Source organism: Hyalella azteca, unplaced genomic scaffold (genome assembly GCF_000764305.2).
Source record: "Hyalella azteca isolate HAZT.00-mixed unplaced genomic scaffold, Hazt_2.0.2 contig17082, whole genome shotgun sequence".
Taxonomy (NCBI): Eukaryota; Metazoa; Arthropoda; class Malacostraca; order Amphipoda; family Hyalellidae; genus Hyalella; species Hyalella azteca.
In genome coordinates this window covers 21,690-88,883 of record NW_025946882.1, presented here as the reverse complement: position 1 = coordinate 88,883, position 67,194 = coordinate 21,690, and the positions used below count along the sequence as shown (strand labels likewise).

The 67,194-nt window shown below is 39.6% G+C and overlaps 3 protein-coding genes and 1 pseudogene across 3 annotated transcripts; 2 read left to right on the top strand and 2 right to left on the bottom strand.

The window, feature by feature from the left end:
- Positions 1-27,158: 27,158 nt before the first annotated feature.
- Positions 27,159-28,913, bottom strand: LOC108665069 (lisH domain-containing protein C1711.05). The gene has a single exon (XM_018151786.2). It carries the CDS (start codon positions 28,778-28,780, stop codon positions 27,797-27,799), a length of 984 nt encoding a protein of 327 aa, XP_018007275.1. The 5' UTR covers positions 28,781-28,913; the 3' UTR covers positions 27,159-27,796.
- Positions 28,914-32,273: 3,360 nt separating this feature from the next.
- On the bottom strand, positions 32,274-49,668 carry LOC108665047. Its single transcript, XM_018151765.2, has 12 exons — positions 49,502-49,668; positions 48,510-49,285; positions 48,136-48,216; positions 47,700-47,813; positions 47,012-47,172; positions 41,966-46,490; positions 41,261-41,690; positions 40,680-40,733; positions 40,129-40,273; positions 39,114-39,311; positions 37,563-38,236; positions 32,274-36,958 (listed from the first exon to the last, which is right to left on the bottom strand). Exons 1-12 carry the CDS (start codon positions 49,601-49,603, stop codon positions 36,227-36,229), a joined length of 7,992 nt encoding a protein of 2,663 aa, XP_018007254.2. The 5' UTR covers positions 49,604-49,668; the 3' UTR covers positions 32,274-36,226.
- A 5,947-nt stretch (positions 49,669-55,615) lies between these two features.
- LOC125179381 lies at positions 55,616-58,155 on the top strand (annotated as a pseudogene).
- Positions 58,156-61,760: 3,605 nt separating this feature from the next.
- Positions 61,761-65,490, top strand: LOC108665045. Its single transcript, XM_018151762.2, has one exon. The coding sequence runs from the start codon at positions 61,804-61,806 to the stop codon at positions 63,352-63,354; it is 1,551 nt and encodes a 516-aa protein (XP_018007251.1). The 5' UTR covers positions 61,761-61,803; the 3' UTR covers positions 63,355-65,490.
- Positions 65,491-67,194: the final 1,704 nt, after the last annotated feature.

The following is a 67,194-nucleotide window of genomic DNA, read 5'->3' as shown; positions in this document are numbered from 1 at the left end:
TTAGATTGAATCGAAGTTGTTTCATGTGTTTGCGTGCCTATAAGTCCCATATACGTTACGTATATCTACAGCTTATTTGGAAATAAACGAGATAATCGCACACGCTAAACTCGAATGACGCAATCGGCCCCTTCTGTTGTGGGCATGACACAGCCCAAAATTCCAGATGTAAATATGGAACGCAACAAACCCTGAATGGAATCGTAACCTATGAGGGCTTATAAGGTTAAACCACGGTTCTGGTTGTAGGGCATTGTCGATTACTCTTTTGCTCAGACCCTCGAGATAATTCTGACATCGCAGATCATTCACTATGATTCAGCTAATCCACGATTATACCTGACCGCAAAACCTTAATTAGTCAACAATTAACTGGTCAAGAGGCTGACGCCCATCATGTTAGTTCGGGTTGAAGGGTAAAATATGCGAACTTCGTGAATCTTGTATCATCTTAAACTTAAAATCATCGTGATAATTTTGTTTATCTTGCAACATTCAACCTTCGCATGACCACGCAAATGGTGTACAGCATCCAGACCTCTGTCAACTATTGATTGATTGAAATTTATTCCGCTAAGTAAATGTTCACGAAAAATTCAGTTTTCATATGAAGTTTGTAGGTCGTTTGAATAAAAGCGACGACGCAGGTATTCAGCTAGTTCGTGGCCCAAGGCCAACTTATGAATTTTATCAAAATCGTTTAAACTCTTGATAAGATTGTAGATGGCGCCACTGCTGACAGCTTCATAATGCTCGTCTTGTCATGCATATCGGGTGATGCTGATAAGGCTACAAAGAATACCTGCAGCAGCCAATTTATTATGAAGATTTTTCGACGAAAATCTGATCAATGAAGGAGATAAGTATTGCCCACAAGCCAGCGAATACAAACTTTATTTATAGTATAGTGGATATTAAAAACGACACCTGAACAAATTCGTCATAATAGGAAGCATCATTGCGTCAATCGAGTAGACTTGATAAACATAACTCGCCTTAGGGAACAATTTCCTTGGATAGTGAAACCTAAATACGAATACACTGTGTGTGTTATTTCATTATTAACGTATACTTTTGCGTTGTGATATAAAAATTAATAGAACGTTTACCAACTTGGGGATTACCTCATTAGTTCAATAGACGGATTTTTATTTTTCAATTTCAACTGATCTCTTATTTCGATTAAATTTTAGTTCATTTATTATTTTTTCTAGAAATCACAAGTCACTCTCGTTCTTTCTGGGTTGATCCTCTATCCTATTCCTAGCCGACGATCGAGACTCCCACCTTCCTTGTTTTCCTCCTTTGTTAGCTCTCTCTTCCTCCATCGGACTTTCACCAGCTAAAAAAAGCGCGCAGTCTCTTTTCCGCTCATGAATTATAACTTTCTGATGCCCTTCATTGCAGCGATTGGTTTGCATTGCTAAACCTGACGTGGAAATATCTATTTCTTGTCCATCGCTAGCTACATATGACTACCTCTATTAATTATTTGGAACAGGGTAGAGAGCCACATCATAGTTTATTGCTAATTCACTTCAAATATCGGCTCAATATTTAACTTAATAAATTCATGATAACTCTCGACACTTCAATACATTCAACAATCATTCTTCTTAAGCTTATGAATCTCAATGTAACGTAGTATTTCGTAACCAGGATATTGCAATAATCCTGCTGTATTTAAACCCACTTTTGAACCCAAAATGAAAGCAACCGGACGTTGTAATTCAATTCTCATTAATGTACTCCACCATTCCTAAACCGATGTCCGTAAAAAAGAATTACTATAATTGTAAATTCATCGTCAACATCACATTCGTAATCCGAACTAAAGCTGCCAAATGTGATCGTGCTGATCGGTTCAAGAGTAACACTTTACGCATCTTACGACATCGTTGCGAATGCATCTCCTGGTTTATTTTATTTAAATGCGTATTAGTGAGCTACGCACGCGCATCGAACGTGACTGAAGCAATACTGTACACACATGTACACGTTAGCTGGACACATGAATGAAGTCTTTGTAGGACTAGGGCAATGTTACCTGCGCTGTTGTGCAGTACAGCCAACATAAAGCTTGCATGCGTGGTGCTTGGCTCTGAGCTTACGATTTTCGTAGAATTTACGATCGTTGTAGAACTCACGATCATCGTAAAACTAGCGATCATCGTAGAACTCACGATCATCGTAGAACTCACGATCGTCGTAGAACTCACGATCATCGTAGAACTCACGATCATAATAAAACTCACGATCAACGTAGAACTCATAATCATTGGAGAACTCACGATCATCGTAGAACACACGATCATTGTAGAACTCACGATCATCACAGAACTCACGATCATCGTAAAACTCACGATCATCGTAGAACTCACGATCATCGTAGAACTCACGATCGTCGTAGAACTCACGATCATGGTAAAAACTCACGATCGTCGTAGAACTTACGATCATTGTAGAACTCACGATCATCGTAGAACACACGATCATTATATAATTTGCTCTCGTCTAACTGATTTTGCATTTATGTTCATTTTCAGAGAGTTGCCAGGAGGTCTCCTAAATGGTGGTAGAAAATGTAGTTCAAGAAGCCTTTCAATCTGTTCGCTATTACTGCAAATTAGGATAGCACTGACTCCTGCTTGCCCTTAAATAGACGATTACCTGTTAGGCAAATCGTTACGATTTCAGATATTATTTTCAGGCTTTGTTTATTCCAAACTATTAATGAGATTACTTTCAATTTTTTTCGTTACACGTGTACTGATTAATAAGAAAAAATTTAAGTGTTTGTTTCGAAATCACTGCTTGAACTATTGCTTTAACCTGTTTCAATTGGATCGCAAGAACGACTCTCATGAGGAAATCATTGCGCTGTGATGCCAACCAAATTTCAGACTAGGGACGCTCTCCGTTTTTTTGTGGCATGTGGCGCACCCTTGCGGCGCACACTAGGCGCCCCAAAATAGACCCTTGTCACGTGTTCATCGACAACCATGGCAAGCCTCCCACTGTGTATAGGGGGAGGGTTGCGAGTGGAGGACGGGGGGGGGGCGGGTGAGAGAAAATTGGTGCGAGAAAGGGAGGGGATGCAAGAAAAGTGGAGGTTGCAATTGAGAGGGTGCGAGTAAAGGGAGAGGGTGCGGGTAAGGGAAGTGTGCGATAAAAGGGACGGCGTGTGATAAAGGGAGGGGGCGCGTGAAAGTGAGGAGTGGGGGCGAGCAAAGGGAGCAAAGGGGTGGTGGTTCGTGATTTACATCCATGAGTGGGAAATCTTTTCGTCAGTCACTGCACACGTAGTACATGGCGTGAGAAAACCATGAATGGATGGGTAGTAGTACTCGGTGCTTGGATCACTGATGGCATGCATGGAATGCTTTTTATAACGATAATGTAGTGAGAAGGATTCATTCTCACCGTGCAGCGCATGGTCGTTGCGCATAAAAAGTTAGGAGATGCTAAAGCAACATCGCCCAATGACGCAGAAATAGTCACAATATTTATACCATTACTGGATTAATTAAAATAACTAATGCATCGTAGACTCCGTAAGTTATTCTCAACTGTATTCAACGTCTTTGGAAATTGCAAGCAAAAGGGATTGGGGCAATGAAAATAAATGTACGAAAAATACACAACGAAAATATAAGATCAATTAATTTTAACTCCATTTTAGACCAGCTCAACAAAAATTAGCTCATATAATATGGGTGACGAGTGCAGTCTTCACGCATAGTATCAAACGCGAAATTTTTTTCCTGGTTCGGTGGCTTCAAGTTTTCATTCAGTATCTTCCCTATCACAATATTGGTATCCACGATACTGGACTACTAGAGTACTCATATAATCTGAACTTGTAACAATTTTTTTCTGCAAGTCGGTAACATGACAGCCCTGAGTTAAACAGTTTGCAGATCGGATAGCACGTCAGCACCCAAAGATTGAGATGACTTTGCTTTCCAAGCATTAGCTTGCAAAGTCGGCAATAATTAGACTGAACGAATAAGTGTTTTCCGTGAGTATCATGTACTTGTTTCCTATGTTCACCTGTAGGTGTTTTGCGTTATTTATGTTTCCAGCTGTTGTTTCCTATTGCTATGTTTCCAGCTGTTGCGATGTACGTGTTTTCCGGTTGCCAAGTACGTTTTTCCACGGTTGCCAAATACGTTATCACGGCGGTTGCAACTTACTCGGTCATCTTGTACATTTTTTTTTATTTGCCCATGTACGTATGTACGTTTCCCCACTATGCCATGTACGATTTTCCCGCAGGTGCCTCGTACCATGGTTGAATTCAACCATGCCTCGTACTGCCTCAGCAGTTGCCATGTACCGTTTTATGCATGTGCCATGAATTGTATTTACTGTATGGGCCTGAAGTGTTGCCTTTGGGAAAGTTGTTCATTTACCGCCTCATTTAACGCTAATTTGTAATGCGAAATCTAGAGCGAAATCATTGTTCTACTTTCTGTTACGTCATTAGAGCCGTTATTTTTGCTGTGAGAAATTCATCATTCTCTCTTTATGTTGATTTCTACTTTTGTCTTATCTATGACGTCGAAGGTCAGGAGACGGAAATACGATAAAGCTTCTGACAGCATATTAGTGATTAAAATGTGCGTTTCTAAAACGAATCATCAAGCACCAATGAGTTCTTCAAGAACTCGCAGTTAAAATATGATATAAAATAGAGCGTTGATTCATTGTTTATTCATATCATGTGCACCCATAAATTTCATCTTTCATTCTTTGTTATCAGCTTTTTGCTCACCATCAAAATGCAAACGTCTTCTAACATTTAGTTATCTTCTCAAATAATTTTTCGCAATTTGTTAGACTTATTTTGAAGGCAATTCCTAAGCTTTGAACAAAGCGAACGTGATTCATCAAACAATTCATTGCTACACCATAGCCTATGTCATACACTTTGATAACACCGCTCAACTCACTGTTATATAATAACAAAAACAGTTCACCGTCGCTGTGACCGCCTCCAGCTGTATAATGAGGTTAAATGGAGGAAGACAACAGCAATAATAATAATAAATGAACTGTGGGAACAACCGTTGCGGATGCCGGTGTTAGGCTGGGAAGGTCGGACCGGAAGATGCGCACAGGACGGATACAGGACGTAGCGCGCTCGGTGTCCGCTCTAAACTCTGCTTCGTATTTTTTGTCTGTGCTTTGTTTTCTGCTTAGAGGCTTAGAGCTGAGTTCACGCCGACTATGAGACCGGCTTAACTAGTGATAATAAATAAATAAAATTATTATTATTATTTTATTCATCATTTTCATTATCTGGCCATTATATTATCATAAGGTTTGCTCGCATTTCATTGACTTTTTTTCCTTTATCTGGCGGTCATGTGACTAGATGTAATTGACGGGAAAATACTTTATCAAACTAATGCGTATAAATGTTATAGATTTAAGATTAATAGATCATGTTAGATACGACTGACTGAGCGAATCGCAAATCTTTAGTTTTTGTGTTGCTTTCTTTAGTTTTTATTACTCTTGTGACTACTAGTTATTGCTTCGCGATTTTAATAGTTAAGAATGAGTATAACGTAAAATCAAAAAGAAATAGCGCATACACCGATATTTGAATCTAATTTTAAGCGCGGCGAGCGTGCATACATTATCAGTTTTGAGTTTTTTTTTTGGGAGCATTGACTTGCTGCATATTTGTACGGCGGCATCATGTACCATCTAACATACTTTGGATGGCACCGAATAAAAAGCCACCGATTACAAGACTTCGATTGTACTGTGACATTAGGTTCAAATATCGGTGCGAGAATGATGTGTTTTCGATTCGGTGTTTTACTCATATTTAACAATTTTACTCTGCTGTTCATAACAAAACATTGAACAGTAACTGGCAGCGAGCAATAACCATAGAAAGCAACAGTACCACTACAGAAGTAACAGAACTACTACGACTCGCTCAGCAAGAGCAAGTAGCCTCGACCGACGTCACAAGTGGCGCCAGTAAAGGCAGCCTTGTGAGTGGTCCAAAACTTGGGGGGGAGGTATCCCTAGAGCGGGGGATGATGGGAGACGGTAGACGAACGTTCGGAGAGGGGGATATTTTCCCCTAAAAAATGGTATAATTAATTAATAGTACAATTAGGACAATATAAATATTTCAGGCGTTAGAAATTGTCTGCTAAAATACATTTATGTTCATGTATGTCCAATCTAGAGCGTAAACTGTTCATAATCGAAACGGATATCACCAACGTGTTCTTCAGTGAGAGACACCGATTTCGAAAGCACACCATACCGTTCATGTGCCGCGACTAATAACTCAGTCTTTTAAAGTGACCGCTGTACACCACAGGAGTTGACGTAATGTAACTTGTCGCATTTAAAGGCCATCAAGTCGCTCATCTTCTTCATGGCCAAACTGTGGGAGGAAAGTAAATTGATTCGATGCTCCTGTTACTGCCAAGCGAGGCGCGGGCGTGTCTTTCCTGCGTAATCATTCTTTTAACTTATTGTTGTCATTAGAAAGAAGAACTTTGGGTGAAAGTAGAACGCCTCTATTTGTGCCTGTTACCGAATCAATAGAATGCGCACAATATACAGATGTTGCTATATGAATTCAATAAACATATAATATTGTGGAGATGATGTGTAGGATTAGGGATTAGACACGAATGTGTCGCCGTTAATTAGTAGTAGTGTGCAGTCAGCGTAATAATTCGCTCGTGATGATTTGCTAGCTTATTTTTTAAGATGAAAATTGATGTGAAAACATTTCTCGAAAATGACCTATAGGCTATGGAGATGGAAACTGATTGTCATTTCGTTGACTGAACAATTGGTGTAGTTTAAAATTCTGCACTATTATTTTCAAAATAGTAAAATGATTTCAAATTCATATGAAAAACGGATCCGTAACAAGCTAGTCAAGACTCGGGAATTTCGCCGTTACAAGACAATCAACTGACCAGTCCACATGTTGATATCAGCGCATTCGTTGGACCTGGCTGTGTTACCGCCTTTTTTTTAGCAACGGCTTCTTCTACATTTGAGTGTTGGAAAAAAATAACTTCCTGCGGAAACAGATGCTTCGATCTGACGGTTTAACTGATCAACAAAAACATTTGCATCACTACTCAACGAACCACATTACATCATGTCGCTTGACTCGTCGTGTAGCATAAGTAGGAGACCTGAGTGTATTCCTAGTTGTTGTTTGCGTCTACTGGCAGAAAAAGAATTCAAATACTCGTTCAACAATGAACTGTCACATCTTAACGCCTACGTAAGTTGTGAAACTAAGAGAAAGAGTAACTGCATTACCAAGATAATAAAATCACGACAAAAAGTCCTGAATTAAAACCTAATGTTTTACTCGGCTGAAAATCATTATTGATAAAGTGTGTTACCCGCAAACATCTTCAGTTTAAACAATCTCAGCATCTGACAATCCGCCAAATTAATGTTATATTTTTCAAGATGCTAATGATAATTGAGTGGTATTTAGAAGTCGTGCTTAAGGCATTAACCTCTCAATGATTGGCAACTTATCCAGTCGACCATGTCTGGCCGAGACCTAGCCTGCCTGTGTGACTCATCTTGTCCTCTAGTGCCTCTACACTTCTTATTGATTTATTGAACTTATTTGCTCAGGCCGCCCCTGCGCCTAACACTGTTCTTTTGGCCTCGGCTTCATTGTGAGGTTGCGAGTTCTTTCTTCATGACGCAATTATAGGCAGGAGGGAGACGTCGAGCAGATGAAAGAAATAAATTCTATTGTGCAGAATTCACAAGAAGAAGAATAATATTTATGTAGTTGTGTATTTAAAGAATAAATAAACAAGGGTTACATAAGTATAATAAGTCTCACTTCACTCTGTGTTTCGTAGAATACGATATGAGCAATCTTGATAGACATTATAAAAGGAACGCACTCATAGTTCATAAATGCATTATTTCTTCACGGACTCCATTAAGTTTTAAAACCGGCTGGACAGCCAAACTTTAACATATCTTACTTTTGTTAACTAACTTGTTTTGAATAATTTATTTCTTGGAGTATCTCAAAGCAGACAAAGTGCAAGCGGTCGAATAATAAGAAACAAGTGCAGAAATGAAAACATTCCCCTCAAGCTCTTGCCCTTGGGGTATCTCAAAGTGCAAGCGGCCGAACAATAAGAAACAAGTGCAGAAATGAAAACATTCCCCTCAAGCCCTTGCCCTTGGGGTATCTCAAAGTGCAAGCGGTCGAACAATAAGAAACAAGTGCAGAAATTAAAACATTTTCCTCAAGCCCTTGCTCTTGGGGTATCTCAAAGTGCAAGCGGTCGAATAATAAGAAACAAGTGCAGAAATGAAAACATTCTCCTTAAGCCCTTGCCCTCTCTTTTTTTGGCTGTTCGTCGCTCCGTCTCCCCCTAATATCGACCTGTATCGTCGCCGCCACACAAGAATCCACGATAATCGATACGCTGATTCGACCGAGTGGGAGATCTTGCCCCTCGCGGAGGCGTGTAAGGGGTGCGTGCATGGTGGAGTCGCTCTAGCCATGATTGTCTACTTATGACTAGGTAGTAGGTAACGGTAACGCCTTGGTATCTAATTTATTACTGTACAGCGGTGCGATTGATCGTGTATTTTTAATGGTTTCATGAATGTTTTATTTTCTTACATTCTCGAGAATGTTTTAATTTTCTTACATTCTCGTGCTGCTTTTGTAATTTATGGCTTCCATTATAATAAACCTGGCAATATATGAGAAAAACAATGCGGTAAAGGACTCCGAGAGTGTGTCATTTTTTTTAATGCATGTTACTTATCCTTATCAGCAATTGTTATTCATGTTGATTAATGATTAGGGTGAAGATTTGCTGGCTGGCTCGAAGATGAAATAAGAAAAGCCATTATTCATCTTTGATCATACAATTGGTAAACTCTACTGTATGAATCTCAAAATAAAACAGCAATAATAGCTTCGGTTCATTCTACGTCAGCCAGCAAACGTTAAACGTGTTCCAACTTGACGTCCGGCAGAATCCGATACAGCTGTTGTCGTACAATCGTTGATCACCGTAATGCGATCAACGTATTACACTGGAGATTCACGTACCTGGGTCATTACTTAGGATGGTTTCTCCTTCATCGCTATGAATCTTACTCGTCCATAATTAAGGACGTATAACCAGTGTCAACATAGTCCCAGGGATTGTTCTATTCTCTCACAAATCCGGGGGCCACCAAAGGCCAGACGCTGATCAATGCTTCCTCTCCTCATCCCACTCTCGTGAGTATTGCTTATGTGTGGTAATCGCGTGGTCTTGCTAAATTTCTTCCAGAAGCTCATAGACATTCTGTGGCCACGAAATTCATTAAGTTACTAATTTTCTTTTTGATTGACAAATATGTAGTTGTTGCTAAAGTCAATTGAGGAATTTGAACGAATAAAAATTTAACTGCAGAACTTTAGCAGTTTGTCACCCTTCTGCTGGCAGAGTAGAACATAGAGCGCGTTTTCATATCTCACAAAATGCTGTTTACCAAGAATGCTGCCTACTTTCTTATGTTCTAATTTAACAAAACTAAACACAAATTTTCAATTGCATCCAAGCACAAGTGAAGTGTTTTTAGCACCACTAACAAATAAACGCATTTCTGGCCCGCACAATGAAGTTTTTATTTCAGGGCTGCACATTACGGTAACTTCTGTGTCATTCCTTGTACCTACACTTATTGAACAAATGACGTGTTCGTTTTAAAATCGTCTTCTAGGCTTCATCCTTGGCTTATAATTATGGCGCGTGTGCAGTAAAAGCATGATGAGCCTCTAAGCATTTCAAGAGTGAAGACTTTGGTGGTAAATGATGCACATGTGTTACACAGTGGGTTTGGTGGCAAATGCACATGTGTCACGCAGTGGGTCAGCATCACAGTCAGGCCGAGATGAAACACTGTTAGGGTGTAAGTAAGGTAGGAGAGCAAGTGTTCACGAGCAAGCATAGTCCCAATTAATGAAAGTGCCCATTTCAGACCTTGAATAATTTACGTATCAAGTCAATTCCAATGATAATTTTTAGCGTGGCTTTAACTTACTCACAAGATCGGAAATGGACATGATCGATTAAACCCTAAATTCTTCTGTTTTGTGAGTGAGCTGTTCACCGATTGGTTTGTCGTTGCCCCAGTTCAAGTAGGACAAATTTCACGACTTAGGCTCGGTTGGTCGAGCACATTGCATTTGTAAGCGATTAATTCTACGTGCCTGGCCAAAGAAGAGGTGTTAGATGCACCTTATGAATATTTACTTATAACGAAATATATAGCAAAGAGCTAAAATAGAATTCATGACTTAGCAACCGATGATGTGGCACATCAGCTCCACGTGCGTGAAGTATGGCACATTGCAGCGTTCACCTTGGAGATTTGGCGCCACTGCCGACAGCGAATCCCTCCACCCGATCGTTATGAAGACTGTAGGTACTGCGCTGAAGGTGAGACCGATTAGGCCGTCTGCTAGGCATTTTTTTTGCTCTCGTGCCTCACATAGTGTTTGACGTTATGCTAATACAATTTGTCTATCACACTACGACCTTTTCGTAGTTTTCATGTTTAGGGGATGCGGCGTCTGTGAAATCGGTAGCTTGGCTAGCAATTAGGTTGAAGGTAAGACAGAACGGGGCAGGGCGTCTGCTGGTTGCTGTTTTTTTTTTTTCGCGGTCCTAAAGTGGCTGAATAAGCTCAAATAATTATTTCTGCAGGATGAAATACCACAAATGGGATCATAATGACCGAGCTTGTCCATATCACGTGGATATTGTGGTATACCTTTTAGCAGATCGATATTTTGAATCCGATATGTTGTTTCGAAAATATTGGAAAATATTTTGGAAATATATGCAATCAAAATTCTTAAATTTAATCAGTGTTGATACCGAAGTGAATTAAATTGCTGTCATTTGACTCCGCTTTCAACATTCATTCAATGTGAGAACCTCTAACCTATTCTATATTTCGATATTTTTGCGTATTAACAGTCTGGCACTGGGGAAATATATAGTGACCACTATTGAAGCTCGTATCCACGTTCCCCATACAGGCAGGATATCATGAGCCTGAAATTGTGTTTCAGGTTTTTTTAATCATGCGGCATCACATGACCAATGTGTTAAAAAAAAATTCAATCTGACGCATTAGCTTAGTTAGCTATGCTTGCTTGCCATAGACCGCCGACGCTTCGCTTAAGAGGCCCGTTCAAGGCGCTCAGCCGCGGTAATCGTCTATGGGTATTCTTAACTATGAATTCGACAGATAACTCCCCTCATAAATAAGATAAAAATCTGAAATTTGGAATGCTATCCTGGCTAATTTTTTTCAATCTGTGGATATTAAGATAAATTATATAAACTTTGTATTACCTTGTGGTGATCTGGGTGAATTGTGTTGGTCTGGGTGAGTTGTGTTGATCTGGGTGAGTTGTTGTAATCTGGGTGAGTTGTTGTAATCTGGGTGAATTGTGGTGATCCGGGTGAATTGTGGTGGTCTGGGTGAGTTGTGGTGATCTGGGTGAGTTGTGCTGATCGCGCAGCAGGGCTCAGAAGGACCCCGGAAGAAGTTAGAGCGCCATCATGTCGCCTCTGGCTGCCCTGACGAAGCTTGTCAAGGACTCGGACAGTGTGATCTCTTCCTCGGTGTTCAATGCCCCAGCACCACATTCCTTAGCATCCTTTTCCCTAGCTCCACGTCCCCAGTACCCCATATCATAATAACAAATTCCCAATTCCAGAGCATCCCATTACCCGCCTTTTCATTAGTGCCCGATTCCAAAAGTACAACACTCTGTTTTCCAGGGCACATTTTCCAGAACTCCATTAATCAATAATCAGTACCCTGGTCCCCAGCTCCCCATTTCCCAGCAGTCAACACCCTGTTCCCGACGAGCCCATTCTTCTACACCCGATTCCCAGCACTCCATTCCTCAGTCCTCACTTGTTCTCCAGCTTCCTGTTCCAAAGCCACATCCTTCCCCAGCACGACAATCCTCAGCCCCACCTGTGTCCTCTCTCGTGCTCACAAATTTTAACTTGCGACGAGGTAGGCCTCCACTGCTATCCTGACAGCCACAAAAAGAATAATCACTCGGCTCTCGCCATCAGGAGTCCTTCCCAAGTGATTAGTAAATATGTCATCAAATATTATCTAACATGCATAGAATTTTTTGTATTCACTCTGCAATCCTCTGCCAATGATCGTGCCAAAATGTTACGCCACCATTCGTACGCGATGATCGTGCCACCATAATTTCGACTAAAGTCACTAAACTTTCCGCGATCACTGCCGAGTGTAACGACCGTGACCTACCAACTGCGTCTGCAGAAGCTGAAGTTTCGTGTGGACAGTAACCTGTTACGGGGGTGGGGGGGGGGGCGAATTACTTGCATTCTCCTTGATTATTCCTTTCATTAGCTTTTTTTCACGCCAAGATTGCGTGAAATATTTTTGATACATTTTAAATATTGTTATCCATACTTTCCTGACTTTCATCTCTCTCATTTCATTTTTCAATATAAACGTTTATACCATTCATAGTTCGGTTCTTGTAATACTTTAGTTCATGATACGCTAAGGTTTTATAATTATATTATCTAAAACGATTTATCAAACGTACTTTTACTCTTCATTGAGGGTGTATTTAAATTAACAAGTACGTACAGCCGTAACATTTTGCACCGAGTCTTGCAAAGAGAAGCTGGTAGTAAGCTGGTTCTTTGTAACAGGAAATGTGACGTTTTTCTCTGGTCCAGTCTGCGTGTTTAACTCTCATTCTTCAGCTGCTGAATGAATAAATCCGCGGGTTTTCGAAACCTCCTCATTAATATCTACACCCGAAGTCTTACAATAAATTATACTGAAATAAATATCCACGATCAGTCCTGGCATTCAGGACCAGTACTACCAGGACCTGGTTCTTCCTGCCGCGACTAGCTTTAGTCGACGTCCTTGACGATTCCATGGCGTGAGATTCTACCTTCCTCATGGCGAGCGCACCAACTGCACCCTCAGCTGTTACATGGTCTGGTACGTGGAATCGGGATACAGTACTCGCGTCTTTACTGGGTTGTACAAGCTGACTAGGTTTCTTATAACGTTCTAACTGGTTACAGTATTGAATAAGCTGTCAAAGCTGGTTAGATTTCTTGTAACGTTGTAGCTGGTAACAGTATTGACTAGCCTGTAAAAGCTGGTTAGGTTCCTTGGAACGTTATAGCTAGTTACAGTATTGACTAGGCTGTAAAAGCTGGCTAGATTTCTTGTTACATTCTCTCAGGTTTCTAGTAACGTTCTATCATTCGTTGTTTTACGCCAAGTCAATCTCTTGTAACGTTCTTGCAGGTGTTGACTTGCTGTAAAAGTCAAGGTTTATCGTAACGTCCTAATTAGCAGATTACAATATTTTCTGTGGTGTAACAGTAGGTTTAGGTTCCTTGTGAAGAGCAAGTTGTTTAGGGTGCCTCAGAACAGTAGGTTTAGATTCCTTCTGAAGAGCAAGTTGTTTAGGGTGCCCCGGAAAGTACCAGCCGTTTGGATTACTCTGAATTTACTTTCTGGTAAGAGGCTCTGCTAATTGTGTGGAAGTTCTCCATGTCCCCCCACTGATGGGGATTCTCTGAGCGAATCATTAAAAAAATTCCAATGTATAGCAAGGCCGTTGAGTTAATGTAGGTACGATAAATGGTAAAAAAACGTTTCTTTGTATAGTAGTCTTTATTTTTTTTTATTTGCAGCGCGATTTTGCTCCATATAGAGGAATTCCATGCAACATTTATATGCATTATTACTAAATGTTAGTTATCTTAAAGATACGTCATATTTTACTTCAGTTGAATTCATGTTTCAGAAAACATTCGGGTATTGTGGGTCAGCAGTCTGGATTCAGCCCTCTTTCCTTCTACTAACATTCGCAATCTGAGTGCAATATTTTGTGCGGTTAATTCAATGGTTATGTAATTTATCGCTCCAGAGTTTTCTATGTATCGTTAGAAGCTAACATACTCTCGGTATTAAATTTCCTAGAGTATTTTTCTCGCCAAAAAGTTCACTATCCATTGAGTTCAAAGCTCCAATTCAATATCTATAATCTTGTACGCATGAAGGTCTGATATATTTCTTCACCTTTCAGATTCGCCAACGTTTAAGATAAAAACCATGCCGTATATGATGAATGAATTAATTTGAACGAACATTTATAATCCTGTAATTCATGTCCTGCACTTTTCACTATGTTAGGGTTGGGTCAATCCAGTGTGGCAAATAACTTGTTGCAGCTGCTCATGGTCACTAATAATATCATGATTATAGTGTGCATTCAGTTCCATAGTATGCTTGGCCGTCGCTATGCAAAAAAGCCACTTATTTTTGCGTTATTCAGTATTCCTGTTTTAACCAGGAAGAATTATTCAATATGTGCACATAAATATTATATTTCAATATGATACGTGCACCGGTTTCTTCATTCAACATTATAATTCTATGCTGTATGCGTATCCAAAATACAGTTGGTTTTTGTTCTGCCGTGATGTTGGCCGAGGACTACCTAGCCCAAATGACGCTGGCAGCAAAGTCTTGGCACGTAGGTTGATTTCTATGTTTGGTGTCATTGCGTTCACCTCGAAGCGAATTATGGCGCAGCGCCAACATGTGCTAGCATCTAGGTGAGGTAGATCAGCATGCTTGGGGTATCTATGACTCATTTTTGTGTGGTTCTTCTCAATATAACATGGTCCACAGTCCATACGAACATTCGCTCGATCATGCGTGTGCGTTTTCGGGCGCGACGCTCGTGCAGCAGGGCTGCGTGTAAGCCATATCGCGCGTCGACACTTCCTTTCTATTAGTTAGGAAGTTTCGTCTACGTGCTTAGCATTTTTACCTTTAAATTCAATTGTCTCTTATTTGATCAACAAAGGAGTTGTTGGGTAATCGACTGGTAGCTGTCAGTATCCAAGTACCTGCCCTATTAAATCTGACAAAGTATCAATGATGATAGTCCTGAACACTGCATCATATTTCTTGCAGCGCGCCGTATGCTATTCCAAGCTCTGTAATTTATTCTGCCTATTGGTAACAATCTTTCCATCAAAAAAGGCAATTTTCTCACTATACAGATTTTTGCAACATCACTATTTACTCTCGAATTCTCGACATCGAATTTAGAATTCGCTGCTACGCACGTCGATCGATCATAAATGAGTAGAATTTTCATCGAAAAATTTCACGCAATCTTCCATTATTTTCGTGTCTTTTCTTCTAGTTGACGTGATATATCTTCAATTAATAAATTTTTTAAATCCGTCATATTTGAAATTAATCCATTATGTCATCTTTAAGCATGGCTCTCCTCGTACTCTTTGATATTCCGAGTCTTCCTCTACGAGATGCTCTTATTTGTAGAGCGGGGTCTGCGTGAAGACGATCTGGCCATCGCCCATTGGTGAAGAAGCTGGTTTTCTCCTCGGTGGACGAACCGGTTGTTTTACCCCTTAGGTGTTGAAGTGAGGTCAACGCACGACTTGTTCTTCTCGTTGTTCCTGTTTTAAGGATTACCTTTTAGTGATACGATCTTATCCGAATTGTTTGAACTTTGAAACGCCCAAGTTTTGCCATCAGGTTGCCCTCTTCTTATCGTATTAACATTGTATTCAAATTTTTTATTTTTTTTTTCGCGCATCGTTTCAAGAGTTTTATCGGTGCCTTAAACGTTTTCCGTATCAAGTATTATTTCATATGAATCCCTCACTTTGTATTTATCCATTCCATGGCGTTGAAAATATGAAATAACCATCAAAAATTAATTACGAAGAAGCTTCATGGATAAAGCAAATTGAGAGTGATTTAACCTGATGACCTGAAGCTGAATGCCTAAAATTGCCTATACAGTATGGCTGAAATTTGAAAGCTCAAGATAAAAACCATTCGCAAACTTCTAAAAAATCTGGTCCTTAGGAAGAACAGTCCACAAAGAAGCCAAACTGATACGAGGGTGTATAATATATTTTGTCTGGCCTGATCCTGGCTTGCAGAGTCGCTCCAACAACTGACGCCGCAATTGCTGTGTCGGCGTAACGGTGGTCAACGGTGCGCAGCCTCTCAGTCTGCCTGGTTAACGGGACTGCATCCACACATCGGACAATTCATCAATGAAGCATTATAATTTGATCCCAACAACCATGCAATGATCTCACGGGGGGGGGGATCGTCCCTGTTTTGAACGAGTCATGATCTGCGTCACATTTTCCAGTGAAAAATTTATTTTTTGATGTCGACGAATAATTTTTTAACCGGTATATGTTTTTAATGCCATACCTTACAAATAAAAAGTATCATGAATTATTTTGGATCGCAAATAAGTACGCAATAGGTATAAATTCCGTCGCTACTATTCTCATACTTCACCACCCATTGTGGATCAGATTTTACCTAGAACATTGTTTGGTCTTTGGCTCCATGGAGTGATGAATGTGTGGAGGGAAATACTAAGATATTTAATTGCCAAATGCTAATGTATATTTGCTCTAGGTCTAAGGGTTACACAGTTTGTATTTTCTTAAAGTTAGTATGAACTTTAAAAGATCCTCGCCTAAATTTTGCAAGTTTTCGACGGTGCGTTTGCCTGTTTGACCATCATTCACTTCGAGACTGAGCAAATAGGTTAGCTCGATCTGTCATCGCGAAAAGGTAATGCAGGTAATGACTCGGGACGTAGGAAAGCCTGGAGTTGCAAGTAATGGCCGTCAGTTTTGCGAGTCTTATTACTGTCAAGGCTCTTGTGGAGAAGAAATTCTCACTGTAGGTTCGGACTCTCACAGGCTCTCATTGCAGTTAAGATTCTCAGAGCTTAAGATGCTGTGCTCTCATTGCAGGTTAAGACTCTCAGTGCTCGAGTTGTTGTTCTCATCGCAGTTTAAGACTCTTACGACTTAGGATTCTCTCACTGCATGTGAAACGTCTCACGGCTCAAGATGCTGGCATTGCAGGTTAAGACTCTGGACTCCAAATGTTCTCATTTCAGCTAGGTAAAGACTTTCAGGTCTCAAGATGCTTGCATGGCAGGTTATGACTCAGGGCTCAAGATGCTCTCATTGCATGTAAGGCTCTGGGGGATAAGTAAAGAGAGTTTCTAATCACGGGTACATGATTGCCGAGAGAGATGATTGCCGAGAGGTGTTAGAAGCCAACGCCCGCGTATTGCTAGTAATAGTCGTAGTCGTCGTCGACCCGCTCCGCTGTCTTCCCTTCCCGCCCACTCCTCTTCGCGCTCGCTCAGCCGGAGTACTTTCTAGAGCTTGGAGCAGCTTTCACGCTGTTGCCCTCCACAACCAAGACCCTCGGTGCATGCATCATTGTTTTGCACAGTGGTCAATTCACCTCTAGTGGATTTTGTTTGCGCCTACGGTAATATTCCGCAAGTCGTTTCCTCATTTATGTGGGTGTTTTACTTACATATTATCCTTGCTGAGTTTTTATATCAGCGTAATTTCATGCTGCTGTCTGTATTCCTGCAATTCCACTCGTAATTTATATATTCATATTCTATCCCACGCATTGTTTTTTCCTCAATGGGCAAAATACTACATGTCTTATTGATACTACATGGTACGTCTTGATAACTCTTTCTTGCACGTTTGTTTTCTGAAATCGATTGTATACTTCCTCGCGGGTACTTTATTATTTCCGATTTCGGAATTTAAAGAGGTATGCTTATTTTCTTTATTGCGTTCGTGATTTTCCCGCCCGCCCACTGGTTGTTATTTATTCCAATCTGCCGTCTTACTTCCTATCTTGTCTGTGTGTTGTCAACGTTACTATTTGAACACTGTTCATTGTCTCATTTTTTTATCTACAATGCTCGTTATATTATTTTAAAAAATTCACTCACCAATCAATGAAATATAATTTCACTCACCACTGTTGGCGACTATTTTTCTTTGCCGAAATTGGGAAACCTTAAAATTAACTGCAACTCTTTCCATAGTAATTTAGATGTGATAATTCATAAAAAAATCACATATTTCAATATGACACTTTTTCACATGTTGGTAAAAGCTTGTGATAGCCTAAGAATTGTTCACGTAAAGTATTTTAATCCACTGTTTTCGGATCAGAATTCTGTTCTCGCGTGCTTTATGTTCACAAAATTATTGACGTTTTAAGTCCAAATCCATTGATCCAGACCGAAACATTATGCATTTACTTCGTCAATCTATCTTTACGAACCGTAACGTTCTATAATTAAAAAAATTCTCTCTAACATCATAACAGCCACATAAAGAAATTGTTGTATCGGTAGTCAAGATTTCATATTGCGAACGCGCTCGACTGGGACACAATTCTTGCAGCTCCTTTCTGCCGTCTCGACTGAAAGCTTCGAGCAAGTAACGGTACTCCTGTAACCTATAACAGGCTTCCTGCTGTGTGCTGTGCACCTCCTATAACAATGATGCTTTTAATTTACTCTATTTGGTAACTTTCAGTTCGACCAGACATTGCGGCGATTTGCGATCACGATTATAATTCAAACTACAGGGTTCAATTTCCGCTTGGAAAATTAGGTAAATACAGACACCCAGTCCGGCCTGTTCTGCCAACGGCTCATCACTATAACGCTGCGTACCAAACAGTTTCATTATTTATTTATTCATGACAAGATGGTCCCAAAAGCTTTGTACCGTGTAGCGATACAAATAAAGACGATTTTCAATGTAAATCCAGGGACGATACTGAGACGAGCCGTCCCGGACAAAATAGGAATTTATTGTTTTCCCGGTATCTAAAAATTTTAACGAGACCTAACGATACATAACTATAGACATACCAGTTAGCTCACAATGGAAAATTTAAACATTTACCTATCAGAATTTTTTAAAACAACTTTTCGTCAGTTTTAAGCATTTTGAGAACATTATTATGTGAACAGTGAAATGATATCCCCTATGCCCGTCTGGTGAATGAGAGCAAATTTTTAATGTAGAGAAAGCCTGCCCATATACCTCTGAGAGGCTGATATTCGAATTATAACACACATTCTTGCATCCCAATTATTCGTGAAACATCCATGTCGTTTTGTTCCTGGTACAATCTTTTCTTCGTCGAAATATTAGTGCGTGGCTGGTGAGCAGATACACGGGTGTGTTTGTATGTGCGGTGACCAACAGACTTGGAAAGCGACGTCTCAGAAAGAAATTCGTGCGCTGGCAATGCAGGCAACGCGTCCTCTCTAACCCTTGTCTGTATTGACCTGCAACTCTCATTTCTCGGCCTTTAGATATTTAGATGCGAACAGCTGTAGTGTATAAGTGTAGGTAGATACCAAGTGTATATAGTATAGGTAGAGAAAGAATCGAAATTGAATGTATAAAAAGTGTGTGAAAATCTGCTCTGATGGTACTATAAACTTTGAATAGGATCAAATATGATAGAATTTTCACAAATTTAGTCTCAAGCTCAGATTTTGCAACTAGTTGAGTGTTGCAATAGAGTTGCGGTGGCGACGTACAGGTAGTTCTTAGCCTAGGTAACAAATTACTGGTCATGGTGTGCGTTACAACCTCATCGTTTCCCGGATGTCAGGAGCCAATCACGTCCGGAGCTCGAGGTCACATGTACGTGCAGGATACGTGACGTCATCAGCAACGCTTATCCGGATTGGTCGGTGTCTTGCGGTGAGAATTTCGAGGAACAGATACAGAGGCTCCTTCATGAGACTTTACTGTGGCAAGTTTTTCGAAAAGGTCATGAAAGTCTTGATGTGGTATAAAATGCAAATCAGTAAATTAAAATTCGTACTGTGTAAATTTCTTCCACTCCTGTATGTATCCAATATAAGTTTCCTTAATTAATGTTGCCGTCATATTGTTCGTTAAGATGTGATAAAAAGTACAAACTATATTTTTATTCAAAAAATGCATGCCTTAGCTTAAATTATGTTGAAAATTGAATGCAAGGTTACCCATAAATCTCGGAGAGATAAACAAGCGTCAAAGATAACGAGTGTAGATCAACGAAACCTGGAGACCAATCGCTGGTTGCTTGGTGGCCACAAACTTACTTTTTTTTTTGCTTATTCTGGTCGTATTCATCAGGTGAGAGACTAGGGCTTGTTGATTGATTTAAGCACTGCATTTAGAATGCGTCATTCTTGTCTCATCGGATTGAACACAGACGCGCATCTTCATACATTTGTTTTGTCTCGTATAGGTTAGTAGTTCATAATTTCATTCATTTTTTCCGTTGTCAAACAAACAAACAAACAAACGTCACAAATGATCATTATCCAGCCGGAAAAATTTATTCATGTTACATCATGTTCTCGATATTTTCATTGTAACTCGCATGGACGTTTCCTGTCATGGTATATGCAACATACGAATAACTACTTCTCATGGGTTATCTTTGCTGTATAGGTTCACCGAGCTAAGAATTTTACCAGCATCAAAAAAATTTTCCTTTGTTTAGGTTTCATAACGGAACATCCTGACGAAGCTAGGACGGTAAGTTAGTATGTTCTAGCCCCCACTTAGAAAAAAGATCCTAGACCCACTAAGAACTTTTCAGGACCTGCATCGAAGGCCTTGGCTTTAGCTTGAGACAAAGCTCGAGCTCTCCCTGGTCTACCGCGCTGTTGCAGGGGATTTCCCACTTCCTTCACTTTGCCCATCCTATTTCCTGCAATGATCTCAAATATCGTGACGATCTGTATCTAAAATACCAGATGTCAAATTCCCATACATTCTTACAGTGATCGCAAATACAGGGTGACACAAAAAAAACAGAGCTCACTAAAAGTCTTATAACTCCTGAAATTTTATTCAGTTTGAAACAAAAATTCTATGGAATTATGTACAACCTATGTAGCCAACATCTGCAAAATCTCAATTCTATACCACAAAAACTCTTTGTTCTACAGCCGCTCAAAGATATGTTCCAGATGCGCGCCCCGGCGCTGCAGGCAGACTATAGCCGAAAATATGTCTCAACTGCAAATGTCTTTTGCTCTGTAGTCCAAGGCATCTCGAAGCTCACACGTGGTAGACTCTTAGATCAATCCGTCTTCTTAATGAATCTGAAACAAATAACAGGATTACTTGAGTATTGTGGAAATTATTCAACTTTTTATGAGCTCTGTTTTTTTTGTGTCACCCTGTACTATAATTGCAGTTGGCTGTTTGAGCGACGGTTTGGAACTCACTTGAGCGACGGAGTTGAGTTTACGTGTCTGCATCTCCTGATACCTACTTGCTTTTTGGTGATCATGCCTAACTTGAAATTTATTTTTAGTATTGCGTGCTCGAGTCATCCTAGAAATGTTTATCTATATTTATTTTGCACTCGTAACCCGTTGTTACATTCGTATGAAATTACACTCGGCTCACTTTTTGATAACAGCCCAGTTTGATGAAAATTATGTGTCATCAGTATTGTTAATATTATAGCTTCCAAGTCATGCTGACCTTATTGTTTCGACGAGCTACGACCAAATTAATCCTTAATTAGTGACGGCTTTGCTGAAATTTAATGGCCTTTTCTCAAATGTTTGTTCATTAGTTACTGTCCCTTAGGGAAATGAAACTTATTTTTGATACAACCTAGGACATCGCGGAATCCACGTGCATTTCGACCATTTGAATTGAATTGAACTATTTAACATCGGAATCCTTCGCGTAGCAACCCTGGTACAAAAAGCAACCAGCAACTGAAATATTAATTATTTAGTTCTTTCACTCTTGCATTGAAATTGCTATAAAAAAAACAAGGTAAGGCATGATATTGATTTCATAGCTTCATTTAATTATTTTATGTGGATATCATAGCTCCAGATATTGCATTTATGTGGATGTCATGGCTCAACCTGATGCTATGATTTTGAAAGCTCCATACACGACATGTTATTGATGTCGTATCTCAAGCTACGTACTGTATTATTACTGATATCATGGCTCCAGTCAAGTAAAGTGTTTGAAGTGACAGCATGAAGTGGTAAAATGTTCTTGAAGCTCCAAATTAATATATTATCTCCTATATCCCTTACATTCTTAATCTCTAGAAATCGAAGTATTGCTCTTAGATAAGAATTGTAAGCTGCAGTCAGACCTGCAGCTTGATTCCCGATACTGATTCATTCCAAATATATGTGCGATCTTTCATTAACCATTCATTGCTAGTTGTGGGGAAAAAACAATCACAAGATATAATTTTGAGACTGCTCGAAATTGCCAGGTGGAGTCGACGAGCGATGTGTAGAGTTTGCGCTGGCCAAGCCAAGCAAGGAAGGGGGCAACGAGACAGGATGGGAGAGGGGGATGGAACTGAGAGTTTGTTCAAGGTGTGTGCGCGGGCTACTTGAGGGTGGGATGGGGGCGCCACACGGTACGATTTAAAGATGTGGCATGCGCGCATTAGTCGTCACCCCTACTTCATCGAGCATTTTACAAAGATCATAGGAATTACGTCGAAAGGTAGGATAGTTCTAGAACGTCCCCTATGTTGATAGTTCAGTGTTGATACTACTTACTAGGTTTGTTGTGCTAAGTTACTGAGCATTTGGCAACACTGCAAGGCAAGAGCAGCAGATGGTCTAAAAGTTTCCCCCAATTCCTCCATGTCCACGTGCGTCTGTTTTTTCATAGTTTTTCTACACGTTTTCGCATGAATTTTGACATGACTCTTGATTGAGTTTGAAAACTTGCTGTTCATTAATGATCAGGTTCATTTTTTCATTTAGTATTATTTTCTTACCAATATTTCTTAATTGTCTTATTTTTACATGTACGTGAGTTGACAGATGCATTTGTGATTAAATTCACTCTCGATTCTGTCGAAATTTATACAATATCCATGCAAAGTTCGAAATCATTTCAGCACAACAAGTCGAGAACATAAAGAAAGATTATTTCATTATTTCTGGGCTCCATTATTTTGGCATGAACTTGCCAGTCTGTGACAAGCTTCCTATCCTGTGGCCTCCGATGCGCCAAGGACACTGCGTCCCATGACACTGCTTGTGCTTGCCTGCTTACTTCGAGTACCACAATCTATGCCACTGAGTCTCAGTACTCTAGGTACGGCCCAACCTAATGTGACATGCGCCTGACAAATTCAAGAATGTAAACAATTCCTTAACTACGAAATTTTGCTCGCACATTGTCCATGTGGCACCGCAATCTATGCTGTCAAGTCCCAGTACTCCCGGTACTGCCCAACCTAATGACATGCGCGTGACAAATTTAAGAATGTAAACAATTTCTCAACTACGAAATTTGGCTCGCACATCGTCTATGTGGCACCGCAATCTGTGCTATCAAGTCTCAGTACTGCCCAACCCAACATGACATGCGCTGACAAACTCAAGACTGTCAACAATTCCGTAACTACGTAGTTTGGCTCGCACATCGTCTCAGTGGCACGAACTTTCACCCGCACTAAGCGAGCCTTGAACCTTTGGGACCCTGGAACTCCTTCTAAGCATGTGCGTGGTGCTTGGGAGCATTGAACTCTCATAATTGGCAACCTCTACATGATTGGCCACATTTACACTTGGATTTGAAACTGGATTTTCAGCTTACGCGAGAACCAAATATTCCGTATTGCAATTGACATCTCTTTACCCATGCAATATCTTTCTAAGTTTAATGTAACTTTGAGGCAGTGGGCTCCATCTTTGAATGATGTAATGCGTGCATGATGGCTGATTGATGTTGATCACTATCATTTGTGGCTTCTGCTTCATGATAAGAGGTCGAAGCCACATTAGTATCTCCTACCACATGAACATCAAGATGTTGCAGTCACTATCCTTCCACATAAACATCAAGGCATTGCAGTCTCGTTCAATGTTAATCCATATTGATTAAACTCTTTATACATTCTAAATGAAGAAAATTCAATTGAACATCATAACACAAAATGAAGATAGAACTATTAATTAAACTAACGGAAATTTCTAAATTTCAGTATTTTGTGAATTCTTACATTTTAGAAACGCACCAAGAAATTGGAGAACGGCCGCTCTCATGTGATTTTTTTAAATTAATGAACTTCACCAAAGCAAAAATTTCCATCGTCTGAAATTTATGTTCTAAAAGCCGTAGGGCATATGAATCATGTGCCTAGTCAATTTTATCCGTTCTCATCCTTTCTCGTGCCGATTTATTTTTCGCTTGTTAAACTTAAGTGTATCGTGCCCTCGACGTTTGTTCGAGCCAGATGCCACGACAACTGTTTCGTAGAATGATTATAATAATAATAAGCCTTCATGAAAAAATTGGCTAGAAATGAACTGACGTACAGTGAAATGGTAGGTAAGCCTAGGCCTAACAATGCTTGATTTTTCTGCTCGCCTCTTCTCCTCATAGGAGGAGAAGGCACAGTTTGTGAATAAAGCCTCTCTTATTTGACGTCAATTGTTTTTTACTTACGATAGTTACAATCATTCCTCTAAAGTCTTGAACGTATCAGATTGCAATCAACTCTCGTAGAAATAATGTTATGAATGTGCACGTATATTTAGCAGCGGCTCGTCTAAATTGCGCAGATACTTCATTGCAACGACAGACCCTTGATACTTATAAGCTATGAGTGCTTTGCGACCGAAAAATCAAACCGAAGTACCAGAATTTTTGTTGGAATCCAGAAGCGTTTAGTTTTTCTTTCAACTGCCCACCGTCGTGTCCTTGCGACGCCATCTTTCTCCTACCTGGAGGCACTAAACCGTGAGGTTCTACATGAGGTGCACTTGCTTCGATTTTTCCTTGCATTTTTTTTTTGGATAACCAGTCGGCGGCTGACTTAATACAGACTCGCACACACCTTTCCTGTCAACACGCTACTACACACCGTTCATGCCGTCGTGTTACACTTGCCACTTGGTCAATGTAGACGCGAAGAACATTTTTCATGAGCGATCAAAACAGCTCCGTAGTCATCATGTGACGTGGTTATCGAACCCTAAAAATAATTTTTCTGAAAAGTACAGGGTTATTCTAAGTAATGGACCAATTTAATAAATTCGTATTCAAGTATAAAATTAGAATTATAATTTCTACACCAATGGAAAGAGAGTGATTACGTTTTTTAACGCGTTCAAATACGGAATTATCCGCTCAACTGGCATTATGATATCCGAAACTATTCGAATCGCTTTAAAGACCACCTGATCTCCCCCCATGTTACTATTTATTAAGAGGTTGCGTCAAGGAAGCTGTTTACGTCCCGCCTCTACCAGCAACTCTGTTTACGTCCCGCCTCTACCAGCAACTCTGTTTACGTCCCGCCTCTACCAGCAACTCTGTTTACGTCCCGCCACTACCAGCAACTGTTTACGCCGTTGGTGTCCTTACGACCCGCCTCTACCACAGCAACTCTGTTTACGTCCCGCTCCTATAGTAACTCTGTTTACGTCCCGCCTCTACCAGCAACTCTGTTTACGTCCCGCCTCTACCAGCAACTCTTTTTACGTCCCGCCTCTACCAGCAACTCTTTTTACGTCCCGCCGCAACTCCTGTCTCTTATACACATCTAGATGTGTATAAGAGACAGACTCTGTTTACGTCCCGCCTCTACCAGCAACTCTGTTTACGTCCCGCCTCTACCAGCAACTCTGTTTACGTCCCGCCTCTACCAGCAACTCTGTTTACGTCCCGCCTCTACCAGCTACTCTGGTTGATCTGAAGAACCGTATCACTGCTACGGTGCACCCAGTAACAGAAGATATACTTTCTCACCTGTGGGACGAGTTTCGCTACCGTTTAGAAATTAGATGTTTGTCATGAAAATGAATCTTTCTCTATCCATTGGTGTATAAATTATTTTGAATTTATACTTGAACAAATACGAATTTATTAAATTAGGTCCATCATCAGAAGCACCCTGTATAATAAGGTTTTCATTGATGAGCAGCCAGGTAAGCGAATGTAAACACACCGTCCTTATCGACACACTACGCTCGGTCTCTGCTATGCGCTCGACATCGTTCTTGCAACGCGCTACATACATAGAGTACGTAGCGCGTTTCGCTTGTCATATCAAGTCTGCCGTGTGATGTCGATGCACGGCATGACAATCGTGGATTGTACTTCCATTAGTTCGAATTATATTCGTCTCTCCCGCTTATACATTAATATCAGAGGAAATTTTTGCTACCTTTCCCTGATATTTTCCACGTAAATAACTAAAATGACTTGCATGACAAGTTTTCATAGCGCATGGGTTCTCCCAGATCGTCATCGATGGATGTATTCGCGCTAGCAATGACAATGGTAGCGAAGCCTTATAATCATAGCTATTACTAAAGTATCAAATAACTAATTTCTCATATTTCCAATGAATATTTTTGAAATGATCGTTGAAAAACTAGCAAGAACTTTTGGACAGAAAAGTACGTCGACTTGAAAAGCAAATAAAATTCCCTAGTCAGGGATGCAGCTAGGCTCAGAACAAGTGCACTACATTGCAAAGATTACTTTTCTTCTTAAATTTCATAATACAAGAAAGTTAGGGACGAAACTTCCTTTAGAATGCCTGTTAGGTCAACGATCGAGTATTCTTTTCCACGGCGGAAAAGGTTTCGTTAATTTTAACGGAAAAGAGTGAATCACGAGAAGCAGCTCTTCGTGCGATTTGGTTACTCAGGCGGATTTACCAGCCTGTCAGGCCGCACCACAGAACAGAACTTGTTTAGAATAGACGAATTTGAAGCTAAGTTAGAAGAAAATTAATTACAGCTTCGTCATAAATTTAATGACCAAGCAAAGCAAATAACAAGGTAAAGGAAATATAGTTCTCTTTGCAAATTTCGTCGTTATTCATTGCTAAATTATGTAGCATTTCGTGTCGGCCGATGGATTACTTTACATTCTACGATAGTAGCAGACTAACAGATTTGATTAATTAACATGATGCAAGATAATTAGGCTGGCCTTCAGTTAAACTGTTCAATGCCTAATTACCAATGGTTTTTGAAGGTATTCCACGAACCTGCTTCATTAACAAAGATGATAATGGCTATCGCTAATTCAATTTTTCCCCTAAGGTCAATATTATTCGTATAATTGTATCACGTCCTGGAATTTTTCAGCGGAGACTAGCTATCAACAGGGTAGCGAAACACCGGGTTATTTAGATTGCCATTTATTGACATAAATTATTTCTTCATATAAAAATATACGCTTCGATTAGGATCCGACATGACCCAAATCTAACTAGAGGCTAAGATTTAAATCGCTGTACAAGACTACAAGGCATACATTCTCTGAACGACACTTCAATTTCACATCAGCACAAAATCTTCATTAATTGCATTAAAAAATGGTCGATTGAGAAATAAAAATAGATATCTGAAAATTGAAGAATAGAAACCTTGACCATGAAAGGGAAGGTAAAAACATCTCAATAACTCAACAAAAAACATTTCGTGAACATAGCGTTCAGATCACGATTACACGCACTTCGGCTTTTACGGTGTATGTACTGCATTTTCTATTATAGCTAAATGATTAAAATCCAATTCAATCTCAACTTGAGTATTGTGCTGTCATTTATGCAAAGTGATTGACTAGCATTAAAAGTAAGTATTAAACCAAGGAAACTATAGTCAGGTACAGATGACTTATATACACACGAATTTATATTGAGCACTGAAATTTTCGCCAACTGATAGATCTGGGAAGCGTGACATACATCATCATTTCCGAGTTCCGACGATTAAACTACCAGTCAAGACAGGCACTTGGAGAAATCACAATAATTAACACTATCACGCTGTTAGTGCGACAGTGTGCGGTCCAGTTGGATGAATCGGAGACAGACAAAACTCCGACTGTTTTTGTGATTGTGAAAAACTAAAATAGGAAACGAGGGATGTTAATTGATCTACTTCCATTTCTTCGCAGTTATTAGATGTGTCCGATGATGCATCGTCGTCAGAATCCGAGTCTTCTGATGAGGACGAGGAACTCCTGCTGGACTTGCGTTCCGAGGAGCCGGCAGGTCGCTCAGCACTTTCAGTTTCGGGATTCGCTTCTAGTCTTGAATGAAGGTCCCCGCATGCGATGGAGATTTCTATGCTTGTTTTAATAAGTGAGGTCTCTTCCATCAACGCAGTGTCATTATTATTGAATTCAATACTAGACGCTTGAAGAGCATCGTTTGGAAACGATTTAGTAGCATCGATTGGCCGGTTACTGGCAAACGATTCTACTTTCAATTCGGATCGTAAGCGTTTAGGAAGAATTGATGACACTGCTGCAGCTGTTTCTTGGTCACTCACTCGTCTTCTCTTTCTCGAACTTTGAGATAAGCTGGTTGTTGTCACGGTTGAGGAGTTCGTCACAGACGTTACCGTAGTTGTCGTGTTAGTTGTATGCGTGACATTGTAATCTGTATTTGCTTCAGCAAGTGGCAATTTGCTTTGCTCACTCACGCATTCAGGGATTGCGACCTCATCTTCACGACACTCGGATCGGGAATTTTCCTTATTGTCTCTTGAATTCAGAGTGTTAACATTTAGATGTGGGTTATTTAAGTGACACACTGGAGTCACGGTAACCTCTACAGGTGCAATTTTTGCCACCCTTTCACGCTCTTCTTCGAAATAAACGTTTCGGGCCTTATGTAACACTGTGGCCACGAGTAGTGATTTATGTAAACTTGCGCCAGTTCGAGTAACTCGAGAGGCATTCATTTTCCCTATCGACACAGAAATCAACTTCTGCGCTTCCAAACTGGTTGCAGAAAACATGTTGATTGTTTTCTTGCAATCACTATCTACTTGAGCACGTGCAACGGTCTCGTGGCGATAGCTTTTATATTTCGCACAATCACGCACGTAACGTGTCAAGTACTCAACGTCTTCTGCCAGGGAGGTGAAAGTTGGGAGCCTTTATACGAGACCGGACTTGACGTCATGAGGATAAGTTGCCGACTACCCATTTGTGATTAAAAACAATGACCAAAAAGTTCGCAGCTCATTCATCATTTATTTCGTTAATCTATTTTATGCATTGAGAAATTATGAAAAGTTGAAAGTAGATCAATAAATATGGTAATGTTATATGAATTAATTGATAAAAATATATGAGCTTAAGCAACAAGTTGGCATCACTGATTTGGAGCGCGCATGCGCTGTGTCTCGCAATGGCCGTGAATTGGATCCCGTTACGAAATGTTAAATTCCACACATCTTCGGATTATAGACAGGAAGCAGTTAAGATATGAATTAATTATATAGAAAAAATGACTTAGGAATATTTGAATTAGTGAGTGCTTTTTATTTTCTTATATATTAAATTAAGAGAATATAGCTCGAAAGTGTCCATGAAACTTTCGAGACTTTTGTTGCGACTCCTGGCAACTCATCGCTTACTCATACTAGCCTCTATCGAGCGTCAATTTATTGTACGAGGGATATGTTCGTATTTAGCACTGTGAATGCTCAAGGGCGGGAATGAACGATTAGTCATGTTCCCATTAAAGGAAACTGCGTATTTACTAAGCACTGATAGTCTGTCTATTCATGAAGCATTTTCAGAGTATGTTAACACTAGTTATAGAATTGTTAGAAGCATACTCTAATTCTATTCAATTGTCAGAAGTTAAAGGAATTTTTTTTTGTGTTTGAGATGACGAACATGAGTAGTACCGAGAAATAATGAGAGAAAAATAATACTCCTACCGCGAATGAACAGTACTGCAGATATAAATATATAAAGAAGTAAATGGGAGACGTTACTGCAAACACGTATGTTGCACGTGTAACAATCGCGTGTAATTCATAGGTTATACTATTATACATAGGTTATACTATTATTGTGTATTATTACTATATTTATACTATTGAGGAAGTAATCATTGTAAAATTAATTTATATTGTGGTTAATATTGATCAGTCATCTCCAATTTTCTGAATAATTTTCAGTAAATTTTTACCCATCATCATGATGCGACGTTATATTTTTGTAGGAGAGTGGGTTTGAAAGTTCCACGCTGAAAATAGGTAAGAAACCACATAGCCAAGCGTTTAATATTATCTAATTGTGAGTTTTTAAGTAAGCGACACAACTTTAATGAAAATAATTTTTTTTAATGCATCAACTCACTGAGGATAAATTTTCAACAAATTTGTTGTCATTATTGCGTAATCGTTACGAATTATTTACAGACGATTACTGTAATTGATTTAGTCACCTATTTAACGATGAGTATGAAATGCACCTGAGCCTGGTATTCATCATTGCGTTGGTCGCGTTTAGTCCACGTTTAATTTAAATAAGTTAGTTTCAATAGATGCGCTAAACTAATCTGCTTCAAGTGCAATTTTTTCAAGTCTGAAAGAGCATACATCGTAGAAAATACATGGTATTCCTAGAAATAGATTGTTGTGACACATTAGAGTGAACATCATCGTCTCTCCACATGACTTGGAATGCATTCGAACGCTTCGGTTAGAGTAGCGACGAGCTCGTGCGAGGCTAGCTGCGCACTTACCCCGTCTACACCCCTGTACCTGTGCCCCCATTTTGCCCTGCCGCCTCTTATTTGCCCTCCCCCCTTCTCTCTCTATTCTACCTCCAAATAGTCCCCACTACCGTGTGTACGTGATGTTGTGCTTTTCTATCATGGGGTGCGTTTTTCAGTCGTGAAATTGTAGCTTCTCAATGAAACTGCCTTTGCTTTGGCAATGAGCCGGTCGTTAATTATGACCGTCTCTGGTTTTCAGTTCTTTCATACTGTTATATGTCTTTCAGCAGAAAAAGTTTTCATGCGTGACTTGAAGGAACGAATATATTTTACGCGAACCTACGTGATTTGAAGCCGATTTTGTTCTTAGACGATTGCACGCTGAGTATTATCTGTGCGAAAATATTTTCGAATTGTGCAGAAGACTGAAGAGATTCAGCAACTGGCGAAAATTATTGTACAAATGTTTGAAAATTCATTCATATATATGAGACAATTAATGTTTTTATTATTCTCATCGCAGTTGTCGATCAAATATTTTTGAGGAAATACGAGTACAATACTAAATGATTGGAGTAGGATTCTCTTCGTAATCTTTAATAATAAAGAAATGGAATCATTTTGTTTTATTCTCTCCCGAAATTTTTTTTGAACGATATTGAGTAAAGAAGCGAATAAACGAAGATTGGTGTCTGTAAACAGTGGGCAACATTTATTCATGATTAATTGGATCTATTTATAAATGGTTACATAGCTGCGGAATTGGGTGTGTTTCAAACCTCGTAACTGAGTCTCTAAGTTTGAAAAATAATTACCATTAGCTTGATCGTACTCATGATTGCGACGACATGGAAATTCTGTGGCGATTTAAATATCTTTACTCTGTAGAATTTACCCTATTTTTCCCATTCACAACCTGCTTCTAGTATTTAACAGGACAAATGAAACTATTTCTACACACTCAAACTCACCCTAGACACTTCGAACCAGTTTAACTGATTTTTTATGCAGTTGCCTGCAATCCAACATGTCGATGGTGAGGGACGCCTAACCTGCCAACGACGAGATGGTGAGGGACGCCTAACCTGCCAACGGAGAGATGGTCAGGAGCGCCTAACCTGCCAACGGAGAGATGGTCAGAGGCGCCTAACCTGCCAACGGAGAGATGGTCAGGGGCGCCTAACCTGCCAACGGAGAGATGGTCAGGGGCGCCTAACCTGCCAACGCAGAGATGATCAGGGGCGCTCAACCTGCCAACGGAGAGATGGTCAGGGGCGCCTAACCTGCCAACGGAGAGATGGTCAGGTACGCCTAACCTGCCAAGTCAAGCCCATCGTCAACATGAGTTCTGGAATTCTGCATCCCGCGACAGCTCTGAAGAAACCAAGCTGCTTAAGGTTTGAACGAACGCGCATACCCCAGTAATGTTGCCAGGCATAAACTGGGGCACGTAAAGTATTTTTTTTTTTGAAATGGTATTACTTGAAAAAGAATTAATGTTCACAAGCAATGTTATTTTTGAGAGGGCTAGGTTGTTGTTGGGAAATTTCAGAGCCAAGTAAGCGTTCATTAAACAATCATACTTTAGTACAGCCAGGCTCCAAATAACTGTTCAATGAAAAATATATAGATTGACGAGTTCGCCAAAATGCATAATTGATTGTCGCTGCGACTTTGTATTTTGAGGTGTTTTGACAACTAACAGCCGGCCACAAAATAACTGGCAGTGAATATAGAAGACAATTTTCATTATATAAATAATAGAAACAAAATTATATACACAGGACATTTATTTGAAAAATAAACATTTTCTGCTTACACTCGTAATCCAAAGTAGACTTGACTACAGCTTCTAATTCAACTTTTGCAAACGTTTCGAAATTCTTATTCAAGTCAGTCAGACAAATTTGACGATTTAAACGCACAAAAAAAGAGTCTGTCACTAATCTACGTTGCCAAAAATCCACTGAAATAAAATTTTTTACAAGGAGAGTAATTATATCACCTGCTGGCAGAACAAATGAAGCTCGAAGATGGTTTAAATTGCCTGCATTCATGACTAAAAATAAACTACCAGTGAGGGGAGCAAGACATATCGGGACAACGAACGTAACGAATAACTGCGATTATCATAATAACAACGAAAAAGGTAAACTCCACGCAACAATGCTACCGCTCCATCAACAATAACAAAAGTTAGAGCAGGGCTGAAACGAAGGCAAGTCAATAAACCTGAGAAAAGTAACTGAAACCTGTGCAATCGGGAACTTAATTGGAGGAAACCTGAAGCGAACTTGCGTCATGTTAAGGAAATGTAGAGCTTTAATCGTCCTGAAAAAAATAACAAGCGAGATCATGGATACGTAAAAATTATTTCCTAGTATACGTACGTATGCACACTGACAAATTTCGTGCTTGTTGTGGCATGCTACTCAATCCTTTTCAAAATGGAAAACGCCACCAAAAGATATTGAATAATATTCTCAAAATTTATTATGTTCACCGTGAGTTCTGTGAGGTGCGTTAATTTAAGAGGTACTTCCTTGTTTAGCAAGTTCAATTCTGAACAAGTGTAAACACTTCAGGCATTTATATTATAAATTTTAAGGTTACTAGCTTCGCAGAAGTATTGTTAGAGAAGATAGCTCCACGCTCATAGGCTATCTTTACTTGGTTCACACTCAAACCCTCACACACGATTTTCATATTTTGTCCTGTTCGCAATATTTTCCTTCAAAATTCCGTACAGTGCTAAACTTGTCACTACGATTCCAGAACAATTCAATAGGGCGGTCAGTGAAATCAACAATGTGCATGGGCGAAACTCAGCAATAACATGCAAAGAGTATTCAAAGCAAAGGTATATCGTATCAGTAATTATAGAACATTTAGAACAGCGTTTGAATGTGGAACTTTTACATTAAGAATCTACAAGGCATCCAAGTCATCTCCAACAAGGCAACATAAGTTGAACTGTAGGAGGTTAAGATTGAACATTGCAGATCGTATCATAGGAACATTTTACATGATTACCACTTGCTGCACTATTTTTAGCGCAGAAACTGAATAATATGGCTGTATTTTTACCTACGCTAGCATAGCTCCATATCACAGACTGTAGTCAAGGCAATCACTGGTCACTGCTATCATGCACTAATAAACATTGATTAATTGAATTCTGAATGCTTAGATTATATTCATAATTATTTATTAGGTAGCGATTTTTGATAGCAGAATGCAGACACGAGAAAATAAGATAAGCTACACAAACTAACCTTACTTCTCCTATTCCGAAAGTGACTGAACCAACGCAGCCATGCATACAGGCGAAGAAACGCGAAGCTAAAGAACCTACTGCAGTAAGCGCGTATTAAAATATTTAAAGCTCACGAATAAAATAGAGCTTTTTCGCTTTTACATATGATACACAATTACCTAACGCGTCAATTGTTAGAATTCAGTACAAAATTGACAAAAATCCTCAACACTTATTCAGTATCAATATGTAAAGTAAATTAATTCACACATTTCGGCGTTAAATACGACTCACAGGACTTGGTTTCATGCACCAGAACTGTCTATTTACATCGTTCAAGATAATCCTACAACACTCAGAACATGAGCTGTCTAAAGCTCGCGACGGGCGCTCGAGTAATAAGTGAAATAATAACTACGATTCGAACAAAGGCATGGTATTGCTTAATAACTCAACAGAAAGTGTCTCATCCTAATACAACTTGGTTAACTTCGAAGAAACACTCGTTACATGACACCATGACTGCTGTAGTACAAAAAGTGCATTGATTAGGAAATGAAAAATGACAGGATTATACAAGAGCTTGCGTGTTGAGGCGAATTCTTCGAGCACAAAAATTTATGAACATGCCTGCTAAGGCGAAATTTTGGATCACCTGGAGACAAGCGTAATGGTGAAATGAGAAACCATGCACTCTGAACGAATATAAGAAACGTTGCTAATGATATTAAATTTACTGCATTACATTACGAAAGTTGAAACACAAATTTCATAAAAAAGACAAGAAACGATACAAACTTCCGCTATAGAATCCAAACATCGGAAGCCAAAATTGCAAATGACGCAAGTAAAAGACAAAGAAAAGTTTTTCCGCAGCAAAAAAGAAGCATGGCGACGTCGACGTACCCCCCTCGTCTAGTTTTGGATTTCCTTGAGCTAAAGAGCGAGTGACCACGCTATCCACACCTCAGTTGACAGTAATAAGTCAATTTACCACGGCGCTGGACGCGTTAACAGAAAAGTATGCCAGGAGTGCCAAAACACATAACTTGGAAGTGACAAATGAAACATAGATTGAACTTCCGGATCTCTCATCGGTTGGCAGTGCTGTCAGTTTTTTAAACAGATAATTTGGGGCATAAAACATTTTGTTGAATGGTACAGTGCCATCGCACAGAATGTGAAAGCATGACCATTTTTCTACATCATTAATGCCGACTAGTTGATATAAGGGAGCAGGAGAGAGGAATTTATTTGATTGAGATTTCGTATTAATAATGCCACCTTTGGGTAATCATTTTCCCCTACAACAATCGTTTGAAAGAAATCAATAAATATCCACAAAAATTAAATAATCCTGGTTGAAGTAGAAAAATGGTATTCCTGTCTTAAATACTTTTGAAATTACAAAAGAAAATCACACAGTAAATCTTTTACAAGGAAGTTCCGCAAAAAATATAGCATGGAATATAAGAATAATCTTTTCAACAAAATATCAACGGAATCCATTTGAAAACAGAGACGACATCCGAGAGAAACTGGTCCTGATATCAATCACGTTATTCATTAGTACGAAAACGTGGAAGAAAAAATTCTCAATATTTTTGCCTATTAGGAAGCACCCTAGAAACTAAAAAAAATTCGGATTAACCACCCCATACCCATGTCAGTTCAGCTGGCCCTATCAAGACAATAAAGTTCCGAACTTCCATCATTGCTGCGCTCAAATATAAAACTCAACCCACGCTGCTTCACAGCATCCGAGTGAATTGGGTGAGAAAAAAAAAACAAGTCGACGATTGTTAGCGTTGCGTCAAGTGGGCATTGCGAAAACGAGTTTTAACAAGAAAACCTTACAGAGGCCGTCCAACGCACCACGTAAGTTTGGAGCTCTGGAAATTAGCGCTCCACCATTCATTTTAGCACAAAATAACAAATGTAAAAATTCCTTTGAAACAGTAAGAGTAAGATTCAAGAAACTACAGTCATGTGAAGAATAATTAAAGTAAACAACACCATAAACAAAGTTTTGATCCAATGTGCAACGTTCCTCCTCAGCAAAGCATTCACATACACTTTTATACTAGGCAAAGAGTTCACCAAGTAAAGTCACTTCAAATAGATTTAATTAATAATAAATTACGGCTTCTGAACGAGTTCTCTAAGAAACCAGATTCAAGAGTTGGAAAGAGAGACGTATGACGTGCATATATTTGTTACCAGCAATCAATGCACTGTCACCAACTTTTCAAGATTCATACTTCAAAATTTTCTCTTGCTTTAAAAAATTAATGACTCGTACAACTGAATCATATATCGGTCCATCTTTCTGAAGATTGCTGATTTTAATTTCAACAAATAGTTTTCTCGATTCAAATAGTAGCTGTTCAGTCAACTTTCTTTATTGGATCACCGTCCAAAACCTCCTCATCAGTGATGAAAGAACATAGAAAAGGAAAACAAACAGAACCATTACACGGGCTCATACTTGGCGGCACCAGAGGCCACTTTTAAGCCAATGATTTTAAATTGCGGCCTTGTGAAGAACAGCGCCCGCTTCACATGCTTCGTGGTAAGTTCTCTGACCGGTCCACAACTCGTAGCCCGAAGTCGATGACCAGAAGATTTGGAAACAATTTTCCGAGCCCCATTTGTCTGAGAGCCAATTGGTGATGATTTAGTTGGTTTCAGATTTTGAAGTGAATCTTTCCGTAATTCAATTTTTTTGCCAGTTGCATTTTTTCTAGAATGAGAAGTCTGACAGTTTTGCGAAAATTTACGTTTTCTCCCTCTAACGTTCAATTTTTGGCTGGGTAAAACATATCCACACTCAGCGTCAGTTTTCATCTCCGAATGGCCGTGAATAAGCGTCTTCAAACCCCTTTTTCCTTGTGGTATCCGCAGAGGGATTTTGCTTGCAGTCGCTCTTTGCTTGCGCTCCAGAGAAACTTTACTTGTATTTTTCATGCATTTGGACTCTACAGGTGCTTTCATATTTTTAGTAGATAGATCTTTCTTATAAGATGGAGAAACTTCGACGTACTTCGCTTGCCGCACACTATCCTCGCAGGGATCTGATGATTGGCCTGGGTTTGTGCAGGACTCGCCAACCTGAGGCTCTTGTGGACGACGACTTTTGCCTTTACAAGTCCAAGCAGCCGCCAGCGACGAGCGTATAAGATCATCCATGAACAGGTTCAGTGACTGAAATAAAAGTTTCACATGAATGAGGAATATAGCAAATAAGAATCGGTAAATTTATGTTGCCCATACAACAAAAAGGGCAGTGACGAGCGAGCATGAAATATCTCCCATAAACAGGTTCAGTGACTAAAAAAAATCTACATGAATAAAGAGAATGCAGCATATAAGTAATTCACTATGTCCATGCAAAAATAAGCGTAAACCAAAACAAACAATGTTTCTTGAGCTATCATTGCAAATTGATTATGATAGATCGACATGCAAGCGAAATATTTATCAGGAAACGAGTTTTTGCAATTATAAATGTCCTCATGATTAAGATACACCATTACTGACAAAGCGTGTTCATGAATTACGGCTCTAGGTGACGATAAATGCGGTCACAGGATTATATCATCAACAAAAATGCGGGTTTCATCATTAAACAACATTCTTTTGTCAGGAAGGTACAATGTGCTGAGTACAATCATTTACTTAGATGGATTTTCATGTAAACATTATCATACAACCTCAATGCTTAGAACCTAGGCAACAGCAAATTTTTAATTATTTTACTTTAGTTGTATTACAAATACGTACATTTACCGGCAGAAAATATGCTTACCGTAAAAAGAACAAGGCCGGCGGTATCGGCCACGATGGCGTCTTTACAGCTGCCAAAATAATCGCCTTTCACCCCAGGAAGGAGTTCGCTGAAGGGCGCTAACGGCCTTTCAGTGATACAAGCCATTCTTCTTACAGCAGAACAGCCTTCGTCTAGAGACACGTGGGCTTCAGGCAGCACAGAATGCCTTGGCTGAGCAGCATTATCCTGGGATCCACTTTCGATTTTCGGAGCGATTTTGCTCTCTGCACTGCTAGAGGTTTCCCCGCTGAACTCAATTTTTTGTGATGTTGAAGAGTTTTCGAGTTTAGGCGTTACCCCAATAAGCAAGCCAGATACCGTATCCCAATGGTTGCTTATTGAGAAAACGGAGCTACCGTCGTCATTAATGGATCCATGGATGTCAGAATCATCTTCACTGTCGTCTTCGCATTCAGTCTTAATAGTAACTTCTGATGAGCGAACTGGAGCACAATTTGATGCGGATGAAGCTACCGCAATGCTCTTGGGCTGTGGATCGGTGTTGGTTGTAGCCGATGCAGGAAGGGCAGGAGCCAAGTCCGGGTTCTTCTTTGGCAGGCAGGACATTCGCGGATTCGTTGAGACAATCTGTTCCCAAGACACATGAATTTCTGAGGTCGGTTTCAGTGAAGTTTCTTCTGCATTCTCAGGCTCTGTAAATAATGAACTAGTTTTAAATGAGGGTGAATTTTGGACGGATATGCAGTTGTGATAAAGGTAAACACAGAAATTGTATTGTATTATAAATTGCATGTATAAAACTTAAAAATTTCCAAAATACCAAGTTAATGAAAATGCTGGAACAAGAAGAAGAGAAGGCAGTTTTTGTTCTCCATTCAGAGAATGAAAAAAGAAACGCAAGGTTTTTGTGCGTAAAATGAATAAAAAAAGCTCAATCTCAAGAATAGATGGCTGGAGTTTGAAGTAAGTCAAGGCAAATAACAAAAAGTGTTTGCGGTAAGACTACACGTTGGCTGTCACTGGAAATACGGTTTATTGGAGTATTTAATTGCATACTTGCAAAAAGGAAAATAGATCGAGATAGTAACCTTGGTTCCGGGGAATAACTGCTACACTAAACCTATTGGGATTTCGAGTGATTGAATTCTTCCAAACAAAAATGGGGCAAAATAACAGTGTTTGAAAACGTCTTAAAAGCAAAAATAACTTGGTATCCGAATATAGTTTTTACAGTCAAAAGTCAAAACCCTCGCTGTTCCATGTCTTAGTTTGCAAGTGCAACAACAAATTTCAAGCTACTCGCCTTTTCAGAGCATTTTCTCATTTATGGAAAAAAGGCGTTATTGTGCTCGTCATGTCCGTCTATCCCGTGACTTCACGTTTTCGCCGAAGAGAAAATGAGCTCACTGTCACTCACTGCAGTGAGTACCGAGTTACATTTTTTTCCACTTCTGCTACTTGCAGACAGCGTTAATGTAGACTCTAATATCACAAACCACTAACCGTTTTTCCCAATGCTGCTACTTGCAGGCAGCGTTGAGGTATACTCAAATATTAACAGACACTCACCGTTTTTTCCACTGCTGCTCATCGCAGGCAGTGTAAAGGTAGACTTTAGAGCGTCACCAACAATCGTTTCCACCAGCTCCTGAAGACTCATTTGGTGAGGAGGAATGTCTTCTCTTAGTCCTGCGAGAGAGCGACTCTCCTGCTCGCGCTTGAGCTTATTATGCAGGTACTCAAGTCGAGCTTCAGGGATGTACCAGTCTGTAAAAATGAGGAAGGTAAAATAAAGAAGTTTTTGACCTTTTTGACCTTGTGAAAGAAGTTTCAATCAAGTGTCCTGATGAATTCATAATGAAATGAAACAATAGCCTTGTCGATATTGAATAAATTTATACGACTGTTCTTAAAGTATTTCTAATCCATCACAGGTGTCATGAAGTATGCTAATAGTAATTTAGCTTCTTCGTTAAATCTCTTCTACGATAAATATTTATCTAATCAATTTGAGAAACAACTTCAACAGTTGATTTGACACTATGCCAAAGAAATTCACGTCAAGTTACTGTTGCCAACATCACTTGCAAAATTAATTGAGAAATCCCAGCAGCTGTTGGTAAATAGACAACGATTCTCCTGGATGCAAGAACGTAAGTCTATAGATTATGACAAAATAGAAGTGTTCAAAGGGCACTTCAGTGTGGGCAAGTAAGATTGAAATCCAGAAAACACGTGAACATAACATGGTTGAATAACAACCTTCTCGATTAATTGGCAGAAGGTAAGACGAAATCATACCTTAGCGAGTCCGAATACAGCAGGGAAGGTAGTAGGGCACGACATGGCAGGAGAAAGACAGCAGGGCACGACATGGCAGGAGAAAGATAGTAGCGCACGACATGGCAGGAGAAAGATAGTAGCGCACGACATGGCAGGAGAAAGATAGTAGGGCACGACATGGAAGGAGAAAGGCACGGTGAGGCAGTGCCAAGACAGTAGGGCACGGTACGACAGTCTCACGACAGCAGTGCACGGTAAGGCAGTCTCAAGACAGCAGTACACGGTCTACTCGTGACGGGACCTGTTTTAAGGAAGACGTCGCGATACGGGCACGGCGTATGGCCGTTCTGACGTGCCCAGGCCACCACGGACCGCAGCGACCACAGCGATGCGCACGATGAACAGCAGCGACGCATATGATGAAGCACCAAGCGCGCTCGCCAGTACTGTGATCAGTCATTATCGGGTCTTAGATTATGGGATAATAGTTAAAATTAGTGATGGTACGTGAGGTTTCAAGCATGGGAATTATTCAATGAAAATCTAGTGATGGTATGCTCTAGCACCTCGCACACCGAATAAATAACGAAAATCACCAATGAAGTGATCGAGTTCAGGTTCATTCATAAACAACTGATGCAGATAGATTACATCATCAATATTGTCAATATTACCTATCATCAATATCAATAAGTGGTTCATTTAAAAGAAGTCCTACGGCTGCAATACGTGAGTATGAGTACAAAAGGCTTGCACTGAGATCAACGGCTACCCCAAAGTGAAAAGACGATTTAATTGGCACGGCCCAGAGATCTCGAGCAAATTTTAGTTTAATAATAAATAAAAGCTCACCTCAGCCGCCCGCTGCTTGGCGAACGGCCAGCGCAGAAACTCTTCCTGGGAGATCTGCACAAATTACAGGAAAGTCAAATAAAAGAAAAACAAAAACTTAAATAAACGAAATAGAACGCGAATAATTCGGGTTCGGAAAATCGGAGGGGCGAAAAAAAAAACAAAGTTAACCCAAAAGTGATGAAAGTATTATAAGTTATCGCGTGTCATGCGACACAGTTCACAGCTACAGTACTCTTTATGTCAGTTAGGAATACAAAAGAAATAAGTCCACAGAAAACTCACAGGTTCAGGACATCAACGTAGCCACATTCTAGTTGAATGGGATCTAAATAATCATATTTTTTACGGGCGGTAGCATATGTAATCAGGCCTTTAGATGCGAATAGTATTGACGAGTCAATGTAACTGTGAGCCAAGGATTTACCTTTTATATATCCACTGATCTATTATATCTAATGATTTATCTATCATCTTTTTTATCGACAATAAAATTTAACATACGAACAGCATTATTGGTCATGTGTCTTCAGACAAAGGGTTAATCAACAACGCTACAAATGAGCAGGATTATGCCACACCTTTGCTCTCCGCATCACGAGTTGAGGGGTGGATACGTCCACGACGACAGCAGTTGCATCAACGGCTTTGACAGAGGCCGGAGGCTGGCTTCTGTTACACATATCAGTGATACGATGACCTGACGACTGTTTACCATTGTTGTAAACTGGTGAAGTTAGTTTGTTTTTAGAGAAGTTCTCAAAGTTTTTTTCGCAGGGATTGAGGGAACTATTTCGATCCGTGCGTTTGAAAGCCGCAGCATTAAAGAATGAAGTGCGAGTCGTTTTGGCGCCGTTATTAGATGCTAAACTTGAGGTGGCAGATAGAGAAGATGATGAGCACTGTTCGTGGCTAACAGGCAGAACAAGGGGCAAGGCTCGCACTGCCAAGCGGATGAGCATGCTGGGATTGCAGTGCGTGTGGGCAGCGCCACACGCTGATTCCAGGTAACTGGAACAAGAAATTGCTTTCTCGCACACATGAATGACATACTATTAGCAGTCAAGAACAAACACGGTCTCTAATAACTTCCGATTAGCAATCATATTAGTGCGATAGTACCTATTCTTCAAACAAGAACAATTTTTCTACAACCTAAACTAATTTATAGTGGATAAATTTTTCATTATACATGTCAAATTGCAACCCTGTTAGTTCAAAATAATTTTTAAATGACGCGGAAATGTACAAAATCGTATACCTGACAAAACCAATCTGTGACTTACTACATATTTTTGAGAAGTTTTTGTTCTTTCTTGGCCTCAAGTTTGGCTCTCCGGTACTTGGACAAGGCGGCTAACTCTTCCATGGGCATGTCATCGAGGTCTTGGTCCTGTTCCTCACATTTGATCATTCCATTGGCGTGCTTGAAACTTCCGACAAGAGAAGAAGCATCCAATGGAAAAGAGTTTAAGAACTCAGGCTTTTGCTCACGAGTACGGAGGTACGAATTGACCGATACGCACGATTTACCAAGCATTTCTTGAGACTTGTTTGAGAGGTGTTGAGGTAGGTCACTCGTTCTCACAAAACGAAACGATTGTGAAGACTTAACTAGAGTATTCGCATTCATGATTTTTAAACCGGAGCCATTATGAGTGGCAAGGGTTGTGGGAATTTTCATGACATCCGGTAGAGATTTGATGTTGTACGCTTTTTGGCCATTGATAATAACAGGCTGGCCAAGAGAAGCTCGAGAGAAAGTAAACTTCTTATTACCGCATGTCAGTTTTGATAGAAAGTTCATATTAAGATCAGAGTTTCGTATTAATGGTTCAGAAGCGTTAATAGACTCCTTGGAATTGTTTGGACCACTTTCGTTCACAATATCAGGTTTTGAAGGTAAAAATTTAACAGATTTTTCCTTAGAATTCACAAAAATTATGCTTTTATTACTACTGGGCATATCGAAATGCTTGTCACCAACACTGCAAGGCACCAATACCTGTTCCATGACGCGCATATTCTTCGAAATTGGCAGTTTACCAACAGTCGCACATGACGATTTCAAATCTAACTGAGCAACAGATAACTTAGTTCCATAGCAATCACTGGCACTATTTTCACATGTATCGTTTATTGGAACAGAGACATTATCGAGAATGAATTTTTCAGGTAACTTAGATTCAGGCTCTACATCAGTAGCACATTCATTCACAGCGCCCGTGAACGCATCCAAACTTACAGTATTCTCATCCAAAACTTCTGCATTTGTTAATCCAGAACCGAAAATAGGTGTAACATCCGAAACATTACCCAAATCGAAAGAGTCAACTTTAGGGGAATGAGTGTTATTTGCAGGGGTGATGATACTCGACGGAATACAGGCAGATGAGAGGTGAACGGTATCGGACATCACTGGAACAGACCGCTGGTTTGCCGCTGTTGACAAGATAGAGTCTTTTGAACTACAAATAGTATTAACTACACCACATGCATGGCTCTCATGCGCGCCAAAATTGCTACTACAAGGATAATTGTCTACATTATCAGTAGAGTTGGATCCAGCACAAGTACTTGCAATTATTATCGGACTGGGATCCGTGAGAGATTTACTTACGTCTAATTTAAGTGGAAGAATCTTGTGCAACGTTGCGTTCATACGAGCGTTAGCTGGCTGAGACTGCTGCTGATTATTCACAATTAACTTGTTTTTCTGGAGTAGCGCCTCAGCTACACCTGGTTGCAGTTTAATCTTAGTGCCAAGCGGTAAGTTTTGTAAGTTTGAAACTTTAATAATGTTAAGTTTGCCTCCAGCACTAGATTTGACTAAGGACGATCGAGGTATAACTTTCAGGAGACCACCAGACTGAGATGAAAAAGGCAATGTGAGAGTGGAAAACTCTGATGCTGATAACACGCGAGGATTTGGAACTATGTTAGCGGTTGCGTTCGAGTTGATGTTGCTTGCAGTAGATGTAATCAATCGCACACCACTAACACTGGAATTAACTGACGAGTCTGCCACACTACAGCTAACACCAGCTTCTATACTAGGAGCGGCAACCGTAGAAATGAGGGGCGCAATTCGCGAGTTAACAACAGATGAGATAATTCTGGGCAAAGCAGTGGAAGTGACCATGCCGGTGGAAATAGAGGTCGATGACGGAACTATTGAGAAGGAGTTCACAGACGCTGTGGAGCCCCCCAAACCTTTTGCAATAACCTTTGTAGACACAGGAGCGCCTTCAGTTTTGAATTTGATCAACGGTATAGAAGGCTTTGACGTAGATACGTGAGAAACAGGAATTGTGATATCTTTACCGTTGGTTTTAACTATAATATTTTTTAGCGTGCCTTGATTGAGAGATGATTGGACAATTTGATTTAGAGGCAGCAAATGCAAATTAGAGTTAGACGTAGTTTTCAGAGGAATCGTTTTCATTCCAGTGCTTGTCTTAACGGTGAAGTTCATCACGGAACTTGCAGCGCTGGTTTGGATGGTGACATTAGAAGTTTGAGCACGTTTTGTTAAAGTGGCTGCAGCAGGTGATGGCCGCGAGTTGACGGTAGAAGTGTCATTAGAAGTTGACATCTGACACACATTTCTCGTGGAGCTGCAAGCTGTCGAAATTTGGATTGAAGGCGTCAACCCAAAAACTTGGTCAGATCTCAATATGTTACTTGCATTGCCTTTAGTAATCGAGGCAACAAGCTGGCGCACTTTTGGGTCGTGCATTTGTCCCAGTTTCACGAGTTTCATGCCACCAGTAGCACCTATGCCTGCAGGGAGGTTAATCAAGTTCTTGCCACTAAAGCGAGGTACAGCAGCAAGTTTTCTAGGAAGCGCAGCTTTTTCATTTTTATTAACACAAGAGCTGATCCTACCAGCAAAGGGTCCTTCTTCTTTCATTAGTAACTGCTTGGGTGTGTTGGATGGAATTTTCTTAACCTCAGAAACAATTTGTACTTCATCATCAGAGTCCTCATTTACAGTTGCATTTTGAATAGTTGACATATTAGTCACCTGATTTGCAGAAAAAGTAGAGGAAGCAGGAGTCTTATTTCCAGACGGGGGTGCAAAATTGAAATCAACGTTAGCTGGGGCATTGATTTCCTCGACACCACAGTCTACTGTTACAGCGTCGTACTTAGATGCCGAATGTTTCACAGGAGTCAATGACGAAGCACAATCTTTGGAACTACTTGAAAATCGTTCAAACAAATCACCAAACGTGATCGTGTGATCCTTGTTCAGGTCCGCAATGTTGTTTGAATTCCATGGTAGAGCTTTCAAAATTGACTTGACTTGAGGTTTAATGCAAGATCCCTTCAACTTCTTCTTAGCACTTGCATCGTTTGAAGGCTCTGCCTTTTTTCGACGTCCTGGTGATTTCTTAACTTGAGTCTCACTAGGTTTCAGCGCCGCAGCACGGCTGGGCAAGTTCATAGCGAGTTTTTCTTCAATTGGAGCCCAAGGATAACCAGCAAGGGGATCCCGAAGGGTCGGACTGTTTTCCCCGTTATTGTCCTCACTCGAAATTGGAATTTCTTCACTATAAATTGGAATTTCTTCACTAGAAATTGGAATTTCACTGCTGTCGACAACTTCCACGGTGCTTCCTATGGCCATATCATTCATTGCACTAAAGTCATCGACCAAGATGTTCTTGGGGACAAGTAGGTGAGTGTCATCATCACGAGGGCATGACAGGTCCTTATTATCAACATCATTGAATATCTGTTGGAAGACTCTTTCACTAGCCTCCACCTGAGATACTTCCTCATCATGATCAAGTTCGGCGAATGATTCACTTGGTGTTGGAGTCGCCACGGATGCCAACCTTGTGCTCGCTCGGCTGTTTTCATTGCTGTCAGATTCCAGGTCATTGAAGAAATCAGAAAGCTCTTCCGACTCAAAGACTGGTATGACCATATTTTGCAAAGGTCCTTCGTCAATATTGTAGTCTGAAGCATTGAAACTTTCGTTCATGAGTGACGGGAGCCTTAAACCTTGACCAGATTCCAAGAGTTCCATCGGCCCTGCCGAGGCTCTACCATCTTCATCACAAGCTGAGAAATTAGACCACGGCGCGTCGCTGCACATGCCGTTGACACTTTCCAGTTCAAATATAGGATCCATGAGCTGAGGGATGCTGTTAAGCTGGCTCATAACTCCAGCAGAGGATGCCACTTGGTCGTTTTCTTGTTTGGGTGACGTAGAGTCATGACAATTTGAATTTCTATGCATAGTTTCTTTTTCACCTTCATCACTAGGACCGTCATAGAAATTAGTTCTCATAACATCGTTGCTCGCCACATGCTCGTGTGCCTCGGGAAGCACACCATTTGCAGAAGTAACACTATTGTTGATTTCGCTTGTCTTGAAACAGACTTCTGTCACTCCTTGGTTCTCTAAAATTACGTTGTTATTCGCCAAGGCAGGAGCCAGAAAATTATCAGGGTGGGAAACATTGACTTGAGTGTTACGAGGTTGAACGGTTAGACTGTACGCCTTCAAGGTGGCGTGGCCGTTAGCATTTGAATTTCTGAGGTGAGGCAGCACAGAAGGGACCTGTACTTGCACTACAGGGATGCCTTTTATCTGGTCCGGGATGGCTTTACCGTGGTCTTTACTTGAGTGAGGATACATTGGGATGACGACAGTATCGGGATTAGGTACACAATATGAAGGAGGTAGGAAGGTGGGGCTGTACACTGGCAGATCAGGCGCGGCAGAGGGTTGGAGCGCATCACTGCCAATCAGTTTTTTGATGTCGACAATAGGGACTGTGTACAACGTCTCCCGACCTGTGAATAATGTAAGTATGGCAGCGAAATCTTTGTATCCATAATAGTCTGAACTCAATGGCTATAGCGTCGTAAGGCCTATAGCTAGTTTCACCTTCTGAAGGACCATGAACAGACAAATACCGAGGTTAAATTTCTGCATTGATGACTTGGATTTGATAACAAACATACGCCGCACAACTCGAGGTGATAGATGGCAATAATATATTGCCATATATAAATACCGATATATGGCAATATATAGGTGGCAAAAAAAGGATTCTCCAAAGTCATTGATAGAAGTAGGTATTTGGAAAGAAAAGCTAAATTGAAGCTACTCATTTCTTGAATATAAATGGAACCCTATGTTATTGAATTAATAAGTGATAATTCTGCTACAAGTTTCCTTAACCCACATTAAAATTCAACTTCGATCATGATATAGTGGCTCTTGATCACTAACATTTGATAGTGATGTTTACAAGAAAAGTTCATTGAACAAGTATAACTACTAAGCTAAACTTATTCTGAAGTCAACGTACCCATCCTCCATTCTCCAGAAAATGCTCCGGGGTCCAGGGGATGAGCGAGTTTTATTTTGTGTCGCACGCGCGAGAATTTGCTGATCTTTCGTCTAAGTGGGTTCAGCGTCACTAGTAACTCGAACTCCTTGCTGCTTGGACCAATGATTTCAAAGGGACTCCTGAAAAAACCGTCTCTATTGAACATTAAGATAGGTAAATGATTTAGCTCAACGATGAGCAAAATCCGCACTTTGAATGGAGATTTTAATCGCACTCAGCAGTAGATAACTGGAAATTTTCTTGGAGCAGCAGTTTACATAGTAAAGCCAAATTATAACTCACTCTCTATAACTTGACAAAATAAAAAATTCATAATATTCATAGTCAATGGCCGTTCCCAAGATCCAAGTAGTGAATACTGGATGGTGTTCTGGTTAAATGAAAAAAAAATGTCTGCTTCTCCACGCCCATTCCTTTTTGTCAGTAAACACATTTTCTTACTAGGCTTAAAAATTTAAATAGAAGATCGAGAGAAGAAGATGCTTGAAATTTAATTAACTCCGCAGGATCAATAATCAATGATACACTGCAATCCAAAACAAATTCATTCAGATTGAAAATTTCGTAACAAATTCAGAGTTCTATCTATAACTTCATGAAAAAGATTAAATTTGATTAGTTTTATGAATATTTCATGCTTTATTACTTGACTTGTAGCTCCTGGTTAGGAGCATAGCTTTCATCCAGGGTGAAAGTGACTGATTTGACAACATCCGCTAGGTTGTAGTCAACACCACGGACATAGACCCACCAAAGGAACCTGCACAGATAGACAATCTTTTAGTTGGAGCTCACAATACACAAACCTTTTCAATTAAGACATGGATTTGTAACATTAGAATACAGACCAGTAATTATCCTTACTTATTCTTCCACTTCTTCAAACAAGAGTCAAAAAAATTAACTAATTTTACAACAATATAATGGATGAAAAATGCAGGCAGGTTCCACAAACATTTCTTGACCATTTCAAGAGTCAAATGGTCCACGATGGAGCTCATAGACCCACACTATCACTAAGAAGCCACAAACCAAATCTGTTGGGGCAACATTTTTTTTTTGAATTAGTCTAATTAACATACTTGGTAGGTTGCTTTTCCAGTCCAGTGACATTGGATGAGGTCTTGTCAATGAGAGCCTTGTAAAAATTCCCAACAACCAATCTAAAAGAGGAATAAAAGTTGCATTAAGTTAAAAACAATTATATATAAAAATATTACATTAAAAATATAAATGAAAAGGTAAATCAGAATGTTGACATATAGGTAACACCCTGGTACATTTTACACATTTTTTATTGCACATAGTAAGCCTCATGAAGACAAAAATTGTGGCAAAAATGTTGTTTTGTTTGGCACAAATGCTAACACTGAGCAGTACGTAATAGATATTCAGGCTTAACGAACCACAAGAAAATTAGAATGGGAAATGTTGAGGGGATAGAAGATGACAGTACCTCTTCTTCTCTGCAGCTTTCTGGAGTTGTTCACGAAGTTCCTGCTGTCGGGCCTTCTTTGAAAGCTTAAACTCGCAATTCTTTTTCTCATCAGCAACTGGACACATCACAAATCCATTATTTGTGGGACTACAACAGCTGGTGTTGATATAAACTTCAGGTTTATTAGGTCGCAATCCACCGGAGGAGTTATAATCAACAGAACTGAAGGTACTACTGGATTTCAAATTTACATTAGTATCTTTGCTATTATTCAATGAATTTTCATCTGGTATTCTGATGTCTTTGACTGGATATGGTGAAGAACTTGCTATAGTGCTACCAGCATGAGAAACATCATGCTGGACAAGTGAACAGTCTTGGTTACCATAGTCATCCCTGTTAATGGGACTCACAAAGCTATTGAAATGGAAGGTTCTTGTAGATGTGATGTTTTCATATGGGCTTCCTGAATGTGGTATAATAATTTGACTGGGATAGTCACTGTCATTGTTTGGTGAGGCAGAGTTACTTCCTACTCCATCAGACTCATTTGTGACCATAGTTCCATAAGCAGGAGATATTAAAGTGCTCACACTATTAAATTTATCGCTGGTTGAGGAATCACTATAAGGAGATGAACACTGCGAAGTGATACTCATATCATCTGAAGTTTCATTATATGTGATTCCATATTTTAATTTCTTTGGATTCAGGAGCTCTTCGTTGTTAATTTTTCTCTTCAGATTTACTTCTTGTCGCAAAAAGTCGATATCCATGCTTCTCACATTTGCATCCTGAAATAAGACATAGGAGATTGAAAGAAGGTCATAAAGAGTGAAAGAGTAAAATTATCAAGATTATACAAAATTGAACCCATAATGTTCATATTAAATATATATAAATGATGCACACCTTGCTTAGAGTCAGCTGCTGTAAAATTTGCCTAATATATTCCTGAACAGGTCATTGTAATGGAAGATCACTTTGATACTTTCAACAGTAAGACCAACCATTGCATTGTGAGTGGTGTAAGTAGTAGTGAAGTTTTGCCCTGGACTTGGGGAGAGGCCTTGGAGCTGAGAGGGATTCAGTATTTCACTGCCAGCAATCATATCATTCAAATTTTAGTACTAAAGTTCACAATTTAAATACTACATCTTAGTCATTAAATTCAATCCTGAAAGAAATAACAGCAGTTTGGATAAATTAATTTTCTTTATTTATGGCCTGATGCTTTATTAACACAAAGATTATTCAAATTTAAATTTTAATCTTGCTTATCACAAATCATCTAATCCCTACAAAAGAAAAGTCAGAATGTTGGAATAGAGAGCATTTTCTCGTCAATGAAAATGTGGTCATGGACGGACAGAGACGGACATGGCGAGCACAATAGTGCATTTTTTTCATAAATGAGAAAATGCACTAAAAAGCCTGGTAGGCATGGGCAAAAACCACAAATGGATTGCACCAAATAGGCATACCTGATGATTTTGTCTTAGAAGCACAATAGACTTTCTCTGCATAACTGACTGTTTCTTGCAGGCATGTATGTTCCCAAAAAGCCAAAATAATACATGAATATCAAATTATGTCATTGCCATTTTGCTTACGGACAAGTTTCTTATGTTAACTTGCATAGATGAATTTTAAGGAGTATTTAAAAAACTTGAAATAGGGTGCATGACTGCATGCTGATTGCTGACCACCGGTCAAGACTGTTAGATCAGTCATTCATGGCTTATTTCACGCTGCATATGTTTCTTTGACTAGCATAAAAAGGGATTTAAATTTCACATTACGCTTGGCAGCTAAAGAATGTTCAATTAATATGTATTCACTACAATCATAATTAAATCAAATTGAATGAATGTCAAAACTTAGGTATATAGATAGATATTTCTTATAATCAGATATTTTTCCTATTTAGATTAGCATTTTTCGGCATTCTCTGTAAATTTCTTCATTTCTCATTTGCATAAATAATTGCTATTTGCTGAGCCCCTTTGTTATACCTATAAACAATGACCTGAATCACCTGATGAAAAATTGAAATTCAAGTTTTAATATACTTTATAAATATTTATGTGGTACTCTATTATAGCTTCTATGCTTTTACCTTCTAATTAGTAATAGCATTAACTTAATTTCTATTAATTATTAGGCTAATTGTATTATTATTAATTAATTTGGATTTAAAAAATTAGGTAGGGTAAACGAGGTATATTAAGACACTTTAAGGACGCATCGAGAAATGAAAAACTATAAAAAAAAACCGTATGCGTTACGTAAGTTTTGTTGCCTTCACATGACTCTCAAAACACTTCACTACGCGTCAGCAACAATGAAACGTCACAAAATGTTGCCATATTTATTAAAAAGCCTTTAGAATGGAAACCTACCAAATCCCTATATTCCGTCACTTTGTGTGGTCACTGTGGCAACATCCGACACGTGGTGAGTCGTATTGCGTCAGCGCTTCAAATTTAACTGATACGTATTGGCAACATCCACGTGTTCGAATTCCGTTTGCTGTGTGAGCTGTATTGGGATACAACACGGCTTTGAATTAGAACACTAACGAATATTGAACACTACTTAATTACGTTTTAATTAACAGCTATTAGGCTTTTAATTAAGCAAATTTCAATTTTTTTACAAAGCTTTGAACGATCTGTGTGTGTCCAATTCAAGTTGTGTCGGAATTAGTTTCCATGTGTCGAAATCCAACATCTCAACTTAATCATCTATTAATTTATTTACGACTTGAAATCAGCAAATACAAGTATACTTAAAGGATTCCTAATATATTCACAGACGTATTTAAAAGTCTCAAACCATAATATTCTTCCTATAAAAACAGTTATTCACTATTTGGTAGAGCCATGTCAACTGTCAAATTTGACACATTTTTCGATGATCTCACCACATGGCATGCATTGTCTCTCTTTGGATCTCAATATTTTCCCGCTAGATGGCCAAGACCTAGTGTTTTTGCAGTATTTCGACACGCAAATGTATGACGTCACCATTTCAACTATCAATGAATGCATGGAACTAAAACAAAGCTTAATATAAAGGAAAAACTAGAGAAGTGACAGAATTACCTACGATGTCGGAATATACCGCGTTTACCCTATGCACATGCCTACTAATAAATTAACTTTAAATTTAGGAGAGGAAATAAATTTTGTGGATTTGAAAAAATGCTCTAGTCACAGCACAGCTCAGGAAGTGAATATTATCTACACTTGATAATTAGAGTCATTTACATATTTCAGTAGCATTCAAAATTTTGGCCTCAGCCCTCAAAAAGACATCATTCTAATTCTAGAAATGCTAAAATTTACATTAAACCATACAATATATTCTGCAAAATAGGTAAATGCCTTTTAACTGTAAAAACTGCAATATTTAGAATCTCAGAATTACTCCTATCTGCCAGTCTGGGAGCTATGAATAAATTTCAAGAAAATTACAAGCAATTAATCATTAATATAAAAGTTACAGATGGTCCATGTCTTACAATGTTTATGTATTAATATAGTTAAGCCGATCATAACCACTTAAAATAACTTAAAAACATCTTACTCAGGACTCAGGAGCCACGAGTTAATTTACAAAAGATAAAGAAAAGAAAGTGCAATTTACGTCGGCCAGGGCGCCAGGCTGCCAGCTGGCTGCTGGGGTTGACTCCTGCATTGTAAAATAAACTTTCTAATTAGAAACGAAAATGCAATAAAAACTTACAAAATTAAAAAAAGAACATTTTTAATGCTAAGTAAGAGCACTAGTAACAGAATAAAACAGATTTGTATCCACTGAATAGCTACTAGTAAATCATATGGCTCGTTCCAGACGATAATCACGGAACAAACCAACCACTGTCGTCTTGGTTCACAGGTGCATCACTCAAACCAAGCCCCGATATTGGAGCAAAAATTTTTTCGTTTGATGAAATTTCACAAACCCATCTTCAACAGGAAGAGTTGAGCATTTATTAAATTGTTGAAAATTAAGATTTTCGCACAATTTACAGGCGAACTATCAATTCGGCTTTCGACTTTTCATATGGCCACTTAGCCCACTCTCCACGCCTGTGCAAGCATGGCGCACTCCTCGTCGGTCCGACCGAAAAAGTTACCGGTACGAGTTAATATCATGACTGATTTTTGCTACATCGTTTCATTATTCAAGCTGATAAGTTAGTTTTCCTATAATATTCATAAAATAGGATGAGAAATTTTTTCCATTCTGGATGTAAATTGAAATCTGTTGAAACGCATGTACAGTTTTGATATATAGACGATTGACACGGATCCCTTCTTATAGTGACAACCATCAAGAAGACGACGATTGGCATTTTCCTGAACTATAACCAACGGTAGGCAATTACTTATGAGCGTATTTTTGTACGAGAGTACACTCAAAGCATTTTTTGAAAAATTATTCCCCTTGAATTTTCACTTTGGGAAGGACCTCTCCAAGTAGCGTTCTGGTGTACAAAAAATATTCGAGCCCTTATATGAAAGGAAAGGAAATAGGGGTGGGGGCTGACACTCTCGAAAATAAAAAAAAGTAGTAGGAGGTGTTTTCTTGATGCCTGGGGCATCTGACTGCAGGTGAATGCATACATTGAATAAAATGAAAGATGCAGAATGTTTGGAGAATGCAGGCTGGATACGAATAAAAATTAATTTAGCCATTTAGTTCGATAGGACTTCCTTGAATCGTGTCGGGCAAGCACGCTCTTGGCAGAACTACCTGACGATGAGATGCCCGAACATGACGATGATGACAAGGACGAAGACGATAATGAAGATGATTATGTCGACGATTGTTATGAAGTGCGGGGTGGCGTGAGTCTTGCCAGCAGTGGCGGTGCTAACGTCGGGGGTAGCCGCTGTGTGAGCATGTCAGGCCGCCGACGAGGCTGGGACGATGATCACGTCGTCAAGAGAACTTTCTCGTGCCTTATTCCTGCTTTCGATCCCAGGCCTGGTCGTGTGAATGTTCACCAAACTCAATGTAGGTATTGCCGTATTGGCGCATATACTGATGAGTGATGAAAGAGCTATAATGTGTCTACCGTCACAATGAGTTGAAATTTGTCGGGGCTTGGAATAATATAAACCCAGTTAAACATAATATTTAAGAAATGTGTCTATTTAAAATAGTTTGATGTTCTAAGAAATATATCAAGTTATTAGAATTTTCAATTACTAACTTCGTTTAACATCCAAACAGATTTAGAAATACCGCCTCCTGGCACCACTCAAACCGTGGACCCGTCAAGCACTTCCGGGCCCCTGTCTGGTCCGCGACTGAACGAAACTTTGTATATAGAAACCTAACCTCCCAACGGTGATGTTTAGCTCGTGACAATTTTTTCGATTTTGCCTTCGTTTGCGAGTTATACGGTTTTACGTATATGGCTCTTGGTCAATGCAAGTTCAAAAATCGGCTAGAGAATTGCCAGTCGATTCTCCGTATATCCGTATCGAAGGCCCTCACTTCGTAGAGCGCGGCCACGCCTACAGCCTGACGTGTGTCTACGACATGGGCAGGTGTCATCTCTTCAACGTCGAGTGCGTGGTAGTCTGTAAGATGATGAGTAATCATTTCTCTTGCATAGAAAATAGAAATTTTATATATGTATAGCTTTGGTCCTGTGCGCTCTCTGGTGTGGCTGGAAGCCAAACGGGAAGGCGGCTCAGGTGAGTTTCGTGATCTTCTATTGCTTTCTTATACAGTTAGAATAAGACGTGCTAAACAAATATTTGGATTTATAATTTGAATATCTTTATTATGTGGATTGGCAAAATCATTTGTATTCATGAAAATAATAAAATACCTTCTAGTATGGTAACTAGGATCCAAGATTGAGTACATGATGTGTAACATATTATGTAAAACTAATGTTGTAATATGTTTTCGTTCGTTTTGTTCGTGCAGCTACTGAACGACGCACGGGAGTGGTCGCTATAGTGGTGGTAGAAGCGCGTCTGTGTCGCATCGTCGCGACGACCCTCACGAGTCACCGCGTGGGGCGTCTCAAGCATGAACGCGTCACCGTCCCCAGAGGACCTGATCTACTCAAGTGGGCCATGCGATGAATGATAATTGATAATGATAATTAATCATGATAATTCCTCATCACTGAATGCATTTATAGCTTCTTATTGGTTATCTTAACCCTTGTCAGACCGCATAATTTTACGTTATTATCGTATCGAGTGTGCGTTCAGTTTCACCTATGCACTCTAATAAGAGTGAAATAAATTTTTCCACAAATTTTTCCTAGTATCGATGACCTGGATCTAAAGTTATCGGTGAACATATTCCGCCAAGAATACAAATGATGGGAACTGTTATTATAAATTATCGAATCTCTGCGCCCAGGTTATGGCAGTGCACTGCCGCCGCAAGAGCATCCTGGAAGTGGAGTTCAAGGATGAAGAAGGTACTGGCCTTGGTCCAACGCTGGAGTTCTACGCGTTAGTAGCTGGAGAGCTGCAGAGAAACGATCTTACCATGTGGTGCGATGACCCCCCCATTGACACCCACGCGTCACCACGTACATCCTCACCAGCAACAGCAGCACGCGCAGGCCATTCACGACCACGCGCATGCAGTGCTCCACGCTCCACGCTCGTGCGTGATGAGGATGACTGCCCTCTTGAGGAAGACGTGGGCCCGAGCACCATGGAAATGGCAGTGCAATTCTCACCCTCCGATGACTTGACTCAATTGCACGAGGACACGCCCCACTTGGAAACGTTGAGCAGCGAACAGGGCGAGAGTAAACCTCCTGGATATTACGTGCGTCGTAAAGGTGATCTTTTACCTGCTCCTCTACCTCAGGACAGTGTACAGTGTGACCTCGCAGTTACACTCTTTCACGTCCTGGGAGTGTTCCTTGCAAAAGCTCTTCAAGGCAACATGCTCATGGACATTCCTCTTTCAAGGCCCTTCTTAAAATACATGTGTCAAGGCGAGTTTGGCAACGTCAAGGACCGGTCTGTTTTACAGGAGCTAAACCTGAAACATGATTCCAACAGTTCAAGTCTGAGCACCAACATGGATTCTATCTCGTCGTCGGGGACATCTTCTATGGCTCATCGATGAACAGTGACGACGGAGTTGAATTTAGTGGACGTGGCGATCTCAGCGACCGAAGCGTTAGAGATCGCATGCAGCAAGATACCGATCCCTGGTGACTGTTGGGCGAGGGGTATTTTCTTGTGTGAAAATAATTAGATACCTTTATTGGAATTCTGATTGAATCTTGAGTAATTTTTTATGAATCTCTTCGCAGTACCATAAGCAAAGGAAAATGTAAGTGAAATTTACTCAACATATTTATGTAATTTCAGGTTTAGTGGGATCCTGTCATTGGATGACATGACCGAAGTGTACGGCGAATGTGGGCAATTCTTGCAGCAACTTGGCACGTTGGCTGCCACTAAGCACGCCATCTTCGCAGATCCTCGTCTCACGCCTCAACAGCGCACTCACCAGCTCGCCAATCTCACTCTCCCTCCTCCCCCCAAAAGTCATCCTCCGGATCCACCTCCTCCTGCAGCCCGACTTGAAGATCTGTGTCTCAGCTTCGAATATCTGTCTCCTTCAAAAGATCTCGGTTACTCCTCGGTGGATCTTGTGCCAGGCGGTAATATGATTGACCTCACGATCGATACGCTCGACAACTACCTATCCCTTACCCTTAAATGGATTCTTCGTTCAGGCATCAAGTGACAAATGGAGGCATTCAGCGATGGCTTCTGCAAGGTTTGATCAAACTCATCATTGCACCATGCAATAAATTCAAATTTATTCACTCACTATTAGAACTACGTTTCCTCTTTGCCTGTGTTCTGCATAATTTTTTGTTCGAAAATACCAAAATTCGCTCCATAAGACGGATGTTTCATCACTTGGGTCATGGTGAACAACCGGTCGGTTCGTTTGCTGTCATCAGCGTCCTTAATTGCTTTGTTGAAACGTCATTATTATTTTGCGCCTGTTGTTGAAGTGGCCTTAATCATTAATAAATGTTGACAATAAACTAGTTTCAATTGAAATATGAAAGCTTGTATACCTCTATAGAGAAGAAAGTTAGTCTCCTTACTTATCCTGTTTCATTAAGGTTAAATTTTAAAAATTCGGTTTTTGACTCACTGAGGTCTATAAAAAAATGGGAGACACTAACTTGGTTAAGATGTACTTAAGAGATTTTTTATCTTCAGAGGTGTTCCCAATGAGCAAGCTGGGAGCATTCAGCCCCGATCGAAGAGGTTCGATTGTTGCTCCAATGGACTAGAGAACACATCCTCCAGCACACAGACCCAAAACTCGGATATACGTAAGCATTTTATTATTATATTTGGTTTATTACAACATCGCACTCCTTTATTTGTAAGCTAGAAGTCTGTCTTTTTTGTGTCTGCACCCTCGAGCATTTCTTTTCATTTCTGCACACTGTTCCTTTCTTTAATATTCATGTCACTTTAGTTTTAAGTGTAATAAACTAAAGTTGAATCTTGAATGACTTCAAGTTATTCATATCCAACACTCAATCCTATTGTGAAAATCATATGCACATATCGATTTATTTGCTAAACTTAGAGGAAGTTTGCCGCGGTCAACGTGCCGAGAAAGTGAGACATTCTCGTGTCCATGTGTTGATTACTGATTTTTTATGTATTTTCAACAGGCGCGAATCCCCTGCATTCCTGCGGCTCGTAAACGTCCTGGTGGGCCTGACAGGAGAGCAGCGTTAAGCTTTCTTGCAGTTCACCACGGGCAGCTCGACCCTTTACTCCTGGCGACCTTACCAATTCCTCTACTCTCGCCTCACCGTCGTCAGGAAGGTGAGACTCATGTAGCGTCAGTCGAGTATCCGTTGCGTTGTGGTTTGTGATTCATTAAGTTCAATGGTAATACTGTCACAATACTATTACAAAGACACAAGTGGTCACTTGTGTCTTGGTAATAAATATTGGACAAAAATTGTTCCTATAGGCTATATATTCAAACTGTGAAATCCCAAAAATTTGGAGCTAAATTCGTTTATAAGACATCTCTGGAATGGGAATATCTAAAATTTGTTAAAAGCATGAGCCAAATAGCCAAATTTTTGTTCAGAATATAGAAATTTGAAATGAAATTCGGTTTTTACACTTTTAGTATGCAACAAATTTCCTAAATGTACTTCGCATTGTAAATATATTCCGAAATTTTTATTCTGCTAAAATATCGTAACGTAACGGTTTTGAATTTGACGTTGCTTTAAATCCTTGATAGCTGCACTCTTTTTTTCCTTATCTCTAAATTTATTAATTTGAAAGTCCAACATAATGTTAACGTAAATTTGAAGCAAGAGTCGGAGGTATTTACATCTTCAATGTGTATCCGTTTTTCTAAGGTTGACGCGGGTGACGTACGTATACCCTAGGGTGAACACTTGTGTGCATTACCTCAAGTTGCCAGACTACTCATCTGAAGATATTATGTGAGAACGTCTCCTCGCAGCCACTAAAGAAAAGGGCTTCCATCTAAACTAAGATATCATCAACATTATCATCACGACAGTGATCTCTGTCTTAAATGGTTTATTAGTCTCATTTCAAGCATCGTAAAACCACGTATTATTTATTCCAGTTTTGTTTACCGCCTTTGGTAAGGTCACTTTCATAATTCTGCACTTGATTTCATTAAATTCTATTGAGATATAGTACAAACAAATAATACTCCCTATCCAATCAGGCTGCAAAAATATTAATTTTGCTCTCATTCAATTGATAACTAATAATGATTGCGTTTCATTGAGCTTTGAGCTCACCGCTCACCTTCATTTGATATTAGGCAGTTTTTGTGCATGAACTTCTTGGCACTCGCTCTCACATTATTCGAAGCTTATGTTAGGGTAAAATACTCGTTTTCCAATTGTGAATGTTGAGATTTCATGCTCATCGATAATTACAAATTCTTTTTTACTCTGGCATTAATTAGGCATTGTCCTTCTATTATTTGATACGCCTTCAAGGTTGACTAGCGGACCAAAATGCGTTACTAACTTTGTATAATACAAATTGCGAAATTACTTATAATCACCTCGTTTCCGGCTAAGAAAAAAGTCAACGATGCAAAAACCTTGAAATTATTATAGGTCTTTATGCAACGATTCGACTAACTGGTGATACTAACTAAGTTCCAAGGGTAAAAATATATGCTATTGACGTTGACTGCAGTTGCTGTTCATATTGATGAATGAGACGCAAAAAAGAGAGGCAATTGAGTTTCTAACTTAACTTCTAAACTTTTAATTTAAAATAGTTAGTAGCCTGTTATTTGACGCTGTCAGTTTATCTGATGCTTCGATTACTTTCACTGTCCTTATTAATGATTTGTTTGGATAATGATGCTGGACATGGACGTGAAAAATAGGTCTATGACCGGCGCCATAGGAAGTCGTATTATTATTTTGAAGACGTCATTTACTATCTAGAATTTTCCCAAAATTAAGTTGGTATTATAGCGGTTTCAGCGTTATTAGGCCGTAGGCCTGTCGCCTATTCTTAACATCGCAGAACATTCGCAGCATTTTGCGGTCTCGAACTCGCATCTCACTGCTACAATTCTGCTATGCTTAACCGCCCGGCCTCCTTGCCGATTCTGACCAGAAACTGGCGCACAGAGCTGGGATCGAACCCGCGCCTCTCTGCGCCAATCTTGGCACTCTGCACTTTAACCACTGGGCCACCCTGCCCAAAAAATAGCGGTTTCAGCGTTTATTTGGCCGTAGGCCTGTCGCCGATTCTTAACATCGCAGAACATTCACAGCATTTTGCGGTCTGGAACTCGCAACGCACTGCTACAATTCTGCTGTTGCTTAACCGCCCGGCCTCCTCGCAGATTCTGACCAGAAACTGGCGCACAGAGCTGGGGTCGAACCCGCGCCTTTCTGCTCCAATCTTGGTACTCAGAACTGTAACCACTAGGCCACCCTGCCCTGTGTCAATAAATCAGCAGATTTCATAAAAACTCGTGAACCTCGTGATAATTACTATGAATAACAAAGAATCTGTATTTCTGTGCTATAATTCATTCCTTTCACTGCACCAGATCTTTGAGCTCGCCTATCATTTATGGAATTTGAAAATCCAATAGGTTTAATTTTTGTTACATCTTATGTTATGAGCAGTAGCTGCGGGATATATGCTGGGGCTCGATAGTAGGTAGTGAGCCGCCCGTATTCTTCCGTATTTTTCAGCTGAGCCTTCACTTCAGTCAGCTCATTGCATAGCAAGCTCAATTTGTCACTCAGCAAGCGCACCATCTCGCTCAAGGAGCTTACTACGTCATTCAACGATTTCGACTCATTGCGGCGCTCTTCCACCGACTCCTCGCTTTTTCGAGCACCAAGAGTTGGTTTTTCGCAATCACGGCAAAACCAATGAAGCAATTTAGATTTATGGACAAATGTGTACTCCTTAGAGCTCAACTTCGAACAACTGATACAAATGAGATCTTCACATCGTTCACAGGTGACCGTCTGGACTTCGCTCAGAGAGATCATTTTGCAGTCTCTTTTGAAGGCTCAGCTTGCCAACTTTCGTCTCTAGCTGGGCTACTTTGGTTTCATTTTTTTTAGAGACCGTAGAGGGCTTTTCGACTATCTTTTTTATTTTCTGTCCAGCAATTGTAAAATGCAAGAACTTGACCTTTTGAATGGAGAAAACTTCAAAACTGAGTTGAGTTGAGTTTAGTAGAGTACCCTCGAAAATTTCGACGGGCGGAACAGCTGAGCCTCAGCTAACAGCTGTAGCTGGCGAGAGAAAGACATGGGTGGGCTGGGGGAGTCAAAGGAACGACGCGTCAGGTCGGTGAATATCTCCCAAACTAATGAACGCCACTCGATAGAACTTGGTACACTTATTCATTAGTACCCAACGGCGATGTCTAGCTCGTGAATTTTTTTTTAAATTTCGCCTTCATTCGTGAGTTATATGACGATGCGGGCCGAATTCGCAGTGATTGAGGAATTTCTTCCAAGCTAATGAACAGATTTGAACGAAATTATGAATATACATTCCTAACTACCAAACGGTGATGTTTAGATTGTGAAATTTTTTTTTCGATTTTGTTGGTGCACCAATCATCTTGCGTGGAAACATGCACCAACCTTCTAACCAAGCCGGGGATTAAGAAAAGTGGAATGTATCCACATTTGTAGGCACAACTGAATTTTTAAAGAATGAACTTCATTAGTTTTGCAGCCATGGTAGGATTATTTGAGTCAAGAGTCCATTTTTGAGTCATGAATCCATTTTCAAAGTAATATAAAATAATTTACCAGACAAATTTTGGGCTGAGAACTTTTAGAGGCTGCCAGATGCTCGATCACCTCTGAGAAATACGAGGTCTTCACAATACCGAGCGAGACAATAGTTGGAAGGATGTCGCTCGATTGCTTGAATCGCAAATTAATCAGAAATCCCATTAAAATTCCGTTTTTAAATATATATAAATTTAAATAATAACTGCATTTTAATATTTTCTCTTGAGTAAAATGTAAACCTACTGGAGTGAAAATCGCATTTTAACTTGTTAATCTAGGTCCCCCCTTCCTCTTTTCTGTGTTTTTTATGATTCCATCACTAAATTAAAATTTGACTTCAAGATAATTTCTCGACACGATTGTATTTCAGGGGTTCGGGACATACGCACCAAAACAGCCTCCAAATATTTTTGAATTCCTGTCAATTCAATCCCAAAATGTCTATAGCTCCGTCACTAGTGCCTGGTGAGCGAAGAGAACTTTGCTGCCCCCAAATGTTGAAAAGCGAGTGATAATAAAAATGTATGCAAATAGTGTCGAAGAATATAAAATATCTCAATTATGTATCCATTCATTTGAGCTATGTTGTTTATGGGATTCAAATTATTGACACGCCAAAAATATCAAAGCTTCAACATTAGTTTTCACGTGAATTTTGTGAGTCAGGGCAAAGCTGTTTGGTTTTGCTCTGCTATCGACTCCACATTTTCCGCAATGCATTTTATTTCTGCATCAATATTACAAAGCAACACTGACTGGATTATTTCAATTTATGGTTTTGGCTTTTCATTTATTTTGTTGCATTGAATCTTGAATAAAACATTTTTGCTGTAATAACTTTTGAGTGGTGGGCGTATCCACGATACTTCGCTACCCCATGTAAAGCGACGCCGCGAATTCGCCTCGCCTCAATTGCTGCAGTGCTCTTCGGTTTGGCTACTCGCGCTACAAAAATAGGGCTACACTAATATGTCGAAAAAGCCAAAGAATGCGGAAAGAATGGCTAATAATAATTCGGATGATGATTCTACAGCAGATGAACTACCTGATATTGATGCTGGTAACTGTTTCAAAAAAATGAAAAGAACTGAGTTTGCCTGTGAAGCTCCAATGATGCAATCTCCATCACAATCTGATCAAAAGGAAAGTCAAACTTCCAAGGCATCTGATGATCAAGTTTATAATACATCACCTGTCCTGAAGCCAGAAAAGGTATCCAAGACTGATCCTCATGCATTTCCTTTGCGCAAGAAAAGATTATGTAAGCCGTGGGATGAGAACTCTGTGACCTTGCCATCAAAGTCTGACGGCAAGACCTCAATTTTTACCAGGATACCCACCGTCAGTTCGGCAGGCTCGTCAAGAGATACAGCAGAAGAGACTTCAGCTCGGTATTATAATAACTACATCCAGTTCAAACGACGAATTGCTGATTATGATTCACGTGAGCAGTTCACCGACACTGACAGCGATGACTGCAGCTTTGAGCACTGCAAGAGGGAAGCTGATCGTAGACGTAGACGTTTGATGGATAAAGAAGGCAGGCTCTGTGAGTGGATGAGGCATGTTGTGGCAGATATTGACTCGGCTCTAAAAGAACTTGACGATTGTTGTGATGATCTTCCTAGGGAAGATTTTACAAGGAAGGATGATTTTACAAGGAAACCCACCTTCAGTTTGGAAGGCTCATCAAGAGATACAGCAGAAGAGACTTCGGCTCGGTATTATCAGTACTTGCGGTGCAAAAGACTGCTTGCCATTACTGACTATGAGTTACGTAAGCCGTTCACCGACACTGACAGCGATGACACTACAAGAGGGAAGAACATTGAGCACTACAAGAGGGAAGCTGATGGTAGATATAGATGTTGGATGGATAAAGAAGTCATTCTCTATGAGAGGATGAGGGAAAGTGTGTATGGTGTTGACTTGGCTCTAAAAATGACTAATTTTGCTGAGGCTAGTCTGTCAAAGAAAGAGTCTGTCAAAGAAGATGACCCTGTCCCTTCCAGCGCTTTCACTAATCCCATGGCCACCGCGGCTGGAGCTTCAATTCCCCTGCCTCCATCGGTCACCACCAAGTGCGCAAGTGCAAGTTTGTTTCCATTTAGCGGCAGCACACGGCCTTATGTTTCATCTAGTCTTAAGTCCATCAATATGCAAGGCTCATCTTCCATTGCAAACCCGACGGCCGCTGGTGTTGCAGGTCCTTCTAATAATAACTCAGCACAAAATGATCTTCGTCGTGATGTGTCTGGCCCACCAACGGCTGCCGGCACCAGCTTCGTCGTCTTCAATTCCAAAGCTTCGTCGTCTTCAGGGAATGACTTTGAGATATCATGTCCAATATGCTGCGATACTTTGATGGACATTAAGGAACGTCGTGAGCACCTCGTGTCGACCGTGTGTGGTCACGTCTTCTGTGAGGTGTGTCTGGACGAGGCCGTGCGCCGCACCCAGCAATGTCCTACATGCCGGCGCCGTCTCACCAAACGTCAGTTTCATAAACTTTTCATTTAATCAGTCATTTAAATCCTATCATCGAAACCCGTCATTGATGGTGGTACTTGTTGTCAATCGTGACCTACAAAAGTAAGCGAATAGAATGCAATTCCGAAACATCCGTTCTACCATGCCCTTGCTCAATTGGTATTTAATTCGATAATAGATCGATTTAACATTAAGTTTGACGAAATTACGTCTGTGTCTTCAGATTTTCAACGTGCGGTGCGTGTGATATTACCTTCTGATGTGCATTGTACACGGTTTGAATGATTGTCTTGAATTAACCGCTTGGGTTCTTGTGTTAATGTCACCACTTTTTATCCATGATTAATTTATTTGCCGAGTCAAGTATTGTATTCATATCAAACGATTGTATTTTAGTATTGAACTAAAATGCTAGTGCTCATTTTATCGATAAAAACATGGTGATTATGTCGAGCCAGGAGCTCCGAAATTCTTCATACTCGCAAACAATAATGTTGATATATAATTTTTGATTTTTCGAAAATTCAATACTGATTTCTTTAAGTTTAGCTTTTCTTCAGATGGCCTTCACTTCTTGCGTCAATTTACGCTTGTGTTGAGCTACCAGAATTGGTTTAATAACACGAATTTCATGTCGTGTAAGTTGTATATTCTTGTGGGTACGAGGTGACAAGGTTTCTTGTATACGTGGATTTCACCCCAGACTATGATGTTAGTCTTGGCCAAGTTTACTGTTAAAACTACGGCACATGAATTATGTCATACAAGTTTATGGAAAGATTTTTATATCTCAAGCGGTCATCAAGTTTTATGTATTATCTTCTTCAATTTTTTGTTTAGCTCGGTGTTGATATATTATAGTTTAGGTATGATTGTAAAAACGTTTCTATTAGTGCTCGATTTTTGTGTGCTTTCTTGAATGTTTTTTTTGTCACCGACCTATGTTGCATCTAAGTTCTTTAATTTATCTTCAATGATATTCAACCTAATTATATTATTATATGCTTAGAGGAAATGTAGCAAATAATATTCTGTACCATATTTGGTGATCGAACCTTTTCTTATTCGAAGTTATCAGGAATATTAAGAGTGAGATGCAGCCCAGCATGCCAGCTTCCTCCAACCACAGTGTAATTACATTTACATGTGATGGAAATTTATTCTTCAAGTTGACAATTTGCGAACCATTTATTTTTTGTGAGGTTTAAATTGTATAGTATTTTTCCATGTTATTTATATGACTATTATGTTTTTTCGTGAATGTGTACCTTATAGCGTGACCAGGGCAGCTAAAGTGAGACTCCTGTAAGCCTTATGCATTATCTTAATCTCGAAAAAATTCTTGTACATTCACGATGAGAAATATCGTGCTAGTACCTACCCATCACTGTCAGCTGCTGACAACAGAGTACTGACAACTGCGTACCTACAACTGCAGGCACCGACAGCTACCCATTTATATCTTATGTATATGTAAACTATCGATAGTTTAAATCTCTGGTTATTATTCCCCGAAATTGGAAAATGCAAATCTCTTCTTTCGTCATCATGTACGATTTTTTCTTGTTGGTTATTGAGGTTATTATTCATGATATTCATTATTGACTCCAGTGTCTACCGTTGTTCACGCTGAACCAAATGGCTTAAGAGTTTTTTTAATAATTCATAATGGTAATAATTAAAATAACTAAGTGGAGCTGAAAGATTACCATCATTCTGGTTTGAGATGAAGTATTGCTGCTCTTTGAAGTTAATAATATAACAATAATATTTCCGACCCTAATATTGCAATGTTTTTTCTTAGACGATATATGTAGGTATTCAATTCGTCAACTAAGAAAACGTCTGTACAAATTGAGTGGCCCATATTTGTGCTTAACTGATCCGTTCTCGACATATACGATAGGATTATATTAATTAAAATGTTGAAAATCTGTTAACATTTACACATTTTTTGTTAGCAGTTTACTCAGCTGATTTAGGATGCCTGGTTATGATAAACGGTTTGATTTCTCTCTATTTGGTTTACCGAGATGATGTGATCATTCATGTCTGGATTATAGTTTTGTCCTTAATAAAGATGTTTGTTAATAAATAATGTTTTTGGTTTTCCAATTTTCTGAACCAAAGGTCAAGCGACTTGTGAAATTCGACGCTTTGTACGTAAACGGTTCTTGTGCGGGTCATTTGATGTATATTGTTATCATTTATATCATTACAATTCATGTATCTCGTCATCATGAGCTCCTTAGCATTCATATCATAATCGTGATATCTGTCACTATTTATATCATCATGAGTTCTGTCATTTATATCCTCATGAGTTCTGTCATTTATATCATCATGAGTTCTGTCATTTATATCATCATGATTTCTGTCATTTATATCATCATAAGTTCTGTCATTTATATCATCATAAGTTCTGTCATTTATATCATCATAAGTTCTGTCATTTATATCATCATAAGTTCTGTCATTTATATCGTCATGATTCCCACCACGTACGTTATTTATACAAGTCACATGAGACAGTTTATTTCAGCAGATAAATCACGGTAACTCGGGTCAATATTTGCGTTGTGGTGCTGAGTGCTGTAAGGTTATTATAGGAAGTCCTGAATTTAACTTTGTGTCCTCTAAAAATGCTCCAATTTCGGTAAAAAATGCATTGTCGTGATAAGAAATTGAAAAATCTACCACCAAATATACCATTCTTACCGAAGCAGAATCATGGTTTTTGTGATTCGCTTTCGAATTTTATAACACTTTTTGGTTTTTTATCGTATCACTAATATGTCACGAAAAAAACGTCACAAAATATATATTTTTTTAGGTAACCGTTTTATGTTATACCTCCATTTCCTCTATGTATAACATCAACTTCCGTCTTCATGTAATTTGCTTACACTTTAAAATTATTATGAAACAGGATAACAATTTTTTTTAAATTTTGTTTGATAGTAAAAGCGACTGTCCAAATTTTTGAGAGGATCCAGTAGCAATAAACTTGATAAATATTTGAAAATTGTGAGTTTCCCTCAAGTTATTAGGAAAAATTTAAAAGGTTTTCAAATGACAGCATTAGATAATTCTCATAAAATTATTGCCACATCTGACAAGGGATACATTTTGCACAACTCTGAACGTATTGATGAATAATTTCAAGTTATTAAAGTAAGGAATTGATTGGATCCGGTGCACTATTCTACTTCACAATCATGTTCGGTATGTTCCCACATAGGCCTTTCTAAGCTGTAAATATATGTACATAAGTTTAATAATACTGCTGCGTGGAGCTATGAAAATATCTTGTGCACTTTTTTGTGCTAACGAATGACTTCATTTTCGTTCCAGCATCGCCGAAGAGAAACCGAAAATTTTTATTAAGGGTCTGCTTCTTATGCTATGTTATTGTTGCTGACTTATTCCTACATTCACTTAGCTTATATATAAAAACTCTTGTCAACACTCCATAATTCGGTTAAACTCTTAAAAAGATCCTGCAGATGCACGCATCAAAAGCATATATGTTATTTGGCACTACAAGTTTATTTTTATTATTATTACTTTGAGTTCAATCGGGTGGGTTCAAATGAACACCCAGAGAAATGAGCGAGATTATCCACGAATTTTATTCACTTCTTTTCCTAGTGTGGGTCACCCAAGATAGGCCCGACAACAGGGCGCATGTCCGCTCTCGGCTCATATGTTGTGGTTAAAAAATTTTCACTTCGGACAATATGACCTATTCTTTTTCTGAGTGCCCGTTATGGTCACTTGATGCCCGTTATGGTCACATAACGGGCATTACTGTGCCCGTTACGGTTACATCACTTCAATAAACGTCAGCTGGGATCTTTTCGGATTAGT

Coding starts and splice junctions, on each gene's coding strand:
- LOC108665047 (XM_018151765.2), bottom strand. CDS start 49,603: ATGATTGCTGGCAGTGAAATACTGAATCCCTCTCAGCTCCAAGGCCTC. Junction 47,173..47,699: donor AACCAGGAGCTACAAGTCAA/GTAATAAAGCAT, acceptor CGGTTTTTTCAG/GAGTCCCTTTGAAATCATTG. Junction 46,491..47,011: donor TTCTGGAGAATGGAGGATGG/GTACGTTGACTT, acceptor CATTATTCACAG/GTCGGGAGACGTTGTACACA.
- LOC108665069 (XM_018151786.2), bottom strand. CDS start 28,780: ATGTTTTCTGCAACCAGTTTGGAAGCGCAGAAGTTGATTTCTGTGTCG.
- LOC108665045 (XM_018151762.2), top strand. CDS start 61,804: ATGTCGAAAAAGCCAAAGAATGCGGAAAGAATGGCTAATAATAATTCG.